Source organism: Ptychodera flava, unplaced genomic scaffold (genome assembly GCF_041260155.1).
Source record: "Ptychodera flava strain L36383 unplaced genomic scaffold, AS_Pfla_20210202 Scaffold_143__1_contigs__length_115768_pilon, whole genome shotgun sequence".
Classification (NCBI taxonomy): Eukaryota; Metazoa; Hemichordata; class Enteropneusta; family Ptychoderidae; genus Ptychodera; species Ptychodera flava.
Genome location: NW_027248325.1, coordinates 20,271 through 92,359, shown reverse-complemented (window position 1 = coordinate 92,359; position 72,089 = coordinate 20,271). Strand labels below are relative to the sequence as shown.

The following is a 72,089-nucleotide window of genomic DNA, read 5'->3' as shown; positions in this document are numbered from 1 at the left end:
GCCAAAAGATACAGCTTCTGGAGCTTTAATATGAGGGATCTATTTAAAGTAACACTGTTTACTAAATAAACTCACCATATCAAATACCTTGTACTGCACCAACACATGAGCAAGACTTAACATGTATCGATTTTATTTTCACGATAGCAGTTGTCTAATTGAGTAAATAAACATCTGGATAAACGGGCTCGGTTGTCAAACAATGTTTGCAGCAGCAGGTGCATGGATAGGTTGCTGTCGTGTGGATAGTTCAACAGGTCAACATAAGCCGGTATTATTTTACCACCTGGTACATAGTATGGATAATATTGCCTGTATTTCGGAGAAAAGAAAAAAATATGGGAGAATTATTTCATACATTATTTAACAATCACTGTACTTGACTATTAGAATCAATGACATTTATATGACATGCAGACATGCAATATGAGCGATATAACATAAAATAAAATTACTGAGCAATCATAAAAATCACACACAGCCTCCTCTCCCCATTCATTATTCCTCCCTTGTAATAGTCGCGCCAGCAGCTTACTGACTACGCATGCGCGCATTCATAATATACTATGCGAGTAACCGGAAGTGTACCCTTCTTTCGGGGGCGCCGCCATGTTTTTGAGTGCTCGTAAATAAACAAATTTGAAACGTGCTCTCTATTATTTTATAACATGCCATTAATAAAATATCTTTTTTATTAGCGAGTAATTATTATTATCCACCCTGTCGCTGATACAAAATTTCTTATCATGCCTAAAATTAAAAGAAGAGAGAAAACTGTCGTGCATATGAACGAGAACATTTGCAAAGAATGCTGGGATTGAACCTTAGAAAAGCGCCCTCTGTGTCAATAACTATGTGCAAAATTACCCGTTTTTAGAAGTAACGCTGGTTTTCAGCTTACAATATCGGAAGTTGGGCGGTACAGTTACTATTGCAAAGTTAATGATGGCACAATACGTCCCTTGTTAAACACAATATATAGTAATCATGGTAAAAATTGCAAATTTATGTCAAACTTTTTTACACATAACAGAAAATCTATACCTAAAGGGGTCCGACATCATGTACGTGAACTGTCATTAGAGGGTAGGCTCTAAACCGGTCATACTTGTACAAACGTATATAGAAAGTAACAATTAATTCTATTTTATCCTTTATGATTACTAATCATGAATCGATACAAATTACATTTTTAATCTCAACGCCTGGCGCGACACCAAGGGCTGAGCCCTATATAATATTAGTATCATCTGAATAATCATATATCCCTTTGGAGTCATGATTGAGGTAAACAGAGGAATGATACCAGTATTGCCATCATGGACTGGCTGATGCAACAGGAGTTTTTCTGAATCTTTTTTCTCATACATGAAAAATAATTACAAAGTCATAAAATCAGCTTGACCTATAATTCTTGAGTATATAATTTTGTCATATCTTTTATTTAATTTTACATAATGATAAGTTTTGTTTCCAACAAAATCTCATAAACAGTCCAGGTTGCATCCATGTACCGGTACAAAGGAGATATGTTAAATGGTTCTAAAGTCGTTACAGGATACACACCGACACGGTACTGCATTACAAGCAGAAATTTCCACTATAAATGCTTAATTTTTGTAAATCTGGACAAATGTCAAAAAGTCAGCTATTGATCGAACGTGTTTGGTTTGATCCAAGAATCTCCTTCTTTTACCATGTTAAAAAGAGGCCCTTGTCATTCAATTACATGATGTCTGAAAATCTTAACAAACTAAAAAAAATATTGTTTTTGTCATAGAATGCAAGTTTCAAAAACATGTGCTACACCTTGAGTGAAACAGACAGTGTTTACCTCAAATAGATGGTTATAGCCACTGTTTATTATACCAGCATTCAAAAACTACCCTCAGTGTACAATGACATGCATCATCAGCAGTTCCACAGTGCACCCATGACTTCTTATATTCCATTGAAATAACAACAGACAGTAGGGGAAGATTTTATGCAGATTTCCTCCTTAAAACACTGTGTTACATGAATATATCTAATTAAAATAGAACTTTCATCCTGTGGCCCACATACTTCTACAATCGTTTGTGTTGTAAACACAAATTTGTGCACTTTCAGAGACATGTCATACTGGCATCTGCACAGTTGCATTATTATTGGACAATAGCATGGAGAAAATTGTGTTAGCGACAACTGAGCAATGGATATACCACTAGGTTTTGACCGCTTCACTCCAGATTAGCACCTGTCATTGTTTGCGAATATATGTTGGAAACTGGTCAATATCTTGTATTATATCATACCAGCATATTGATGGCACAAATGTAGCTATCAGATTGGTTGAGAATGAAAAGAACCATGGTATAAACGTGATATATCATGCTTGGCACCTGCATGAGCTTTCGGCAAGAGCAAAATCCTTTTCTGACATCAGTGCAAGAATTCCAATATAGTGTTATGATATAATAGCAATAAATCACATCTAGCGATAGTAAACCATTCATTTTGACCAGTTCACTTCTTGTATACAATCGTTCTTCCTTGTGCAAATAGGTTGTGAACTGATCAAAATCTCATGGTATGCCGTCACTGGGTGTGCTTTCCCTATGTAAAATACTGGATATACGTTCTTGTACAATTACGGAACACCGCATTAGATCTTTGGGATGTATACCGCTAGTGTCGTGTGCCATACATTCATAAACATAAATATACAAGAACGTACATAAAGTATTTTACATAGTGTTTATTGCTTAAATATATCCATTGCTTGGTGTGGCATATCGCCTATGGGACAAAAGCTGACAACAACTCACCGGTAATATGCAATCGTATTCGGGCAAGCAAGCTTGTCATCTTATCCTCATTTACTAGTCTTGGGATTGCTGTTTTCTTCTGATCCATTCCATCCTGAATTATACACATTATTTCATCAGGTTCAAATCTTGCCTGTTCTCGGGTTGCATGATACACCTTTCTCTCTGTCCTATATACATAAAAGATACAATATCAACATTCTCAATACTTCACAAAATCAACCTTCTGGGTAACAATGAAGCTTTTCACTGCTATCAAAAGACACAGGTACAACTGTGAATACCAAAGCCAATACACATGCATGTATGCGTGCAGGTACGGGGTTAAAAAAACAAAAACTATTTTGCAAATGCATAGTATGGCAATTTATTAGTTTGTGAGGTTGTTATGTTGGTTATGTTTGGCATTTGTTTTGGTCAATGGCATATCAGTATCACAGTCATTCAATCAACTTACTTCAAACAAAACTAGTGCATTATGACGACATATAATACTAGAGTCAAGATAGAGTATTGTCCAAGGATAGAACTCTGAACACTTTGTCTCTCTTCATGATTGATTTAGCTCACATGCTTACAATGTTATCCATGAAACAATGAATAACTTGAATGGTATACAGCAAATAACTACAGTACACATACATTCTCTAGGAAATTGAATTCTGAAGTGGACTTGAACTCATTTCTTAATATAACAAAATTTACTTCTTACACAGAGATGGACAAATTTGACAGGAAGAATAGTGGCATTTGGTTTATTATAGTATGATGCAAAATAGATCAAGAAGAGCAGTTCATAAACAAAAAAAGCAAAGCACTGAAATTATCAAATTTAGCAGCTTTCAACAATATAATGAATGAAGGGACCCCTATCATACTGGTCTCCCCTGTTTCAAATCTATGTGTCTGCACTAGTGACGTACCTGAGAATTTTCCATTAAATTTCAGTCCTGAAAACAGCATATATCATCATAAACATTGGAACCAATTAACAATATTCACAAGGCAGGACACATGTACAGCACATAATATTATCATTCCATTAAAATTATCATACACAAAATACTTACTCAACTTGGACAAAATGTTTTTTCAGCAATTCCGAAATGATTTCTTTTTCTTGTTTTGTCTTAGCTCGGTTTCGGTCTTCTTTCAACTGTGCACATATGCTACACTCAACAAATTCTGAAGTCTGTGAATGAATATGAATGAGTGAAAACAAGATGGAAAACTCCAATTAGTGCTGTCATATTGAGTAAATGCAGAAAAATACCCTGCACTGATATGTTCATTCATATTTTTTGTGTTGTAAGACTGTGACCCATACATCATGGCAAGTTAACAACATCATGGAGGTAGTAGTGGCCAGACTAATGCAATTGCATTGTGATCACATTTTGAATACTTATATATCAATCAAAACTACGAGGAATCACAAAATGATCAAAACCTACGGCCTTCCCTTCCCTTCGAATGATTCAGAAGTTGTGTTGTGTGTGTGTGTGTGGGGGGGGGGGGGACAATGCAGGCCTGCACCTGGCCCTGCAGTTGCTAGTTGCATTACCCTGGTAATTTATTCTAATCATCGAGTTAGGAAAATTCCTAAGTCATTTTGCAAACCTGCTCTATATACAAAAGTATTCATATGCTAATTTAAGTTATCGCTATTTGTTCACTCCAGTTGATCTCCATTTCAGTTCACTATCATTACATAAATTTAGATTATAAAGTGACTACCAAAGCCCCAACTAAGTTGGTGCCAACACGTTTAGTAAGGTTTGAATAGTCTAATGCATCGATACCACAAATTTAATTGTAATTTTATGACAGAAGTCTTTTCATTGTACTTCCCTCCATATGATTTAGTTCAGGACATTAAAGTATAAGCACAAGTCATAACAATGTGCAGCGACTATTATGCATAATTTGTTATTGTGTAAACACCAAAACAATGCGGATATTGTTTGCAAGCGATCAAATAGAGCAGTCACTTGTTGAATTTCGAGACTGCCATCAGCAGTAATTTAGCAATACATGTATGTTGTAAGACCGTGGCTCACCTTAGGAATCTTAAATTCGGGTAAATGCTCGGCCCAAATTGTAGTGAAATATTCATAGCTTATGTTGTCCTCTGGTTTTATGTTATAGTCCTCTTCAAACTCTTTGCACATTCTCTGATAGAACATTTTCTTTGATGATGTTTTCGGCAGGTGAACTTCAGTTTTGTGCGGCATCCAATCACCAATTCGCTCGAACAGGAAGCGCATCCACGTCAACGCCATTGTCGTTTTGCTCTTCATTTTTATCTGATCGGCATACCGTGTACTACGTTGATAACACCATCCTTGTACATGCGTACACAATTTTCGTACCGCTTCTGACTGATGTTGTGCATTTCACGCCATGCCTTTACGCAAACAGGCTTGCCGAGAATGCGGAAATCAGTCTCCGTGTGCTTTCGTTTCCCTTTCATACTGAGAACGGAATGTTGTCTAATGTTGTCGAGGATATATTGTTTCTGTTTCACTTCATTGCCAATGTCCTTGAATGTGAGTTCTACATCTTTTAATCAGCGGGAGAAAAATCTTGTATGCATACGTTTTTTGCAACATGTGACCTGGTACAAAATGGAATAGTTTCTGAGTGGCTGTGATAGACGGCGTCTCTTTGTTTGCCGTACTCTCATACTATCGTCACATGAATTTGAACTTGATGCATACTCACTGGCGTTCTCACTGTCACAATGTGTAGATAGTTCATTAGTGTGGCTTGTTTCCGTTTCTTGGTGAGTAGACAGTGATGATGAATCGCTGGATTCTGTTGGTTGATGAGACGAAAGTATCGATGTGTCATCAACAAGATGACCTCTGCCGAAAGGTGCCGAGGGTGCCTCGCCGCTTGAAAGCGTGTCGCTGAATGGATACCCAGTTCTGCATATGTGTAACATATTGCGATTGGTTCTTCTTTGGCTATCGGTTAGGAAATTGTTGGTATGTTTGTTCACGCGTGTCTATATACAGGAGCTAGTCAGACGCGATTTATTTTTGGCTGGTTTTGATCCCCGTTTGGATCTGTAGCATACGTACGCGTATACCAGCGTGAAGGTTATAGGTGTATTTGTATTTGATATTGGATGAAATTTGCATAAAATTACCATAATGTCATGTATGTAAACAGCAGTCCCCGCTCGATGTGGCATGAACTACAGAACTACAGTATATTAGTACGGCCCGGAGGGACCGTGAAAGGGCAGCGCAACATTGATCGCGTCTCGGCGGAAAAAGAAAAGATCGCACTATAGACACACCTTAACATGAAAATTTATCGATGGTCGGTGCCACTTGCTTTCGAATAAATGCAAGCGAGCCGCCAAACCATCACTGATACATGTATATTGCACCAGTGACGGTTTTGCGGTTCGCCTTCTGATCGGAAGCCTGTGGTCGGTGCCAACTTTGAACAGAAACAATTTCGCCAAATTCATCACTTCGCCTGACAGTAGACAATCTTTCTTTGCCGGATAACCCAGTAACACAGTGAACGATGTGATATGCGGGGTGGGGGGGGGGGGGGGGTTGGTTAGAAGTTTTACTCTGAAGCATCATTCCTTCTTCCTGGCTGCGTCATCTTGATTTATTTCTGTCAACCGCATCTCTTTTTCATTTCCTTTCTGAGAAGATTTTTTCGCCCTCATGCGCATGCTGAAATGCCAATATTTCCTGTTTTTTTCTGTCACAATGCTTTTCTTTATATGCCATGACAAAACGAATAGAGAAATTTAATGCTGCTCCAATTTACATGGAAGTACAGGATAACAGCATCTGCTCCAGAATGCTGGAAAGTTTGAAAGAAAAAAGAAGCATCTTTTTACACGGTACAGCAAATCACAGATGTGTAGACGAGAAATCATCGAGATCTCAATCTTTAAAGAACCACTACCAATTTTAGTGATAAAGTTTGTTCCAGGTATAGTACAGGGTGCTGACACAGGAAATTATGAATAAAGTTAGGTTATTTGGTAGCCATTTTGAGTGCTCTTATACAGTCTAGTTTTTTAACGGACCCGAATTGTGTTAAGACTGAAATGATTCCAGTTACTACACATGAAATGATTTCCTGTAGGCCTACGCAGCTACGACTTGTACATTGTCAACAGAGACAAGTCACCCCACAAAGCCAAATTCCATGGTTTTTTTGTTTTAAAGAAAGGCAAATTAAATTAAAAGCAAAATGCAGCATCTGTATATGTATATGCTACATAATTTCCGTAGTATATATTTCAAAAGTTTATGTGATACATTTGTTCAAATTGAGGCTCATTTTGGAATGTAGCTCTGTTACCAGGTGTATGCATGCTTTGACAGACAAAATGGATAATAAATTATGGTTACCATCACGACGTACATTTATAAGAAGTGGCCGTGGTCAATTTTATGGCAAACTCTGGCATCCTTGTCCAACAATGATAGAAACTTGAAAAGAGTAAACATTCATTATTGGGGCGATTTCCTGAACCTCTTTCATGTAAAATATACTTTTGTTGAGAAGTCGTGATAAGCCTGGCACATCATTGTGAAGAACAACAACGTACACACCCGATACCCAGTGCCGGTTATGTCGGGGTCAAGCTGAATTTAGTATTCAAGGTATAACAGGTGCGAGCTCTTGGATGAGAAACTGTATAGCATATACGAAGGGAACATTATTTTTTACAGTGAGGGTCAGTGGAAATGGGGGGGTGACTTTACATTCAATTATTGAGGGAGGCGCGTCAATTTCTACAAAAGTTTCTATAGGCCTAGAGTTGTGGCAAGAACACAAGAGAATTGACTAAAACGAATGAAAAAACAATACAAACATGGCTTTATTCTGCCTGAACAGATGGCAACAAGCAGAAATAGCCCTTGCTTTCACAAAATAAAAATTATCAAGCTGACCTGCAAAAGTAAGTTTCATGCCATGTTCACTTTATAAATGTTATAAGCAAGATTGGAACTAATTCGTGATAATTGGATCTTCATATCTTTCAAATTTATCACAATTGTTAAGCTCTATAGCTCAATGTTGCAATTTTACACATTACTATAAAAATAAATGTGTAACTTAAAAAGGAAAGCAGATGAGCTTACATTTGCAGATTAAATCGACACTACTTCACCATCCAATTATATTATCCAAAAATTAGTTCCAATCGCGTTTATAACACTTTGAATAAATAATAATCTGAATTCGAGAATATCCTGCAAACTAATCATCGATTGTTTTCCAAACATTGAGCGAGTTTGAGAGCTCAACTGTTGACGAAGCCGTAATTCTATAATTCTATGATAGTACAGTGTTACTTTTAATATGGCCCTGAGCCCTCGAAGCCATCTCGAAAGCTTATGGATCCCAACATGCTCTCTGAATAAGGTCACTGGTCATTCAAGCTCCAGCATATAGGCACGACATTACAGACAACACGAAAAGATCTTTGTCTGTGCACAAACGTTTAGCATCGGATATACATATATCCTAGAAGTGCTAAATTAAGAAAATATCGACACCATCGATAACACTTATAACATATCAATTTGATTTCGCTAGATACACATGTCGCTTCCGAGTCTGACATATGAACAAAATAAAATTCGATAGTAGGCCTATCCGATACTATCTGGTATCGTCTGCTGTATTGGACTAAAGATCAATAACGCCTGTGAAACATACGATGCTACCGATAATGTCGATAGGGGTACGATATATAGTATCGATAAGTTTACCGGTGTGTCATTACAGACTCATGTCACCTATGACATGGTATGTCTATGTCGCCTATAAAAATATTGGACACTATTTGATACTGTATGACATTGTTATATTGTATAGTCGTGTATTCATTATTTATATTACACAAACTGTAAGCTTCTATTTAGACTTTTGAACACAAGGTGCCTATCGGAAAGCCATACTTAAACACATAAACACGAATGATACCATCAATATACTTTCAATTATTGCAGTACAGTAAAGTTTTACATCCACCAAAGCAAAATTCAAAGTGTGGAACTAGGAAACAACGTCAAAAGCTCGATGTCGGATGCTTTAATTTTTTTTTTTGTTTTGTTTTGTTTTAGGGGTAACCCAACCAAAAAACTTTTTTATCCGACAGAAACAATATCAAGATATCCTACTTTGGTTTGGTCAAAAGTAAATGTCCTATAATAATAAATTGCTAATATAATCAGGTGTTGGCCAGAGAAATTGCAAAGCTGGCGAAGTCGTTTCTCTGGCTGAAAAATTTCAAAGTTGCAAACAAATAATGATTGAAAGGGAAAAAGTTGACTCTGACTGTTAGTCTTTTAGGGTAATATAAGATTTTACAAATGACCCAAGTCCGTTACGCTGGACATACACGCACAGCCTGCTAGAAAGTGATCATGCATATACCGGTTTGTGTTATGATGTGTCGGGTACTCTCTTGCCAATGAGACTCTCGTACCCAAAAATCGTAATATTTAAAGTTTCATATACAGCATTTTTTTGCGTCATTGAAAATGGTTTGACCTTTCGTAGAGTTCGCATACTTTCAGTAATCGGTGGCACTGTATGAGCCATGAGCCAGCTATCTTTAATTGTTCGATATTGGCATGAGAAGGAAATCGGGGGGAAAGAAAGCAATCAAGGGACAAAGTCGCACATTTTTTCATGAATTTGTTTGATACGAGATACGATATATATTGCTTGATATGTTGAAAGATACTGAATGAATGGGTGACCATGCATATATTCGATACCAGTTTTAGACACGAGATATGAAACCAACGGAGAATTAATGAATTAATGGTCACAATCTTGGTATATCCGAGAGCTAATTCTTTTACCAGCCGTATAGAGAGTTAGGTACGGAATTGTGTCTGTTCCTCAAAGCCATTTCTAAACTACGTGTATTCCCTATGGGGGCTAAACTAGCTAAAAACGATATACAACAAAACCCCGATAATTATCGCTTTCTGAATAGCGTTCTAAGTTTAGAATTAGCTGTAGTTTAGAAAGTCGGGCCTCTGATGAAAAACTTTTTCCAAGGATATATCGGATAAAAACGATAATTATCGCTTTCTAAATAGCGTTCTAAGTTTAGAAATTAGCTGTAGTTTAGAAAATCGGTCCTGAGGTTGTAATTTTTTTTCCGAGGATATATCGGATAAAAACGATAATTATCGCATTTTAAATAGCGTTTTAAGTTTAGAAATTAGCTATAGATTAGAAAGTCGGGCTTGGAGCAGAAAAAGTTTTTCCAAGGATATATTGGATAAAAACGATAATTATCGCTTTCTAAATAGCGTTCTAAATTTAGAAAATAGCTGTATAGTTTAGAAAGTCGGGCCTTAGGTTGAAATTTTTTTCCAAGGATATATCGGATGAAAACGAAAATTATCGCTTTCTAAATAGCGTTCTAAGTTTAGAAATTAGCTGAAGTTTGGAAAGTCGGAGTTTGAGTTACTGTAGAAAAAGTTCTCCATAGATATATCGGATAAGAACGTTGGTACACCATTTCTATTGTCATCTGTATATTCGTAAGTGTTTCAATGGAAAAAGTGTGAGTTTGTAGGAGCAGTCTTCAGTCCAGAAGTAAGTTTTAAAAGCAAAAGCTTAAATGTGACTTGTCCAATAGACCGACGATATAGTACTTCCCATAAGTGATGCAAATTAATGCATTGGCCTTATCAAAAGTGTTGCCGGACAGGCTGCCATCTCCCAGCTGCGTGCTCACAGTGAAATGTGCAGTGCTTGAGATGAAGTCCCGCAAACACTTTCAAGATTTTGTCGGAAAAAAAGGTTGATTCACAGTTTCTGTGGTCATCTGTAAATTCCCGAGTGTTTTAAATTAAAAAGTGTGAGCATGTAGGAGCTTTCTTGTATAGCCTGGAAAATACTATTTCCCCCCGGAAGTAAGTTTTAACATCCAAAGCTCAAATGTGACTTGTCCAATAGACAAAAAAGGAACCGTACTGCTTCAGCTAATGACCAAGGTGTGTTCCATAACGATCGCGTCAATTTGTGCTGATAAAGTTGTGATTCAAGTTAATGCTAATGAGGCATTGATAAGGCTGTTAGCATTAATTTGCACTACAATGGACGCGATCATCGTGGAACAAAGATAATCTGAACCACGTCTTGTCTGTCTAGAACGCTATTTAGAAAGCGATAATTATCATTTTATCCGATTATCTTTGGAAAAATGTTTCCACTCGAGGCCCAACTTTCTAAACTTCAGCTTTTTTCTAAATTTAGAACGCTATTTAGAAAGCGATAATTATCGTTTTTATCCGATATATCCTCGAAAACATGTTTTCACTCGAGGCTCAACTTTCTAAACTTCAGCTAATTTCTAAACTTAGAACGCTATTTAGAAAGCGATAATTATCGTTTCTTGCTTAACTTTCTAAGTTTAGATTTAGATTTAGACAAATCTAATTTAGCTTTCTAAACTTCTAGCTAAACTTTCTAGAAACGGTAGAAACACAATTTCGCACCTTAATGCGTCTAGATGTATTGTAAATTGTTGCATTGTTGAATAATTGTTCCTCAGCCACTGATCATGCAAAAATTTAAAAAAATCAAATAAAATTATCATTGTCATTGAAAAATTATCATTGTCGAATGTCATTTTCAAACGGTCTTAATGCAAAACAAAACTTCTCTCAGATAGTACCAGTGCAGACAGCGATTTTTCAAAATTTTCTATGGGAGAGGGGACATCTCTTGCTCTCCCATCAAAACTTTTGCACGTTTTCCCCAAATATCTCCCCTGTACTTTGACACTATCCCCTGAGAGATATTCTACAGCTTGTGAAAACCCTGAGTAATTACACATTTTCGCTCCTTCGCGGTAAAGTCAATAGAGACCCTTGATACTTTGATATTGATGTTATATGTACAGTGACAGACGGGAAATTTTTCGAACTTAACTGGTGTTTTCATTTGAATAATGTTGCAATATCACCAGTCCTGAGTATCACTGTAAGAAAATATAGGAAGCTGTGATCAACATTCAACAATTAAGTTTCATGGGGGTTTTGGTGGGAGGTGGGGGAGGTTGCGCGATAAACTTAAAGATTTCAGTTTTGATCAGACTTTGAACTTTTTATGTCACCTCTAATTGAACCCATAGTTGTTATCATGAAAGCTCAACACCCAAACATGCAATGCAAGATATACATCGTCTAGAATCGAAAATAGAAATTAATGACACTATCGTGTAGTCAAAACTACTACGGATCGACTAGTAGCGACACCTATGCAAAAGTTACATGCAATTCACCCGGTGCCATGGCGACATCCTTTATCTCGAATATGAACAGGAAAAATATCAGAGACTATTGATAATATCGTTTTTGTCAGTTGAGTTCACAATCTGACTGGCCGAGATTTCTGACAATGTCATCCAAACTATCCAATGCTGTTGAATGTATATGATACCAAAGACAAAAAAATCTAGGAATGTGTGACGATACGTCTAGCTGATAATTTCTAGGTTATTAAGTCAAAGTGTATTTTATGACAACAGTAGCTTTTGCCGAAAATGTCGCTCGACAAATAATAACTTTCGAGCGACGTCTTATTTCCGAGAGACCCAACATCATAGTTGTCGGTGTTCGTTGCAGCTTTTAGCTTGTATGGGACGAGTAAAATTAAATATCATGGATGCCTTTTCTTTTTATGTTATCATAATTATTCTCCTCTAAAAGCAATCCTGTGAGTTTCCTAATCGTGATGTGACAAAATCCATGTTTACATTCTCACGGACGATCGGACAGGCAGTTACGAGACATGATCGGCGTCGGAGAAGAAACAATGGGGATTAGATCCATACAGGTGTAAATGACAGTGAGAGATTATAGCCGCTGTAGAAAACCGCGTACCTGGCAGGTTTTTAAAATGTCAAAGTTCACTTGCAATTGGCCGTTGTTGGCCTCTTCTTGACGAATATTTTCCGAAACTTAAAAATTCTATGATTCTGAAAGCACCCTTGAATCATAAAATCACCGAGTGAGCCAAAAGTACTAGTTAAAAAAATGTATTTAGCTTGAATAGCTAGACAACATTAGCTCTGCTATCACACAGTCCCTCTATCCACTGTGGCTATCGATAACATCTGACAATGGAGGTAAGAAGAGATCTGAAGTATGATACACGTGTCATCTTGTTGAGAGTCAGCCAAATCATTCACTTTCGTAAACCCAAACAATACTGCAGGGCTCGAAATTAGCGGTAGTCCCGCGTCCACAGACTACCAACTTTCCCTGGGGCTACCGAAGTCCATGAAATGGTAGCCCACACGGACTACCAAAGCCTGGGACATGAAATACTTGGCGTGCGATGTCCGTCACTTCGGACGAGCTAAATGCAATCAACATACAGTTTCATTTGTTTGAATAAATTATCCTTTCATCTGTAAAGAGTTTTTTTCTGGTGACTATTACAATTTTCACTGCTATGTTGTTATTTTCACAAGATGCAGAGCGTTTGATACTAGAATGTTGAGTTGCTTTTCCGTCACACGGTGTGCAGTCTTTGCATGCCAGTTCACACTATGCTGTTGATCGGCAGCATACAAGACGTACTTGTGTCGAGTTTTTGGGTTTTGATGCTGAAATTTCACAAAACTGTCACTTCTATATCCAGAGATTGTGTAATCAGTTTGATTTGAAATAGTAATACAAGAGTTTCGCTGTCTTTTATCTATGGTTGTCGATCAGTATCAGTGTATTACGTTCTGTATAGATAGACTCGGGTGTAACAAGGCATGCCATGCCAGTTCATAAGATCATGAGAATATTTTTTTTCTGTTTTTTTTACTAAAGTTACAATTTCTTTGGATGTGTAAGCCGATTTTGAAAGTGATAGAAAGTGTTAAAATGTATATAAATTAACATAAATTAAGCGTTCGTGACACATAACATGGGGTTTCTCGAGTTGAAGCCCCTAGTTTTACTGCTATTTGTGTTGCTGAACCGGGGCTTATAGTCGAACGAGTACAGCATCCCTAAACTAAAATATTCATGGACTACCAGCCATTGTCACTGGGCTACCAACTTCAGCAAATGGTAGCCCAAGTGTACTACCAAGGTAAAATGTTAATTTCGAGCCCTGCAATACTGGACGATGTTATTGATAGTACTTGAGTATTTTTCGGTGGGAAACTACCACAATGAACCAAAATACTGTGTAGTTTGAAAAGAATTGACGGTGCTCCCTATAATATCAGCTAATTTCAACCAGCCAAACTTGTAATATATATCGTCAGGCTTGACGTAGAAGTTACCACACTGTACTGTCTATAGTATAGTGTTATATATTGACAATTTTAAATAATTACTTGTGCTAGTTTTGACATTCGACAAAATAGTGAGTGACATTCACAAAAATTAGATGAAATAATTGTGGTACCTGTCACGCAGCCAAAAAGCAATTGAATTTAGTTAATTCCATCTCTTTCCTTACTTGTTCAAAGTGTGAAACTAATTACGCATTGCATTTATCATGAACACGAGACATTCGCAAAGCGAGAAATATATGGTTTGGTGTCGATAGCAAAAATAACGACACAATCATATGGTATAAAAATATGAAAGATCGATAGTAGCATTGCTCATGGCAAAGTTACACTAAATTCAGCCGGTGCCATGATGTCAAATATCTCAAAAATGAACTGTCATAATATCCAAGACCATCGTATACCATCGTTGACGTGAAGACTTCACGAAAGAGATTACCTAAAATGTTGCACTAAAATGTTGTGGAGGGACCGTGTTTGACGATATTTTATTACGGCAGTGTCGCTCGTCAAAAATGATTTTCGAGCGACGTCTGATTTCCAGGAGACCAAATTAGTATCCCCGCATTCATCACAACGATCGAACCAGTGTATCATATTTAACGTTTGCCCAAGATGCGCGTCATGACATATTTATATATATATCTTTCTGAGTTCGTCGAATCTTTCCTCTTGCTTGAGACCAGTAAATTAAATGTATGTCATAGATGCTTATTCGTTTTATGTGACAGAATCCATGTTTACATTCTCACGGGCAATCAGACAGGAAGTTACAAGACATGATTGGCATCAGAGAAGAAACAATAGGGCGTAAATCCATACAGGTGTAAATGAGAGCGAGAGATTATAGCAGCATGCGTACCCTGGCAGATTTTAAATGTCAAAGTTCTTTGTCAATCGGTGATGTTTGGCCTGTGCATGGCGATTTCTATAACCTTTACCAACATGAAAATTTCCATCGATTCTGAAAGCACCTTTGAATCGTGAGATTACTGAGCTAGTCAAAGTTGTGATAATTTATCGCCTAACTTCAAAACCTAGGCGTTACAGTTGATACTATTCGACGGTATCGGACTTTTTATACCAGCCATTGTCTGGAATCAGTGACATTTGTAAGAAATATCATCTACCTTGAAAAGTCTGATAGACTAAGAGATTTCGAAAATTTCGATAATTAGATATATCTCTGCGTGCGACCACAAAATATCTTTAGCTCGAAAAGCTCGGGAACCAACTAAACTTGCAAAAAAATGCGATCTAGCTTGGAAAATTACAGTATATCAAACTAGCCTGTCGATAGTATGATGGTATAGCGTTTGCTCTGAAAACTTAGACGGTACTGGACGCTATACTGCTATATATTCATTGAGATATATGTCTCATGGTATATATCCAACATCATGTAATATCAACTCTTCTCGCTTGTGGCCTGTAAAGTAATCCTGTACCTGGGCCTAGACAGGGTTCGTGGTCTCCGTCATCAACCGGTCAAAATAAACTGACTTTGCCTAGCCCATAGCGTCTTTGTGTCACATATTGAGTTTGTGGTCTTTTCCCCTCTTTGAATTAGACTTAATCGTTGGAATTTTTACTTGACAAGAGTAGTGTGATGTCAAACTACCGAGAGCAAAGGTTGAATATGAATACATTTATTCGTTTTTCTTGCACCCGTACATGATTTTCTTGCTGCAGGTATTTCTGGTGGTACGGGCTTTGCGCCACATAGGCCAGGTTGTTTTACATCATTCTAGGAAGTACAAGTACGTTTACCGGAAACAGTGTTGGCAATGCTGGTTTCTAATTATCATTAATGTTGACAAGACGAGACAACCATATCGTATTCTTGAGGTACCAGTATCTTCATGGCCTACTTCAGATTTTATTGCAGGTCGATATTCATTTCAACAAATATACAGATTCTATCTATTTCCTGCTTTCCATGTTTTTATATTTTTATTACTAGCCTTCCATATACAGTAGTCATGAGACAATTCCCAGAGAGCTGTCGATTCGAATGACATACCTTGGGATTTCAAATCCTGACATCAGGCAAGGCTTATACCATGAATGTCATGATTTTCGAAAAGTGAGACAATTACAAACCCTGTAAATAAATTCGGTACAAATTTTCTGATATGTTCTATTCCGGGCTTCTATTCAAGGGAACAAAATGATACGTTCTTGCGTTGACAAAAAACTTACTTAAAACCTACCAAACTCCGGTCATGTGATCTAGCGCATTGTGTAGATCTATTTTGTGGAGGGACCGTGATCTGACACGCGATCGACACGCTCGCACAGCCAGGGCCGGGTCTAACATCGACCGTACGTACGTGTGTATGGCGTTGATTTGTCTTGTTTATACTTGAAATGAATTTCAAATTGTCTACATAGGAACAAAGAAATACTTTTACCTCCATGATAGGAAATATTTAAAACAACATGATATTTTATTGTAATTTCATATTACACATTCCTGTTTGTAAAATGGTGATTAAGAGAGGTTTATGGCTGTATCTTCGACATCTACCTGCAAACCACAGTAATCATTGATATATGCTATCGGGAAAATGCGCCAGTATGCAAGCAGATTGGTTGGTCACTGTCACACACGGACAACAAGATATCCAGCAATTAGTCTTGCTCAACGATTACAAGACGATGAATTTCGTTAACGAGGTGTTAATCGTTCTTGCATACCAAGCGTCGACTCCAGGTAGAGGTATCAGACTGCATGACGCCTGTACCTCACTAAATTTGCATGCGGCACTGATCAACAGTTGCTATAAAAGCGGAATATTTTGACTATGAGCACAATCTGGACCACGGTCCTTCAACAAGTGCTTTGCGTGTCAGGTTCCTGCCGTTCTTTCTGCGTGCTCTAAGCTGACTCAGGCTGAACAAGATGACTCGTGCTCGTGGTTGGTGGTTCGAGAAGTCAGACGACTCAATCTTCATCATATTCGATTATCGAGAAAACCCGTCAAGGCTCCGAAAGAAAGGAGGCTCGAGCGCTGTATACAGCAGTGTAGCGAAATTCAAGGCATACTCTGGTATCGGCGATGACGCAATCAAGGTAAGTTAAGTACTCGTGTTTGTTATTTGTTTCATGTTTTATCAGGCTTTCGTTTGGCAATGCACTGTGATGTCTTGTTGGATTATTCCCTTCATGATATCTGCATTTTCGAAGTGCGCTGTGTTTTAAAATAAAATAAAGTATTTCAACGGCGCCGTCGCTGATCCAAAGGAAGAATCTTTGGAGATGTCTTCCTCAGGGAAGTTTGGAGGCAAAGAATAATAATGCGCAGGAGACCCCGGGCCCGATCCAGGTATCTATCCACAGTCACATGTGATCTATTCAGCTCTGGGACTATGCGCCCCATAGACATGTGTACATATGTCTGAGAAATCTTTTTCTCAGGCATATGTACACACGTCTATACGGAGAGCATAATGGACGCAGAGCGGAATACATCACAGGTGACTGTGATCTATCGGCGGCAACCGTGCGAATTGCGGACAGGCTAGGCTAAAGGCGTCTGAATTATCCGGAATAACAACATCGAATTGTTATGGTCAACTATTCATACATGATATACCGTGAGGGAAAAAAGTAAAAGAAAACACCCGGGGCCAAGGATCACTGTTACACAGTAGCCCCGGGACAGTAGCCTAGATTGGTTTGCGACAACTGGCAACATACCGGTTTACGGTATATATTGAAGGTCACTTTATAGGTCACTCCCGTGAGCATTTGCCGTTGCCCAAAGCATCGTCTCGCAAGGCATAGTCGCAGGGGTGTTCATTCAACCAGTGCTGTGTTGAAGATGCTTCAAAAGTAATTGGTAAGATTTTTTATGATAGACAAGCACTCGGAATTCGATCCACTATGTCAACCTTCCAGTCGTTTCGACTGATTTAAACACATTCGTTCAGACACGAAATATCCTCTTAACCGCACCCTGGCGGTGACGACGCGACGCTGTGCTATGGGTTGCTGCGAATCCGTAGCCTTTGCCACTCGGTTGTAGCTTGGTCATTTGAGTGGCTACCCCACTCCCAAAAGAACATGTCAAGGAGTGGCAGTGCTTGTTTTCGCAGCAATGCTATGGCATGACCGTTGTTCGACCCACAATCATTGTCAAAGACCCTCGAGTTTTCTGGAAGTTCTATACCACAGTTACTTGAAATAATAGTACTAGTTGGCTGCAAGTCCGCGGTAGCTTCGCGGCCCGTGCATGGATGTGTGTAGATACACGTCTGTTGGTCTGATGTGTACACGCCATTACTACATTAAAAATCAGTCAATACGTTTTATTTTGCCAACACAGATGCAACTTATTCCCTTAGTTTCCTTGAAAATATGGTGTATGGCTGTCAAAAATCTATGTCGACAAAATTACAAAATTGCTATCTCCTCCGCAGAAAAGGGGTTATTCGTCTCATTATTCACAGTGAGAAATCAGAAAATTATGATTATGAGAACTATGTTGCGGGAATTTTGAAATTTGGACAGAGTTTTTCTGTGTACGGAAGAAATTTGCTTCAGTGAGTGATCTCCGTGTGTACAGATCATGGAGAATTGTGGGTAGCCTCACTTGTGCATCAGCCAAGTTAGTTAAAGCGGTATTGAGCCAAATCATGACGTATTTTCACCTGGTTGGCTTGGTCTATATAGCATCTTTAGTCCCAAAAAATCAAGTTTACAGTATTTATGTTTTCAACCACCTTCAAATGCACAGTATTTTTTAAAATACACAATATATGGAATATGTTGTGTTTCATTAATTTTAACCATCTTGAGGTGATGGTGAAATATGGACTTGGCAGGAATAGGGTTAGACTGGCTTTCCACACCTTATTGTTTCAATGATACAGTTTATGATTTAGGCAAAGTTTTCTCTGACAGTGGAGATGGACATTGCCGAAAAATGAAGCAACTTGTTAAGTATTTCACTCTTGCAGCAAATATTTCATCAATTAATGCAAACTACTCACTTTGAGTAAAGTGATGAGGTCTGAATAGTGAAAATATTCATGATGGTTGGACCATTGTTTGTTAGCATTGATTGATAAATCAGTATATAAGTATTCTGCATTTGCCAAATACATCAACCATAATGATAATATTTGTTTTTTTTTCAGGTTTACTTTACTGACAAAAATGATCATCCATACAAGCTCCTACGTTCTTCCTTTGTGTGGAACAAGAATGACATGTGTCGCCAATTCAGAGACCTTAGAAGTCCACAGGAGTTCTGTGATCATTTTAATTCAGTATTGTCCGGTAAGGAAGACACATCTTCACCTGCATCAAGTGTGAGTAACCTGACCAACGATTCCAGTGAAGATGACTCCGAGCCAGAGGGTGAATCAGAAACAACAGAAAATATTAGTCATAGTTCCAGTAATGGCATAGAGTCTACACCAGATGATGATGATGATGTAATGAGTCCCACAGCTAGTATGTAAGTACATCGACATCTGAGAGACTAAAACACAATTGATGAAAACAAAACCCATGACAATTCATTGAAGAATTCTTTGGACCATACATATCATGAGTTTAACCATTTGAACTTCTAAATTTGTGTAATTTGATTCATGGTCATTGTACCCTTGAACTAGTGACCTTCTGTTACACTTCCTTTGCAGTGGAATCAAATGAAACATGGTTCACATTTCACAGAACTATGAAATCACAAGTTTTCTCAGGTACCAAATTAGAGAAACCGCACATGTATGAATGCAAACATTCCAGTCCTTTGTAACCAAGCCTACAAAGAGATCTAACACAATGAGATTCACCAAGCTACTTTGGTACATATGAAGCAGCAAAGAGAATACAAGTTGCAACCAACAAAATACAGCAAAAGCTAGAGTACATATAATGCTCAAAGTCATATAAGACTGCAGTGCATGTAATACGGGTAGTCTGTCCAAAGATTTGTAATAACATAAAGCATTAATGTGAAGGGAAATGGTCCAAATCTCTGGAGACCTATTGCTGACATTGAAACCAATATGTTACTTTGAGTTGAATACAACATTTCTTTTTATTTTGGTGAATTACACAGGTCAAATACTCCCTTATCAAGAAGCACAAAGAAGAGAAAATTGACAGATGCTGCAAAACAATTAGTGCTACCGACACTTTCAAAGAAAAAGAAGGCTGAAAAACTCAACAAAGAAATGAGTGAGGAGGAGCTATCGATGAAAGAAAGCATCAGGGACTGCCACATTGGAACTGGTAAGCTTGACAAAGATTTCTCTATGTTTCCCTTATCTGTCGGAAAGACAACACTCTTTGAGGAAATCTAGTCAATATCAATTAGTGCAAAGAGGAATAATTGAGGTATTTGAAATAAAGTGCAGATAAATACTAAACACACTGACCTTTTTGGTTAAGTACAAGAAAAGAGAAGCTCGTGAAAGACTCGCTCATTCTTCAATGCGGTATGAAGAACAAAATGTCTAAATTATATATGTCGTGTGCAGCTGACAAACATCACTAGTGTCAGTATGAAGCTCCTGGTTAACCTTATAAAAAGTGTATGGTTTGAAAGTGTTTACTGTGATTATTTTAATTCTAAGGATTGGTTTAATTGAGTAATTCTTGCTGATTTTTGACAAAGAAATAAACTTGAATGGTTATTAATTTAAGCTTTAGTGCTCATCATAAGGGGATTTCAGTAGGTGACTAATCCTGAGCTTTTTGACAAGTCTATTCATACATGTATATTATTGTCTGCACAAAAAGCATTTACACAACCCAAGAATATTCACATAAAGTTATGTGTACTTGCCAATCCTAAGTTGTTTCTCAAGTGGCATGATTGATGGTAGGAACAGTTGGTTTAATAAGAATTCTGTGGGTTAACAGTCCACCCATAGTTGACACACTTTCACCATCAAAACATGAACCAAATATTAGTGATATATCAAACTGTGATGTTCTATCGAAGACAAGTGCCATGTACTAGCAGATGATAACTGAAGTCTTTCTGTGCACATCTTTGGTATGGTGTGTCAGACTTTGATGAAAACATTTACATAAAAAAATTATTAGAAAAATCTTATTTGTATATTATCCTGCTGTCTTCCAATGACAATGTAATGTTTGTCTTTTCTTAAGGACCGTTTTTAATTGATATCAGCGCACTGGAACTAGGGAAGCAAGCAAGGGCTCCTGATGACAAATGGGTTGACAAATTGGAAGCAGCTATGGAGGATTACCTTGATGAGGCATATCAACCATTAATTGTTGTGTTGAAAAATGAATCAAAGGAGAACTTTAGGGAGTCCAATGTGAGTATCTTGGAACTGAACTTTACCTACGTTTGCTTGGCACGCATTGTGTCCTAACACTTTCCAGGTTGAGAATGTATCTAAACAACATCTGGGTCAATATATGGAAGGGTAATGTAATGAAAATACATTTCAACTTCTCCCTGTGAAATGTACATGACTTGCATGTGAGACAGAAGCAGTGTCATGCAACTCAATGCCTGTGAAATGAATGCATGCAAAATGTGCTATACACATTTAGCTGTATTTACAATATTTTTATCTTTGGACATACGGCCTACTTAGCAAACACATTCACATTTATTCTGTGCCTTATCCTTCACCTAGTGTTTGAATGTCAAAACATGTATCAATGATGTTAAAATTTATTAAATATACCACAGACTTTTTGGTTGATTTCCCTGTACTGTTTGAATAGCAATAATCACAACATTTCTAGATAGGGGAGACTACTTCTTTAGTTAGCGTAACAATTTCATGGTGACTTCTGATAAGAAAGAGAAAATGTATGTAATGATTGGCATTCACAAAGTAGAGCTTTTTGACGTATGTAAAGTGAACAGTTATTGCAATGTTTAACTTGTCCTGTTTCAAAAACCTGTTCTCATTATTATTCTAGGTTAACGGCTACACATATGAGGTTATTGGAGGGCAGCATTCTTTCCTTGCTGTTAAACGCCTGAGTGAAAAATATGGAAATCGGAAAGAACTGAAAAGTAGACTCGCTGTTGTCTATGCAGGACTGAGCGATGAACAGAGGAAGTGGTTGGCCCATAGACATAATGCAACTGTTGAATTCCATCATTCGATGACTTTCAAAGAGAAGGTAGGATGAGTTATCTTACACGTCTGATGTACTGCACTGTTCCAAGTATAACCTCAGAGACACAAAACTGCTTTTTAAAAATCTTTTACTCACAGGGTTCTCCACAAGGGGATTTTATGGGTGGGCCACCCTCCGTTTTTGGAGCAATTTATTCTTATGTTAATAACTGCACATAAGAATACATTTTCACAAGAAAAGAATTTGCAAATTATGCACTGTTGTGTAAATTGGCCATCCATCTGTTTTTCTAAGCTGTGGAGAACACTGACTCATGTAACCAGATCTCAGAAAACAACAACATAGATGGGAAATTCTTGTATAGTGATTGTTAAAATCTATAAAGATGAAAAAAAGTAATTGTTGGAAACCAAAAAAATGTTTAGAGGATGAAATGCAACATTGTGAATAAGAATAGAAATGAAAAATGCATTGTGACCTAAGAGTATCGGTATATCTGTTCCATTGCACAAAGGGACAACAGAGTTTCACAAAATGATAATAAGGGACCATAAATAGCGCAGATGTTACATTATGTTACCTTCATGGAAAGGTTAATTTCACATTTTTTCACACAGTTTCTTTGGTCTGAAAAGAAATTTTACCAGTTGATTTATGTATGTGTGCAGCAAACGTAGGGGCTTATGCAAAGATCTACTTCATTTTAAACCTTCCACACAAAATTAGTGCAGGGGCTTATACACGAGTAGGGATTATACTTGGAAATGCTTTGAAAATTGTACAAATTTGTTCATCACAAGCCATGTAAGTTATAAAAATAGCCTCGTTCCTCAATACATATACATTCCCATAAGGCTGAAGTGCCTTACTTTTGATTGTCAACAAATTGGATTTGAAATTACTTAGCAAGAACAGAGTGTTGGGTGTAAAGAGTATGCAATATCTAAACAAGAAAAAAATTGTTGATACTGATAGAACAAAATATCTCTAGCCAGAATGTCAGACATTTTGGAGATTATGTAAGTTGAAATGTGCATTGAAGCCTTAAAGGTACCATCTAATTATACAACAGCATTGATGACAGTACAATTTACATAATACATCTCCTGTTGAACTCATATAATTTTTAAGTAAAACTGGAGACATTAAAGGAGAGTTTTGAGTTTCCAACAGTTGTACAACATTTTAACCCTTTGCACCCTGACCCCCTGGTACTCTATGACGTCATCGGACATTTTTGTCCGAGTTGGGTTGAAATGGTTAAGTTTATTATTGCAAGTAAAGTCAAACAAATACCAGTTGTCTTTTGGTAAGAAATTTGACAGTTTTATTTGCAGGACACTTTTGTCTGATAGACTGAACAAAAAGTAATGAGTAATTCAGATAATTGATTGTGCTCAATGATTTTTGTAAAATATGTATCTAGTATGTATTTTGTTGGATAAGATGTAATATGCCCTCTTGTTTATGGTCATTAGGTTCAAATGTGCCGGGATAGATACGAAGAAATGCCAGACATAGAAGCAAAAGAAGAACAGTGGGAGAAATCATGTGCAATGATACTTAAGGAGGTAAGTTTACTAATGACTGTATCAGTTGATACATAAACATTGATGTTATATATTGAAAATGTAAGACTAAAAACCTACACTGTGTAGGTTTTCAGTCTTATATGGACAAGCTGTGTATTACCAGAACATCACATGATAATCTCCAGCTTTTGTAATATCATATAGGACTCAGCCCTTGGTGTCACGTCAGGGGTTAAGATCTTAATTTTATTTGTATTGATTCATCATTAGTAATAGTAAAGGATAAAATAGAATTAATCATTACTTGCTTTAAATGCCAATCTACCTACTGACGACAACAGTTCAAACACATACACAATATCAGACTCCCTGCAGGTATAGATTTTCTGTTTAATGTGTAAAAATGTTGGACATAAATTGGCAATTTTTACCATCATACCTACCTATTGTGTTTAACAAGGGATGTACTGTGCCATCATTACCATTGAGTAACTGCACTGCCTAACTTCCACTTGCAAGCCAAAAACTGACATTGTGGCTGAAAACTGGCAATTTTTGCATCAAGTTATTTACACAGAGGATGCTCTCTAAAATTCAATCCCAACATTCTTACTTATGTCATAGGTACAGCAGTTTTCTCTCTTTTTCTGTTTTTCTTTAGGCATGATAGTAACAATATTTTATATCATTGACAAGATGGATTATGATACTAACTGGCTAATAATGAGATACATATTTTATTAATGGCATGTTATAAAGTTATACTTTGCACACTTCATATTTGTTTATTCACAAGTACTCAAAAAGCATGGCAGCACCCATGAATTTAATTGTGTACACTTCCGGTTAATCGCATAATATATTGTGAACCTGCATACATATTGTCAGTAAGCCACTGGCGCAATTATCGATGATGTTAAGTGTCATGCTCATGAAATTGATATGTTAATTACTAATTATTTTCTTGACACAGAAAGCCGACTCCCTCTTCATGAAGATATGCTGTGCTGTTGCGAAAATGAGACATTTTTCATTGATGATGGAAGTGTTCGCAATGTATGAAGAAGGTCGAACAAGATCTCAGAATCTCAAGCCTGCTGAACTGAGAGGATTGAAGAGGCCAGAAATTCCGTTCAGAAAATTAGGTGACTTTCTTCGGCTTAACAATAACGATCAGAAATGGCTGTTAGAAGAAATAATTTCAACAGAAATTTCTGTTACAGAGCTAGTAAAGGAATCGGCAGTACTGAGGAAATTAGACCTGGTACAGAGATTTTTCGTCATGATTACTGGCTGTGTTGAAGGGGGCTGGGAAGAGGCAAGGCAAAGATTTCCAAACGAAACAACAAGAGAAAAACTAGAACAGTTTGTAAACCTATCGTACAGTCGTGGTGTACCAGCACAGTTTGAATCATTTTGCCAAAGAGCAGTAATTTAGAAAAAAACAAGGAAGATGCGAGTAAAACTGCCGTATTTGCAACTGATGGCGCCTATGGATTCACAATCCACAATGCAGATGTGCTTGATCTGAATGCCTCTTCACTAAAACAGCAGTGTCCAGGATTCCGAGGAATTGACCTAACATTGGTTGATATGCCTTCAGTAAGTGTACTCTTATCATTGTTACTAACACGACCAACCAAAGCTGCTTCTTTTAATGTGTTTTGGTCATAGCCACGGAAATCAATAAGTATGGAGGTCCTTGCGTACCGATAGTATTTCCCCCCTGACATAGTTTTTCGCTTCCAAATTCCACACATACACATGGTATAATCATCTGTTGTATAGGCTGGGAAACTTTTTGCCATGACTTTTACATCATATGGAGTCATCTACACTGAAAAGTGTTAAGTTGAGATCTCAGTTTTTTACTGTCTCAGCCATGACTCTCAACGGCTATCTGAATTTTATGATAAGTTGTTTCATTCAATGTCATGGTTATAAAATTGTTATTGTTCATGTTCATTGCTTGTTGGAACCCTTACGCCACCTAGCATGTCACTTTATATCTTATACTCATAAACATACACCGGGACTGTTTAGTCATGTGTTTCATGTATGTTCATGACTTAATACGGCTAGTTTTCAATCGGATTCGAACCCACAACATACGGCATCAGTCGCCTAGCTGAGAGGCCACAGACAGAACCACTCGGCTAAATCTCCACTCCCGAATCATACTGTCTATGCTTAAATCTACCAGGATGTCAAATAGTGAATTAAAGCTGTCTCCTATTTTATTTTCAAGGAATGGTCAGCAAGTGATATCCAAAGACTGATGATTACCATCAAGGCAATAAATGTCGACTGCCAACAAAGTGCATTTAACATAGCTGTCATCTGCAGAGCATCAGAGATGGGAGAGATTATGCAGGCATTTAAAAGAGACAAAAACTTGTCTCTGTGCAACCTGTGTTCTGTCATGTACAAAGTTGTAGCTCAAGTAAGTGCAATCACGGTTTTTACCCTATGTTCTTTCTTCCCCTCCCTCTCGTACACATAAAATAGACCACATGATGTAGTGTAACGACCAACACACACACCCTTGTTGGTGCTTATTGACAAGTTTGATGCATGTTTTTGGAAATATGTCAATTTTGTGTAAATATCTGATGAAGATAGATTGCCAAATACATTTAGCAAATGAAATTCATTTAACCCTTTCACCCCCAGTTCCCTGTATACAGGTCCAACTTTACCATAGAAAACAATGGATTTGGGACAAACCATGGTGGTGAAAGGGTTAATTAACCCTTTTCCTGCCAGACGATATTACTTCCCCATCAGCCAACTCAGGGAAAAGCAGTGTTGAGCCACAACAATACGCATTTCCACCAATTTGGCTTGGTCTGTTCCAACAGCTTTAGTCCATACAAATAATGTTTTCAGTATCTGTGATTTCAAGGTCTTCAAAAGTTCAATTTTGTTGTTAAAATGCACCGAATGTTACATATTGTGCTTCACTAGTTTTAACGATCTAGACCTGATGGGGAAATATGAACTTGGCAGGAAAAGGGTAATGTATTCTTGGCACTCTTTGTAATCGATATTTACAAACATAAAGTGTAAAATGCTGAAGTTAGATTTAGGCTTGTAAAATAATAGATATTATTATTTCTACATTTCAGCCCGCAGATTTGGACTGATAGAGGCCGTACAGTGTATGGTGGTGGCTATGTACTGCTCACAAGACAAGAATCCAATTCAACATCCAACCGAAGAACGACACAATATGTGGTCCTGTGACACTCCACAAAGAACGTATGACCATGTGATTCAAACTTTCAGCCACAGAGGGGGATGGATACTTCACATATTCAGTGGATCTGGTAAATAAATTACTTTTAGTTCCATTTTCGTGCTTTCAAAAAAAGCAGATGCCAATGCAATTGTAGGACAAGGCAGACTACAAGAATCACACACAATTTTATTTTCCTTACTGTATCTGCATGTGCTGAGAAAGGTCTCTTTTGCAATGCTTCAAGTGCTGCAAAATTCAACTAATCTTTCTCACAAGAAAAAAATTATAGTTTTGCGTACATTGATAATTTAGGAAATGTATGTTTTTAATTTGGTCAAAATTACTTGATATAAGATTTATTCCTTCATATTACTGAAATACAATATAGTATTATAACCCATAAATCCAACATAACATCAAAGCACCAAAAGCTGCAACTTTTGACATTATTGTTAATGAGTGTGCAAATAAATATTATCTATCAACCTCTGTTCATGCCTTATTTTTTAACACTTATTATAATTGTGAACAAATTCAATTTTAAACAAGTGCATGCATACAACATAGTTGCAACTCTTGCCATGGGGGCTGATTAATGGAGAGCAGCACCCACGTAAAAATTATTTTGCTCACATTTCGACATTCTGTCATTAGCAGAGGTTGATAATATCGGTATGTGTATGGATACCCAACAGTATGTCTATCTACATGCACTAATTGTACATTGCATGTAACATTATGAAAATATTGTGAAAAGTTGCAGCAGGACTTTTAATGAATTTGTTGATAAGACAATATGAATTCACTCATCTTTCCACAACACTTATCCTTTAATTTTCTTCAAATTTAATGGACTAATAAAAATTTGTTTCATTCACAGGTAATGGAATGATATCATCCTTGAAGAATGGCAGACACTGCATCGTCACTGATCATTCATCGGACCAATTAGCTATCCTCTGTGACAATGTCTCTCAGTTGTTGGTACTGAAGAGCTATGAGAATCTTGTGAAGCAAGGCAATCTCTGGGTATAGTATTATTGATAAGGGACTTTTAAAGGCGGACAATCCATGTAGCTATGTTTTTACTGCCCACTTGTGTACCATCTTAACCAATGAGTCAGGGAATGTTTGAATGGCTTTCATTGGCTGACACTGTACACTACTTCATTTAAATTTTTATCCAAATATTCAATTTAAGGCAAATTAATTTATGTTTTACTTTTTATTTGGCCTTTTAAAATGAGTAAATTATTAAAAGAATCCATTCCTCGGCACCAAAAGATACATTCAGCAATAAAAGGACAAATACAAGAAAAAAATGTACACAAAGATTGAAAAAATGAAAATTCCTCAAAACAGCATAACAGAGTTTGACTTTTACAAAGGAGCCACTATTGTCATATGATGATGGTCATGTTACATATGCCCTGACTAAAGAATTTAAATCGATTACTGACAATTGTACCAATTAGCTTTCAACAAGTGAATTAGAATTGGACCAATGCCATAGATTAGTGTGTCAACCAGTGAAGGACATATGAAATATGCCCTGACTTCTGAATTAGAATTGGGCCAATGTCAAAGCCAGCCAAAGAAAGGTCATTTTAAATTGACCCTGACTTCAGATACAGATGTCTGACCAATGTCCTAGTTAAGATTGTCTTCCAGTGATGGTCATTTTAAATATGCCCTGACTTTAGAATTGCAATTTTACTGGTGTCAAAGTTATTGTTTCAACCAGTTAAGGTCATTTTAAATTGACCCTGACTTCAGATACAGATGTCTGACCAATGTCCTAGTTTAGATTGTCTTCCAGTGATGGTCATTTTAAATATGCCCTGACTTTAGAATTGCAATTTTACTTGTGTCAAAGTTTATTGTGTCAACCAGTGAAGGTCATTTTAAATTGACCCTGACTTCAGATACAGATGTCTGACCAATGTCATAGTTTAGATTGTCTTCCAGTGATGGTCATTTTAAATATGCCCTGACTTTAGAATTGCAATTGGACCAATGTCAAAGTTTATTGTGTCAACAAGTGAAGGTCGTTTTAAATGACCCTGACTTCAGATACAGATGTCTGACCAATGTCCTAGTTTAGATTGTCTTCCAGTGATGGTCATTTGAAATATGCCCTGACTTTAGAATTGCAATTTTACTTGTGTCAAAGTTTATTGTGTCACACAGTGAAGGTCATTTTAAATTGACCCTGACTTCAGATAGATGTCTGACCAATGTCCTAGTTTGGATTGTCTTCCAGTGATGGTCATTTTAAATATGCCCTGACTTTAGAATTGCAATTTACTTGTGTCCAAGTTTATTGTGTCAACCAGTGAAGGTCATTTTAATTGACCCTGACTTCAGATACAGATATCTGACCAATGTCCAAGTTTAGATTGTCTTCCAGTGACGGTCATTTTAAATATGCCCCGACTTTAGAATTGCAATTGGACCAATGTCAAAGTTATTGTTTCAACCAGTGAAGGTCATTTTAAATTGACCCTGACTTCAGATACAGATGTCTGACCAATGTCGTAGTTTAGATTGTCTTCCAGTGATGGTCATTTTAAATATGCCCTGACTTAAGAATTGCAATTTTACTTGTGTCAAAGTTTATTGTATCAACCAGTGAAGGTCATTTTAAATTGACCCTGACTTCAGATACAGATGTCTGACCAATGTCATAGTTTAGATTGTCTTCCAGTGACGGTCATTTTAAATATGCCCTGACTTTAGAATTGCAATTTTACTTGTGTCAAAGTTTATTGTGTCAACCAGTGAAGGTCATTTTAAATTGACCCTGACTTCAGATAGATGTCTGACCAATGTCCTAGTTTAGATTGTCTTCCAGTGATGGTCATTTTAAATATGCCCTGACTTTAGAATTGCAATTTTACTTTTGTCAAAGTTTATTGTGTCTACCAGTGAAGGTCATTTTAAATTGACCCTGACTTCAGATACAGATGTCTGACCAATGTCATAGTTTAGATTGTCTTCCAGTGACGGTCATTTTAAATATGCCCTGACTTTAAAATTGCAATTGGACCAATGTCAAAGTTTGTTTCAACCAGTGAAGGTCATTTTAAATTGACCCTGACTTCAGATACAGATGTCTGACCAATGTCATAGTTTAGATTGTCTTCCAGTGACGGTCATTTTAAATATGCCCTGACTTTAGAATTGCAATTTTACTTGTGTCAAAGTTTATTGTGTCTACCAGTGAAGGTCATTTTAAATTGACCCTGACTTCAGATACAGATGTCTGACCAATGTCATAGTTTAGATTGTCTTCCAGTGACGGTCATTTTAAATATGCCCTGACTTTAAAATTGCAATTGGACCAATGTCAAAGTTTATTGTTTCAACCAGTGAAGGTCATTTTAAATTGACCCTGACTTCAGATACAGATGTCTGACCAATGTCATAGTTTAAATTGTCTTCCAGTGACGGTCATTTTAAATATGCCCTGACTTTAAAATTGCAATTGGACCAATGTCAAAGTTTATTGTTTCAACCAGTGAAGGTCATTTTAAATTGACCCTGACTTCAGATACAGATGTCTGACCAATGTCATAGTTTAGATTGTCTTCCAGTGACGGTCATTTTAAATATGCCCTGACTTTAAAATTGCATTGGACCAATGTCAAAGTTTATTGTTTCAACCAGTGAAGGTCATTTTAAATTGACCCTGACTTCAGATACAGATGTCTGACCAATGTCATAGTTTAGATTGTCTTCCAGTGACGGTCATTTTAAATATGCCCTGACTTTAAAATTGCAATTGGACCAATGTCAAAGTTTATTGTTTCAACCAGTGAAGGTCATTTTAAATTGACCCTGACTTCAGATACAGATGTCTGACCAATGTCATAGTTTAGATTGTCTTCCAGTGACGGTCATTTTAAATATACCCTGACTTCAGAATAAGAATTTCAAAGCCAGCCAGTAAAGGACATTCTAAATTTGCCTTGATTTTAAAAAAACAATTAAAACAATGTCATAGTTTAGATTGTCTTCCAGTGATGGTCATTTTCAATATGCCCTGACTTCAGAATTGCAATTGTACCAATGTCAAAGTTTAGTGTTTCACCACTGAAGGTCATGTTTGATATGCCCTGACTGCAGATACAGATGTCTGACAATGCCATAGTTAAAAGTTTCTACCAGTGAGGATCATTTGAAATATGCCCTGACTTTAGAATTGTACTTAGATTGTTTCAGTTAGCAAAAATTACTGATTGTTTACTTGATTGTGTGAAATAACTTTGAAGAATTGAGTTTTCACAGTAATTAATAGAGTTTGACTCATTTTGATGTACTTCTGTGAAAAATATGCTGTTGTAAGTTCCTTTTCCTGACAGAATTTAGTCATTCATGGTTATGCATGGATATTCTTCTATTTTTACACCTGGTCAATATTCGGTTTAATTTACACTGTAAAATTTACATTTTTTACTGTCAGTAATGTGATGTGTGTACCATATTGGAAAAATGTCATGTGTGATGATATTTTATGTGTAGGAAAAATAAAGATTGTTAGCAATTCTGCAAGAATTACCTTGTCAATTATTCTTCAGTGACAGTGTGAATGTGAATCGTGGAATTTTAAGATTTTGCGGGGAGCAAAATTACAAACTGACATTATAACAGCATTTTGACGCATGAAAGAAAGTCAAACAATTCAGCATATTTGATGAAAAATATCAGGTTATCTGTTGTCTACTGACAAAAACTAAAAATATGCTGTCATTTTAAATCTTCACTAGTAATGATTATGACAATGTGCGTTTTTTTAAGGAAAATTCAAAATTTTTCCACATTTAGCATGTCATTTTGAACTGATTAAAGCATTTTTTGTATTTTGTTGCAAATCAATTATCCCAAAATAGTTCCAATCGTGTTTTCATTCCTTTCAAAATTGCGGTGTCAAAACATTCAGCCCGTTTTAGCTTGGTAGCACTATGCGTACGGTTTTTAAACCTACAGCCAGACAAAGTGTTCTAGGTGACAACGTATCTTTTTATTTGAAATGTAAATAAATATATTAACACACGAGAAATAAAGTAACAATTACAATTGAAATTCGAACGTTGAGGGTTGCTTCACACACAGCTGAGCAGAATTCCTGAACAGAAACGGCATATGCTTCCTGCAACAACAAAAACGATATAGTTGTAGTAGCTAAGTACATGGGAAATATAACGATTTCGCACACTATAATGTTGATCGAATATCAGTTTGATCACGGTGACATAAGACTGACAAATGTAAAACTTTATACTTACCGGCCACATCTCTCCTTTGATATCCCTTGGTAGCACTGCACGCACAAAGGACAATACAATAGGTGGTAATGTGTACTGACAACTTGGGGGCCCACTTCCTTTTTCTGTGAAGTAAAAAAATGTATTTTTGATTTATCTTGACAAGGATAGCAAGGAAAGATATTTTACAAAGGAGGGCCAAATATATATAGGTAGAATACCGTCCATCATATGATTTTCATTTCAACTTGCGATTGTGGAAGAAAGCTATTTTTGCTCTCGTATGGGCGAAAATGATGCTTTGTTCAAATCACTCCATTTCCGATATGTTAGTCGCAACCACATATGATGCCAAACTAAATCCAAGGAGGTGTGAAAATTGGCCTTTATTCCTCCATGGTATCCCTCTTTCTATGAAAAAACAAAGAAAAAAAGATACTAACGTAAAGAGCATGAGCCCAGGTACAATAACATAGCCATCTGATTTTCCGTTGACTCTGTCCCTTCTCCTTTCGGTCAGATGATGTCACTTTTACCCACTCACACAACTTAGCTCCGTCATACCTATAAATGACATCAAATTGTTTGACAATGAAAAAGAAGCATTTCGAGTTGGACAGATTGACTTTTGTACATTTGTAGGAATCTGACGTAACATTTCGGCACCAAGTCGTTTCGACCTCTCAATTTCTGGTCCCAAGTCGTTTCGGCACTGCAACCCAAGACGTTTCGGCATCCCTGTTTCGATTTTTTTCAAACTAATTAGTAATTGAATGACCCGCCATATTCGTAAGCATAACCCAAGACGTTTCGGCATCCCTGTTTCGGCTTTTTCAAACTAGTTAGTAATTGAATGACCCGCCATATTCGTAAGCGTAACCTCTGCGTTCTGACCATGCAGTACTTTTATGTACATTTTGTGTGACTTTTGCCGTACTGTTTCGGCACCGCTTTCAAACTTTTGCCGTGTCGGCGGCTATCGATAAACTTGTACCACAGACTTTAAAATGATATGAAGACTTTTTTTCGTACGGTTTCTTACCACGTTCTCACAAAGATTAAAGCATGTACGTGAATGTTGACACTATACTTTTTTAGTGCTTTGATTTGTAACATTATGCTCTAGTGCTAGTTCCCCAAGGTAGCCTAGAGCGGTGTTGAAACGTCTTGAGTCACGGTGCCGAAACAACTTTGGGCCGGAAATGGAGAGGCTGAAACGTCTTGGGCCGAAACGACTTGGTGCGGAAACGTCTAGAATCCATGGCATTCAGCCTGAAATATACGCCTATTGCCCAGGAACGACTGGAACATGGTTCAGTATGGATGATAATGCAAGTCATTTTCCGTCATAACATAAGCAATCATGCAACATGCACCGTTTGATCTAGCCTTCCAATTTTCAAACCCAAGTCTGGCCGTTTACTAGAGTAGTATACGTTCCCTCATTTGAGGGTATAACTGTACACTTGGCATGTGGCTATGATCGATTATGTATAGATCTATACGGTATTCATAATCTTCCCATAAAATGACCGTGATTCTGCTTTATGAACACTGGTTCAAATTGAAAAAGAGTTTGCGCGAACCAACATGGGTCTTGTGGCCGTAAAGACTTAGGTTCAGAAAAAGGGTGAGACGACGAAGTGGTAGGAGCACATTTTCACACAATCAAAATAGTGCAACACTTCTTTAATACCCAACTTTCTGCATTTCTGTGATTACTGCTTGTCGAGTATCTTCAATGGAATGAGTCGTCAATTTCCTTCCCATTCGTCTTCTGTTCTGTCCCTGACGACATTTGCTGGCGAGTCATTTAGATATTTTTGCTGCTATATTTGCGTTGCTTTCCACCATATATGTATTGTTGACTAAGCTAACAGATCGCTTCATTTCGGTGAAGTATCGAGCTTCAATCAAAAATAAATTCATACCGTAATGTTTGTGGGGAGGTGCTTCAGTGAAGATATTTACATAACAATGCAAGCTACGCCCGTCACGTGTGCAAGCCATGATGTCATGAGTCTGACTCCATGAAGCCATGCATTGTCACTTGATTTGTGGAAACAGAAGACGTGCAGCGTGATTGATTTTTCGATTTTACTTCAAATTTCTCAATTTTGTTTTTAAATGACTGCATGTCCTAGTTGTTCACATCAAAAGGTAACGTGATATACAAATGTCAATGTTTTTTAAAGTCATTTTTTCGTCCTCTAGCGTGATAAAGTGTCCAAAAACGTTTTTCTCGTTAACGCAGTGTGAAGAGGGTCGCTGTCTTGGCCGCACCTGGTCAGTTCTTTGTTAATCCTTGGCTATTGAAATTTTCTCAAGCGATTGACACCATAAAGATCTAAAAAATTGTGTCAGGGATTTCTTTAATCTGGCTTAGTTTTTTTGTAGCAAATTCTTAAAGGCAATAGACTAGGGCTAAGTTGTCGCGTCATAAAAATCGATCTAAGGGATTAAAAACAAGTCCCAGACATAATTACGCAAGCTTGCATTCGCGCAAAGTTGAACGGGATATCTCGAAGTGTATAAGCACAAGACATAGAGAAAACTGGTTTTTAGGAGGTTATTTAAATTGCCTGTCACGTGACAGTTATGTAAACAATGGTTACACTGTAGTGACCAAATTGTTCCCCTATATCTGGGCTTTCAGAAAATACATACTTTTAGGGGTTTCTGAGCTCAATAATTACCAGAGAATCATTGGATTAAAAGGGTCGATTTCTTGTCTTGGAACCTTAAGGACCAAAATTTGTTCGAAATTTTTACGGTGTACTTTCTGTTATAAAATGCTATCAACCAGGAAGGTCATCAACGGACCTACACCTGCACATAGTTACTCAGTCAGTGAACCACAGGTAAATCTCTTTGAGCTAAAACCATTGAAGATAGCTCATAATGTAAAGTTAAAGAGCTGGTATTTCTTTTATGTATTAACAGGCCTGGGACTGGACTGCATTCAAAAGAACTCTATCTCCATCGTTCATCCATAAGTACCAGTCATTTGCTGGTAGAGAGTTTAAGCTGTGGGTTCAGGTGGCGATGTTTGTTCTGGCTGGAAATATACCCAACCAGTACCTACCATTGTGGCATCTTATTGGTGAAGTAAGTCAATCAAAAACATTTGGTAATGAAGCTTTAAAGCTATACAGTCATCTGTAATTTAAATATGCCCATATATGGTCAAAGGGCCATTCCTTGGTATTCAAAATGCCCATGTGATGGCACTGTTTTTAAAAAGCTCCCACCTGCTTAAAATCTACTCTCTCCTTCGCAAGGTCCTCTCTCAGTGCATATATTGACACACTCAACCACCATGACTTCAATTTGTCTGGCAGCAACCCTCATCAGGCCTTTTCAGCCAACCAAATAACATCTTCAATCCTCACACATGTTGGCTCATTCAAAATCACATATGATATCACCACAAATAAAATCTTGTCATTTACCCAAACTGACCATAAATCACTGTATTGGTACTCAGACTGATACACTATCCTTCACTGACAAGGCCACATTGGCACTTAAGTATCAATACTGTAATATTTCATACAACAACACACAAACTGATGTTGAATCATAGACAGTAGAGTGAGAACAAACATGTAATTGGCAGTATATCTACAACTTCCTTTGAACGAAGCCTAGTTATAATCCACTTTAATCCAGATAAAATTTGCATGAAGTATCATTTTTCATTGTCGGGACTTCAGTAACAATCTGTTCACCTTCAGAAATGTAATTTTCTGATGTACATGTACACAACATTCCAATATAGCATCTTATGAAGCTGACATGAATATTACCAGTACTATTCCTCTGAGGCATTCATTAATGATCAGCAAGCCAGCTAAAAAACAAAGATCAGGCAAAATGCTAGGAAAACATATTTTGAGTGACAGCGCTCTCAGTAGTTCTGACCATAAAGAATACATCATGATTAAATGGTATTTATCACATGTAGGTCACCAAATACTTTGACAAACCATGTTAATTTTGTCATAAGACAACATCTGACAATAAACTGATTACTCCAATAGATAATTTATGAAGTGGGCATGGGAAACTGAAAAGTTGCTGATAGTAGGCCTTCAAATAGCTACCTAAATATTACCCCATACCTATTCCTATTCTTGAGTCACAGCACAGCAAACCAGGAAACATGTGTAACACAAGTCAGAGCTTTCCTCTCAAAAGACAGTGCATCTTCCACTTCTGACAATTGCTGTTGTTCATTCTTGATTCTTGTTATGAACAGGTGTTGAAAACAAGTTTTGTTGACCTTGATAATTACTGTTGTTTATTCATGATTTTTGGTTTAAAGATACCTTAGAATCATTTTGATTGACTAAGACATTAACCAATGCTTACACTAGGTTCAAACATGGTAACAATGTTACTAATTGTTAGTGTACTTATATGATAGTTCCTGTTCTTTGTTTTTGATTGTAACAATGTTACTAATTGTTAGTGTACTTATATGATAGTTATTGTTCTTTATTTTGATTCCTCATTTAAACATGTCTTATTCTAGGTTCAAACATGGCTACAATGTTACTAATCGTTAGTGTACTTATATGATAGTTCCTGTGCTTTGTTTTGATTCCTCATTTAAACATGTCTTATTCTAGGTTCAAATGGTAACTAATTGTTAGTGTACTTATATAATACATGTAGTTACTGTTCTTTATTTTTGATTCCTAATTTAAACATGTCTATTCTAGACATTAATCAATGCTTACTCTAGGTTCAAACATGGTAACAATGTTACTAATTGTTAGTGTACTTATATGATAATTACTGTTATTTATTTTTGATTCCTCATTTAAACATGTCTTATAAAACATTTTCATTGACTAAGACATGATGGTTATTGTTGCTTTACACATGATTAGTGACCTGTTTTAAACTTATTATAAAATTTGGTTCATTAAAACAATAACAAAAATGACAATAACTAAATGTTTGTTTTTGGTTTAAACATGATTATATTGTTCCTGATTGTTGGACAACTCGTCACAATTACTGTTATTTATTCTTCATTCTTGTTTCAAAACGTGTTATAAAATGTTATTGACATAGGCAATAACCAATGTTTATTCTTGCTTTACACATGATTATATTGTTACTAATTGTTAGAGGACTCATCACTATTACTATTGTTCATTCTTTTTTCAAATGTGTCATAAAAATTTTATTGACTAAGACGATAACCAATGTTTATTTTTGGTTTACACATGATTATATTGTTACTTAAAAACTATCTACTGTTGATTGACCAATCAGAGTGCTCAATTCAGGGTGTTTTATCTACTCATAAAGCCTTGGTCACCAAATTCCAGAAACAAATGACAGCGCCGTAATAAAGTACTGTCCAATCAAAAGTGAACATGTCATATTCTGTAGACATCTGGGACGTTGTAATATTCAAATTTGGTAACACAGCGGAAACCAGCTGCAACACAAAATCTGCTGTGGTACAAACATAAACTAATGTGCCCTAGGGCATTTATAGGATGGTCCATTACTTTGGAAGGCTATTTCACAAAATCTGCTGTGGTACAAACATAAACTAATGTGCCCTAGGGCATTTATAGGATGTTCCATTACATTGAAAGGCTGTTTCACAATAATAGTTTTAATTCATATCCTAAACATGTTACATTGACAAGCGGGACGGTTGACGTAAACACATTGAAAACAAAAATATATCAGTTAGGGGCGATAGTTTTTAAGTCGGATAAAACCCTCATACTCGGGCTCTTCTGGTATATAAAGTCCAACCCTACGATAAAATGTCTCGGCCTGCGGCCTCGACATTTTATCATTGGGTTGGACTTTATATACTAGAAGAGCCCTCATACTCGGGCTTTATCCTATACTAAAACTATGTTCGGATGGTGCAAAATTGGAAACATTTCAGGTACAGTATTTTTATTTAAAAAACACCAGGGTTATTAACTTAAAGCCGCTGTATTTGTAACTTTTAACAATTTTTTTCATATTTTTGATTAAAATGACATCCTCAGTATGTGAAAGTAGACCATAATTAATGTTGAATCGCATGGTTTGCATGCCCAGCTCGCCTCACAAATGTGTACGATTAACAATAAAAGGAGTGAAAAATGACTTCTTGTCCGGACCAGAAGTCAGGCTTTGTTGACACACGAAATGAAACGTAATCACACCACTGCGCATGCTCAACCACATCTACGCAAATTTTACTGTGGTGTCCATAGAAACCTACGCTCTTTGAAAAGGTCTGGTCCATCGAAACTGGAGTCTCGGCTTAAAACGGCGAAAGTTGGGTGAAATACCGGAAAGATATAAATATGTATGTGTTTACAGATTGTTCCGACTATAATGGGCCGTGCAAACAAACGTTTTTGAACAGCTAAACTAAAGATGGAGGCAGTCGATTGTAAGCTTCATGCACTGCATTCCACGTTGTGACCGACGGTACACGGAGATCAAGTTTGCTGAATGAATTGAGAGAGAAAAATATATATACATAAAAATTCAATACTTCACCATCGTAATCATTGAACTAGTCGTTTCTTCCATTATGGAGTATAATTAAATTTCGTTGAAAATAATGAAGGGACTGATTCTGCTCAGTCTACTCAAACGAAGTTTAATGTACGGCAGGGCTACGCTACAGGCAACACAGCCTATCAACTTCGCATGTCATCGCTGTAACTGAAAACGCTCAGAAAGTTACAAATTGTATCTTGAATGCAGTACAAAAATCTTACTTATTAAATTTAAAAGTATTTCCAAATAATATCGAACGCAACAGGTATCTAATCCTTACAAGGACTACCGTAGTGCAATTACCGACTAGCTGCGATGCGACGGAGCTCCAGGCATGGTGGTAGAAGTTCGAACACGAGAGATCTCGGCCTCACTGCAAAGTCGTCCAAAGCGCACCCCGCCCGACAGCAATCTACATGTAACCTCTTGGTTTGATTCTGTTGTTTACTTACTTTTGGAAAGAATTCATGATACATATATCTGACTTTCACAACTGCACAATTTGCTTAGGACTGTGATTTTGGCTGTAGTCTAGAGACGATTGGAGGGAGCTAAGGCAGGCCCCAAATTTGCATGGACAATGCCCGGGACGATTTATACACGCAGACACGCAGCTCGATGAGAAAGTCGTTCACATAAACCTAAATGAAGTGATCAATACAAAAGTTTTAAACATCACTTGTTCTGTAAATTTATGATCAATGGTTCTGACCTACGGATTTTACACTGCCGCGTCGTTTTTTCTTGCGTTTGGCTGGCTACTAGTCCTGTAAGACTGTACTGCATGGAGGTAGTAGACTGTACAAGTGCAGTGGGGCCGGGCCGAGATTGGCGTGGGGCCTGCAGCAAGGTAAAGTTGACAGCGTCCATTGCAGAATGCCTGCGTCTTCGCCTTTCGCGTTTGGGAGGAAATTTACCGCTGTATTCAGAATGCCTTTTTACCGGTATAAAAGCTCAAAACTGATGCATCAAAAGCCAAGAGTCTGTAAATTTCTTAGCAGTAGCTTCATTGTTGTTTCTAAATTTTCACTGAGATATCAGCCGTACTGGATCTGGTTGTTCTTGACTCAGACATACACAGCTGTTTAGGGAGCCATCATTATTTACAGCCGGGGGGGGGGGGTCAGAGGAATTACATTAGAAACTCCGAAATTTTGAGTCACACCCTAGCCAACCATGATGAATTTGAGTAACCCCTCTCTTACACAGAAATTTTGGCTTACCTTAGCCCATGTAACAATATGTAGATATAAAAGCTCACCTAATAACCAGTCTCAGATCATATAGTATTGTTGAATTTGGATGGGTAGCATGTCATTATGGTATGGTTAACGATGCGACTCAGGTTCAAAGGTCAATTTTAGCATTTTTTTTTTATTTCAAATTTCGAACCACTGAAACGTGGTCTTTCTTTTGGGGAAAGGTGTTGGGTCACATCGTACCGGGAAATTCCTGAAATATCACTAAAATGGCAAACTATCAGCTACACCGCGTGCCATTATTTCCCTTTTGTCTTAACGGTCGCGGATTACCGACCACGATATCTTTGATAAACACGCAGAGATTATGTATAGGCTTTGCGGTATAATGCGCATGCGCTAGCTTCAACGTTAGGCTCAGCGTTTTGAACTCCGCATGTATCGGTACGTCGAGCTGACCAAAGCCGGCGCTCGCGCTCCGTACCGTCGAAAAAGCAAGCGAGGTCCACAAAAGCGGACCTGAAAAAGACGGCAACTTGCGCAAAGGTTGATTTAAATGTAAACAGACCGACTTTGGCTCATACTCCCTGCAATAACGATCAAGAATGCAGTGAAGAGTCAGATTTGGCCAAGGACGCAGACGATAACGGAGACGTGCTCAGTTCAACAACTTTGAAAGTATTTGACACGCTGCTTTTCGAACATATTAGGCTATGCTGATTACATACCCGAGTCCAAAATTAGCCTGAGCGAGATGAAACTTCTGTTAGTTGCGATAATTTTATCACGCTTGCTGTACATGCTTGGTGTTAGTATCGTGTTCTTTTATATTTTTAAACTCGAGTTTTCTATCGTGCAGTCTTTTCGTCACGGTGTCTGCTGAGAAACCTTGAACAACACCGTACCCGACAACACGCGACATTTATGTCAAGGAGTTTCCCAAGCCAGTGCAGGAGTTCATACACACATAATGTAGATTCACAAGAGCAAGTTCACCGATCTGCTAATTTTTCGAAACGAAATGCAAATATTTTTTTATTTCATGCCTTTTCTTTCTTTAAATATAACCCAAAAATTAAATTACGTCAAACGTGAATTGCGAGGGTTCACAAATGATTCTTGTGTGCGTGTTGTCTAAACTTATCAATTACCCGCAGACTCCACAGCTGCTAGCTGGACCTCAACACTGAACGTAAAACAAACCCCGCTCAACTTCTAGAAGTGCTGAAACTAGCAATTTTTGCTATATGAGGTCAGTCATCGAAAGTTTGACTACAAGTAAAAATCTTCGAAATACTTGTAATTATGTGTGCGCTGGTATTGCGCAAGTCGAGTGACTCCACTGTAGACTAGTCGATACTCTGTCTCTCGGAACACGCTGTCGATGACAGCCTGCACTGTTCTACGCTACGGCGTGATTATTATTAGTTTGATAAAATCGGTACAAGAACACATATAAATAAAGTTTGAAAAAATAACACGAGTCAATCTCTCCCGTCGTAACGAAGGGCGACAAGTTTGCAGTGCGGTGCAAAAGCTAAGAAATACGACATACATTTTATGTTGTCAAGAGTTACGTGTGTTCGTCTCATCTTGAGGTAGGAAAACTAGCAAGTGACGTCCCGTTCGCACTGTGTCTGCGCTAACAGGAACTTGACAATCACTTTTCACAAAGAACATGCATAAATTGCCGATCGCGAGACAGGAAGTAGACAACTTGAGTCAAGAACAAGTGAATGCCCGACGCGATCGCGCGACGACAGCACATAAGTCTCGATCGGATAGACTTTTTACGCAAGTTTCGACGTCTTCGTCTTGACTGTGAACTCTGGTAACCAGATTGTAACCGTTGAGACAACAGTATACAGTTAATATGCTAGTTAAACGTTCCAAAATGGATTAAATCGCTAATTACCCCTCTGTGTTTGTTGTGTAAATACCACCCACTGCTGGCACTAAGCATTTGCCAGTTCAGTGTATAATTTCTTTCTATTTTTACACGATCTGCAATCCTAAACATATTCAAAATTCCCAAAACTGACTCTAAATATTTCAATTTAGTCCTGGTGTAAGAAAATTCGCAGAAAATAGTGCGCGAGTCGGACTTCTTGGTCACAATGTGTGACGCATAGGTCGTTTACACAAATCGTCGATTTCCTCAGTTCCGTTTTTGGCAGTGCGTACATTATTCAAATAAGTATAAGTCGGCGGCGCCTGGACAGACTAGCCTGATCTTTCACCTGTGGACAGTGAATGAATATATCTGAAAGACCGTGTCTCAGATTTCCGATAAAGGCCTGGAACTGAAGATGTCCTGACAAACGTGAACAAAGGCCGATAATTTATGCAAAAAACGTCAAGTTGACACTTTGAAGGTGCATTGTGCGAAAACAAAAGCGAATTTCAAAAATCCGGGACACGGTTTTTTGCCCAGTATACCCAGCCGTCGATTGCCGTAAGGGACTGGTCAGTTTCTTCGGCCTGGGGGGGGGGGGGCCGGTGGATTATTTTTTGCCGAAGTCAAAAAGTGGCTGACCCCCCCTATTCCAAATTTTGAAAACAGGGTGACCCCCCCTATTCCAAATTTCTAAAACAGGGTGACCCCCCCCCCCGGCTCGACAAAGGTAAAACAAAAGATGGACATAAATTATATATAAATATATATATATATATATATATATATATATATATATATATATATATATATATATATATATATATATATATTTTACATTTTACATATATTTATATTTTAAATAGTCATTCTATGTTTTAGTGAATTGTTGACATGTCAGTTGTAAGATAGGAATTTCAAAGTGTCAATCTTAAAGTTTAAATACAGTACATTTTGAATGAGCTGTATTTTGAATGAGCTGTGAATGTATTTCACACTTTCTCTGCTTAACCAGATGTCCTGAACTGTTGTACAGAAATGGATGTCAATCATTAATATCAAAGAGGAAAAAGCAGTGAATCAAAAACTTTGATGGGTGTTAAGACTTGCCAACCATCCAATTAAATCTACTGAGGAGCCATAGAGAGCTTTTTTAGCCAAATCTGATGTGTACAGTGTCTGAGAGGACCTTTTCTTGTGTAACATTGAAACCATAAAAGCACAGCTAATAATGACAAAAACTACCTTTTTTAACTGTTATTTTGTTCATAAAAAAGCATCTTTCTACAGAAAACCTATGAAACAAAGGAAAATAATTGCATCAATGAGAAGGAAAGATATCTTGTCATTTTTCTATCTCTAAAATAAGTCACTGTATCAAATATATATTGTGAAATATTTGTGCATGTTGCTTTCTCATACTGAATTCTCACAGAGAGAACAGAAAAGTATCAGGAATTTGTCATCCTTTTCATATGAAATGCAGATTTCATAATGGTACACTTTCACTTAGCAAACATCAAGATATCTCTGAAAGTATGGCGCCCGAAGGGCGCGCCAAAAAATATGAAACATCCTGATATCTCTGATATATATGCCTTGTATATTAAAGTCATGCACCTGAAGGGCATGCTGAAAGATGTATGATATATTAAAGTAATGAGCTTGAAGAGCACGCTGAAAAATATTGAACATACAGATATCTCTGATGTATGTATGCTTGATATGTTAAAGTTGGGCGTGCTGAAAAATATGACTGATTATTAATTAAAGTTACGCGCCCGAAGGCCGCGCCGAAAAATACAACTGAATGATGAATTTTGTGGCTGACACTAGCATTTTAGGCAATGATGAGCCTGTGTCAAAATTCAAAAACACACTGACCCCCCCTATTGGGCATTTCAAAAACATGGTGACCCCCCCTATCACCAAAGTCAAAAACAGGGTGACCCCCCCCATGAATCCACCGGCCCCCCCCCCCAGGCTGAAGAAACTGACCAGTCCCTAAACAGATCACCAAGGCCGATTGGAGATTTGTACTTACACTTTTTTTAGTAAAAAAACTAAAAAAACACGTGTTTTTGAGTAAAACAGCCGTATGCGCACTGTTTTTAAAAAACTAACAAATTTTCTGAACTCTTCGGTGACCGAGCAGATAGAAAAGTACCACATGTTCGGGTGTGTGACCACGTCTTCTTTGTGAAAATGAGGATTGAAAATAAGTGACAATGAACCCGAGTCGCTACCTTAAATGTCCAAATAGTTGTTGAACTGAAGTCAATTAAAATATAATTTTCGTGATAATACAGAGGATGAATTCACAACAGTTCAGTTTTGTCCTAGATCCTGTGCACTAATAATGGTATCTCGAGAACATTTCTCCGTGACCCAGCCTCTCCTTCCACCTCTGGTAACGACCGTAGAAAACTACTGTGTAACATCATCACCACTGTCAATCCTCATCTTCACTGTCGCTAGTGCCATTGAGTACATGAACAAAGATATCATTCTTATCGTTACTATCTTCTCTTTCATTTAGTATTGCTAGTATTGGCAGCTACTTGCGGTTTTTTGCCTGGCTTCATGTAGTTGATATTTATTGTTCTGTTAAAGTATTTATTTGCTTTTTATTTAACATGTATCAGAGTGAAATATACATTATCAACTTATCATTATGTCATTGAGGACAAAGTAAGACAAAGAAATAACATGTTTGGAAAAGAGTTATTGGACATTTTTCGTTCTCTTTTCAAGCTTTTGGTTAACTTCTCGGCGATCTCGACAATAGGTCAAACCCGGAATTCAAAGGCATTTAGGGACCGCGGCAACAAAAGCGTGTTCACAAATGTGCATAGAAATAATGGTATGTGACAATGTGTATTTCCAAACATGTTTTTGTAAACGCTGATTTGTTTGTACCGCCATCCCTTGGGCATACTGAGTCAGTACATTGCATAGATGATTGACAAGGGTATCAGTACCGTTTTCAATGCTGATATTACAACAGATTTGTTTTCAATTATGACTTCAATGTTTTCATGCTCTGCACAGATGCTGTGAATAGTGCCCAAATGAAAGCTGGTGAAATTGGCAAAAATGGAGATACTGATCTTAAAGATCTGCTGAAGAAAGCAAGGAAGATTGTACGTGAACTTGAAGGCAGAGATTTCATTGATCCTGAAAGTTATGCTGAAAATGAGTTACAAAATGGTATTTGAAAGTAAGGACACTAATTAAAACTGCAAATGATTGCCTGGTTATCAGAAATACCACTTGTATCTCTAAGCCTGGTTACTTATCAAATCTCTCTGTCCTTTGTCAGTGGTTTTGTTTTTTGATGGGATGAATTATTTTCTTGATTTGCAAGCACCTGAGAGAGTCAAGAATCTGAAAAAAGGAAGAGGGTGCTCTTGGAGATAAATTTGAAGTCAGTAACAACATGGATGACCTTATGGATAAATTTCGTGACTTGATTAGTGAGAGCGAGCAAACAGATCGGATACATGAAGTGGAGACATTCAACCAACTCAACAAAGATCCAGATTATAAGGTACAATTACAGTCTAATCATCCTGTTCACTCCTATTTATAATGAACCGGACCACACTCGATGTTGATTAAAGTGGGTTTTAGCAAAACTATGATCATGAAAGGGCTGAAGGAGACAAACTTTTGTATACAATTTTCAGTAGTTTTGCTTAATGATTGAATTAAAGGAAGAGGGTGCTCTTGGAGATAAATTTGAAGTCAGTAACAACATGGATGACCTTATGGATAAATTTCGTGACTTGATTAGTGCGAGCGAGCAAATAGATTGGATACATGAAGTGGAGACATTCAACCAACTCAACAAAGATCCAGATTATAGGTACAATTACAGTCTAATCATCCTGTTCACCCCTATTTATAATGAACCGGACCACACTCGATGTTGATTAAAGTGGGCTTTAGCAAAACTATGATCATGAAAGGGCTAAAGGAGACAAACTTTTGTAAACAATTTTCAGTAGTTTTGCTTAATTAAATTATTTTATGGTGTACCTGCATACAAATTAAGCAAACTTCAACACATCCAGAATTCTGCTGCTCGGTTAGTAACCAGGCGGAAGTTCAGCAGTCATATTACACCCATACTTAAGGAATTACACTGGCTTCCAATTGAACACCGTGTACGTTTTAAAATCTTGTGTCTTATTTTTAAAGTAATTCATTGTAAATCAGCGCCATCATACCTAGCAGAACTTTTAAGTATTGAATGTCCAGTTCGTAATACAAGAAACAGTGCAGGTGTTAGACTCTGTCCGTTTTCAATCAAAGATCAGGGAAAGCAACCTTCAAAAATATATGGTGACAGGGCTTTTAGCGTTTACGCACCTAAGCTTTGGAATAGTCTGCCAATTGAGCTCCGGATCGTGAAGGAATTTGTTTTATTTAAGAAATCTTTGAAAACTTTTATTTTTCGCGACTGCTACTGCTTATACTAGACTGTGTGATTTTTAAAGTGTATGGTTTTAGTCTATTACCGGTATGCCAGTTCACTTTTTTTTTTCTTCTGATCTTAAATTTAATTTTTTTTATTAAATTTCTTTCTGAATCGTTTTAATTTGATTGTTACACTTTCTTTTTACTTTTTAGCTACTATAGACTATAGTCTATAGAAGCTATTGGGATGGGTATCCGTCCGGCGTCCGTCGTCAGTCTGTATGTATGTATGTATGTATGTATGTATGTATGTATGTATGTATGTATGTATGTATGTATGTATGTATGTCCGTTTGTGAGGCGTCCGTCCACTCAAATATCTTGAGAACCGCAGTACTTACTGATTTGATATTTGTTGTGCAGATGAAAAATATGATTTTGAGAAACTATTTTTTTTAATTTTTTGATATTGATGAAAATAGGCAAATTAATGCCAAAAAAGGTGTTTTTGGTAAAAAATCTTCTTCTTCATAACCGCTGGTCAGACACCTTCTTCATCAATACATGTGTCACAAAAAGTTATTCTCTACATAACACAGCAGAGCTCTGTCAACTGTTGAGTCGCTTGTTTTTTCAAAACCGCTGGTCAGACAGCTTTAATATTTGGTTTACATGTCCCTAGGATGACCTTAGTGAGATAATTTCATACAGTCAGGAATACTTAATTTTGTATCCATGTCTATAGTAGCTTCAGGGACTTTGGCCCTATGTTTTAATTTATATTTTTAATTGTTACTGTACTGTACAGACCGCTGAGACAGTTTTGTGTAGTGGTCTTTAAACAATAAATTATTTATTTATTTATTTATTTAATGATTGAATATGTCCTGCTGCACCATAAAGTATGATGATCATACAAAGTGTCAGACTTGCAAGCACAATCATTATGTATAAGATTCAATATTTTATGTACAACTTGCATATTTTGTCACAACTTGCAATGTTTTGTGTACAAGTTGCAATGTTTTATGACAACAGGTAATGTTTGGCACAACTTGTAATCTCTTGTGACAACTTACAATGTTTTTGTACAAGTTACAATGTTTCATGTACGCCTCGCAATATTTTGTCATAACTTGTAGTTGTTTGTGTAAACTTGCAATCTTTTGTGAAAACTTGCAATGTTTATGTACAAGGTGCAATCTTTTGTGACAACTTGCAATGTTTTGTGTACAACATGTTGTTATTGTTGGCAAATGGATTTTGTCTAAAGTTAAAACTTAGAAACATTGCACGTACAGACTGTTAAGTAATGAAAAGTTGATAACGACATTTTGACATTATTCTATCAAAAGACTGCATTAAAGAAATATAGTAATCACAGTGCTGTAAAATGAATGTAAAATGTAAAATGAGACAAGTTATTGTGAATGAATTTATGATTGTAGCTTAAAGATAGCAATGTTGATATTTTGTGACTATTTTATTTGGAACAGAAAACAATGGAAGAAGTTCAAGAATGTTTCAAGAATGCAGACAATGATCAGTGTTAATTGCTGCCAGGACGCGCCCTTGCGACAATGTCCCAAAAATGGAATCCGTTGTCATGCACTCTTATGTTGCCAGTCACCTTGGGCCCACTTGTGAGTCAACTGTGATGGGTGTAGTCTACAAGTAATATCTGTTACGGACGATGATCTTTGTTTTGCATAATTATTGTGTACTTTCGGAGCTAGATCTATGATTAAAAGTAATTAAAACGCTCCACTTGATATCATGATTTGCTTGAATGTAGTCCGTCTGAGTTATGATTTGCGGCAGATATGGTTTACTGCTTCAATTGCCTGAAATTCAAGCATAGCGACGCGGTCCCAGTAGCTTGAATTTTGTTCAGTGAAACTAATGTGTTCCGAAATAATGCAAAATTTGATTGACAACTGCTTGTTGTCCCCAAAATGTACAAAATGTCCCAAAAATAATTGGTAGTGGGACACAGTGTCCCCTGATCTAAAATTCCTGGCAGCAACACTGCAATGATGTTAGAGAATGGTAGAGATCTTCTTGACCAATAATAATAATAATAATAATAATAAGTACGGGTACTTTATTGATCTCCATAGAGAAATTACAATATCTGCTTAAAAGCAAAAAGGCAACAAAGAATAAAAAGTCAAACACGTTCACACACAAACATAAAAATGTGACGAAAACAAACTTGGTTAGAAATCTGCTCTGCTTGATTTGAGATTGTAGTTAAAATAGCTCTTGGTATAAAGGAATGCTTAAAACGGTGTGTGTGTGCAAAGGGCACTCTAAATCTACCACTTCTTTCGATACGATGACTATCAAATTCTTTGTACAAGGGATGTGTCTCATCACTGAGGATGGCATTTCTCTTATAAATCATTTTGTCTATGTAAATTTCATCAAATGAACATAATTTCCGCCCAACCACTTTACTAGCTTTTTTAATTACCTTTTCCAATCTAGTTTTCTCCTGGACTGAGATGTACCACCCCAACAAACAGCTCCAAACATTAAGACGCTTTGTACAGTAGATGAATAAAAAGTGTACAAAATACTAGGATTTACCTCAAAAGACCGTAACTTGCGCAAGCAATACAGGCGTGGTTGAGCTTTTTTAATAATATTTGTAGTGTTTTCCTTCCAGTTTAACTTACTGTCAAAAATTTGACCTTGATATTTGCAATTACACACTCTGTTGACTGTTTTTCCCTTAATGCACACTGGTTGTGGCTCATTGTGCCTACGACTAAAATCAATCACCATCTCTTTAGTTTTAGTAACATTGAGGTGTAGAAAATTTTGATCGCACCATTTCACAAAATTATCAATTTCACACCTGTAATAACTATCATCATTGTTAGATATACAGCCAGCTAAGCTTGTGTCATCAGCGAACTTGAACGAGGGGCACGAGTCATGACTATGTCTAGCGTCTGCTGTATAAAGAGTAAACAAGAATGGAGCAAGTACCGTACCCTGGGGTGCACCTGTCTTTGTGTACAGAATCTTGGAAAGAATGGTGCCATGCTTACCAGAACCAAGTCTAACAAACTGGGGCCTGTTGGTGAGATAATCAAAAATCCATACGACTGTTGAAGCTAAAGCCCAAGCTAAAGATTCTTGGATGATGCTGAAATGGCTGTTCAAGTTAGTAGAACATTGTCAATTGAAGTGTGTCATTAAACGTAAGCCCATCAAATTTCATGTCAAAGTACACATTTGACATTTTTAGTGTATCAATAATCAATGATGACTGTGTAAAATTATTTCACAAATTGAAAATGTTTCCAGGATAGTTGTCTGTCATTCAGTGTGTAAGGTAAAAACATACAAAAAAGGCAATTTATCGAGAGTTTGAAGGATGTTGACCTAAAGCATTTGAATTTCAGTACATTCAGTTAGAGAATTTTTGACCAATTTTTGAAACAAGAATACAGCTATCATGCCACAAATTATTCTCAGCTAAATTCAAATTCCATGGACTTCAAGCTTTCAGGAATCCAAGAATGCTTGATTCTTTGTATTCCCCTTGCCTTGAAATGCTCTATCCTTTTCATAATTATGTTTCTGAAGATTCTTTATCTTTTTGATAACACTGTTGATCACTGTTTTGCACAGACAACGGCACTGGAATCTTCCAAACTTGATGCAGGTATTGCACAGCTAGATCCATATGTTGACCTTCTCAAAGAACAAACAGAAGACCTTGAACTACTGGTTGAGAATGCTACAATCCATGCACAAAATCTACCCAACAAGCAGAAGAATTGAATGCATAAGTGTTTGTTGTTTTTGATTCTGTCGTTTTGAATGTTATGGGGAATTTTTTAAATTATTCATTACGTAAACAATTAAGACCCAGTGCTATGTCATAAAAGATCCTATTATAATGATGAATAATAAACATAATTGAAGGAAAGAGATGTTATTGAGACATTATCAGCTATATATGAATAACATAGTAGGGTAAGTAGAAGCAATTTATTCTGTAACTCTGACCATTTAAGTCTTGATATGAGTATAGAGCAAAAAATTGCAGTTACTGAACTGTATCGATGAACGTGTGTGGTAATACATGTACCTTGCCAGTGTTTCAGTTTATTAGAAGTGAGTTCATGGGCAACATTTATTATGAGGGTCAACACAATGAAATAGATGTGAACAGACAAGATGAAAAGGTGTCTAGATGACTGTAAAGACTTCCAAAATCAATGCAGGGCTTTGTATAAATTTTATTTCAAGTCTCTCTACTGCACATTATCTAGAGACTCGGTGTGAGAGAGATTTCTGTATACCAACAGCATGTTACATTGACTGGGATTGCGTAATGAGATAAAACAGGACTATTAAACTGATAGTTTTCTGATTGCTTTCTGTCTTATTGCAGATACCCATAGATTTGGTGAAAATGCAGTCAAGGCAGCCAAAGCCCATGAGAACATTGGTGTTGCAGTCACAGACACAATGGCTGCAGCCAGAGCTGCAATGGCAGTCGCTGATGACACCAAAGAAATGGTAACAAAACCAGTATTTTCAGAGACTGTATAAATTGACCTAATCCACTGAATATGTTAATTTTCCTTTATTAGTCCCCACGGACACCATCGGGGTGGACTTTTAGGTTTGGTCATGTCCGTCCGTCCGTCCGTGCATGCATGCGTCCATTCACGCAGATATCTCAGAGACGCCTGAAGCGATTTCATTCAAACTTGGTACAAGGATAATTACCTATGGCATTCATATGCAGGTCGATTTGTTTTTACGATCCGATCCAATATGGCCGTCTGGCGGCCATTTTGTTTCCTGTATTTGATGTCGGTGCGTATGTTCACGCAAATTTCTCAGTGAAGCTAAGAGCGATTCCATTCAAACTTAGTACATAGATTACTCTATGTGTTATACATATGCGCATTGATTTTTGTTTTGATCCGGTCAAAATGGCTGCTTGGCGGCCATTTTGTTTCCTATATTTGACCATTTTGCATTCGTTCACGTAAATTTCTCAGCGATGCCGGGTGCGATTGCATTGAAAGTACATATATTAATCTCTATGTCATACATATGCATGCCAATTTTTGTAATGATTCAATCAAAAATGGCTGTGTGACGGCCATTTTCTTTCCTGTATTTGATATCCATCCACAGGGTCCCAAGGTGTGATGCACAGGGCTTCAAGGATGGTATTGATATTAATGCTGTGTGCATGCATAGGGGCTCATGAATGCAGATATCTGAGATATGCCTGTGCCAATTATTTTTAAACTTGGTACAAGGATACTACACTATGGTGTATATATGCAGGTCCATTTATATTGGTGTGGCATGCATAATTAGTGCTAATTTGCATAATGTGGGATGAGAGCGCGGTTTCTGTACGACTGTGCCACATTTGATGAAACTTTTTGCAGATCTTTTTCACACAGAGTTCTAATATCAATCAATGACATATGTTAGTATTGCATCAAGTAATTGTTAATTTGCATATTTGATGAATTTTTGCAATTAGGGTGATGTCTAGAATATACTGCAACAGATTTAATGAAACAAATGGTACAAATCTTAAGCACATAGCCCTACAATAGTGTACAAAGACACTTAGCAGTATCATGTTAATTAATTGCTATTTGCTTATTTCGTTCCTTTTCCTAATTAGTGGGCTATCTCCAGAAATACTGTTTTTAAATTTTATGAAACGTGATGCAGATGTTGATCTGTCAGTATTATAATACTATGTGAACACATTAAGGAGTATCATGTCAATTAATTGCTAATTTACATATTTAATGAACTTTCATAATTATTGTCATATGTCTAGTAATGCTGCATAAAATTTAATGAAATGGTGCAGATTTTTTCCTTCCAATAGTCAAATGGCATGTAAAGATATGTAGCATTTTGTTATCAATTAATTGCTTATTTGCATATTTATTGAATTTTGTAATTATGGTGATATGTCAAGAAATAGTTCAACAAATTTCATGAAACTTGGTACAGATGTTGAGCTCAAATTGCTTTAACAGTGAAAAAGACTGTCAAATTAATTATCAATGACACTTACTGGTATCATATATATATATATATATATATATATATATATATATATATATATTAATTAATTGCCAGTAGTTTGCATTTACATAATGGATTTTTGTTTTTAGGGTGATTGTCCAAAGTACGGCACCAAACTTTATGAAATATGGTACCAGTGATAATCTATCAGTGTTTGGATAGGATGCAAAAAATGTTTTGCAGCATCCTGTCGATTAAGTACTAATTGATTCATTTTAATGACCTTTTGCAATTAGTATGGCAGCTTACATAAGTCATATCAGAGGACTTGAATAAAAGTACCAATTAACAGTGGGGACTGTGTCATTGTCAATGACTTGTTTGGTTGTGTAATGACTTCATTTGTGGGTGTTTGTCAATATAGTAACAGGCTTTCTGGTGAAGTTGATTTTAATTTTCATACAGATTATTAAAGGGATAGTCCACCCAAATATCAACCTGCCTTTAAAAGTTGAAGGTTATTTTTGTAACATTTATGATCAAAAGATGAAAAATGTGTTGTTCATTCTCCTAGAAATTAATGTTTTATTAACTGATGTGTATGACGCCATTTTAGCGATATGGAAGCGCCACCAATCAGAATTCCTGAGAGAGGCTTGATCTTTGATGACGTAAAGTTTTCATATTTGTTTAAGGAAGTTAGAGGGTATCGCTAGGGGGTCTGATCTACCGTACGTTTGTATTGAGCTACTGCCCCATGGATACACTTTGCCTTATAACTTTGAACAGGAATTCAGCAATACCGAACTCCAGGATTTCGAACTTGGTGTTTTCGACAAATACACAGACACATCAATAAATTCAAAAGTAAAAGAAGGGCACGTGGCTCCACCTGTTACCGAAGAAAGCTGTACAAGCATGGCTCTTTTGGTAGCTTCATTCACAGTCCCTCTAGAGGGACTGTGCTTCATTATAAGTTACAACGTTACGGGAGGCCATGATCTTCCATATCGCCTGGTGACAAAACGAACTCTAAATTACGAAAATGATTGTATATTTGGGCAAAACATTTTGATCAGCATTGCAAGCTAGCCGTTATCACTTGAAAAAGAAATGATGTTGGATTTCAAACGCCCGAAGAGAACTGTATGACGACATTGCTCCGCCTATTTAGCCATTGCAATGTTGGTTTTAAAATACGGATAACTCTTTTTATAACAAAGAATGGTTATCGAAAAATTGCCAATTCAAAGTGCTAGTTTTTCAGTTACATATAGAAAAAGAATGAACGAATGACGAGATAATTCCGAGCACCGTTCCCCATTGGGGAGGGAGGAGAGACAAAGCGGACGACCAGAAACGGCTCATCTGTCGACTCTAAATGGAGTTTTCCTTATCTAACAAACAATAGTATACATACACACTTTCATGTTCTCCGGGCACTAAATTAAACTTCAAACACACTTTCAAGTTCTAGGAGCACTAAATGAAATTTCAACTTATCCTTTCAACGTACAGTCATAAAACACACTAAATTTTCCTGTTCTCACAACTCACACTGAACTTTAACCCCTTGACTACCAAGGCCAATGTATTCCTATATACCAGGCCCCTTATGTAAATCTTGATAAAATCTGGGGTGTGGTCAATGCATCAACACTGCTTAGAGTAAAAATTAAGTCAGTACCAATATACCATATATTTTCTGAATCCGCGTGAAATTTCCCACTTTCTCATACATAAGTTTTGTATTTCCAGGTCACGTGACTGGTCACATGACTCATCATGTGACCAGAGTTGGCAAAGAATATGCTGGGGAAGAATATTTGAAGCATCAGAAATTTTGAATCCATAAAATGACGCAAATTTGAATACAGTTGCAATTTTCATGGCACTGTCTTTACATATATGTCATAATAACTACCCTTTACTTTATCTGATGTACTTGTTTAAGATTTTTCACCAAAAGGCAGAGTAAATGAACTACAAACATCAGCATCTGACATAATTCTGTATTTGAAATCGACACATTTTATTTGTAAATACCTGCTTTATGTTTTCCTTAGAGAAACCTGCATCTAAATGGTTATGATTTATCAAAATATAATTCACAATATTTAAAATACATTTTCGGGAACAACATATCATATGACCAATCACATGACCAGTCATGTGACCACTCATATTGACAATATGGCTGCTATAAAATTTCACTGGGTTATAGTAAAAAATTATATTTCCTCCAGTTTCATTCACAGAATATTGCTGTTAATAGAACATATTTATATATTAATCATTTGTTTTCAATAAATAAACATTTCACTAAAAAAACAAACCATAAAAATCTGGAAAGTAAATGACATTAACCAGCTTCAAACTACTTTCGTCAGATTCAGTGATAAGCCTGACCTTTTAGGGTCGAGGTCATGGGTCACGACATTTGCTTCCAGATTTTGGCCGTTCTTGGACATCCGGGGGCGCAATCACATTCAGGCCAGGCCAGAATACATCTACCTTAGTCGCGCTGCGTACCGATGCCAAAATTACGGGATTTTTAGGGGAAAAAACAAAGCAAATACGCCTATTTAACTGTGCTGGATATTTCCGGCACTAAAGATATATGGTAATTCAATATTGCGCCAGATATATCCGGCGTTCAAGGTAGTCAAGCGGTTAAACGTAAGTTACGGTAATTAGAAACCGCCATGGAGGTCGGAAGAGATAGCGAATCCGAGTAACCGTTTTCAGCAACGTCCAGGTGACAGGTCATGGAGATAAAATACCGAAAAAATCACAAACGTGAAAGTCACGACCTCACCACCGGTCATGGAGAAAAAAGTCAGAAAAAATTCAACACTTTACATTCATCTTCTTTGTTGCCTTAATCGTCCGATGACAGAAATAATCTACAATTTCTCCCCCAAACAGCGTGTAAAAATGTTGTAAATTTGACCGCTGAAGCAAAGTCATGACTTGGTATGTACTAGAGTTCAAATGCTGGTGTTGGCAAAATTAGCCAATCAAGTGTCTCTCTTCACGACCTGTGATCTTGTAAGGTCGAAGTTCGAATACGTAATAATCTCTGTGACCTGTGACCTGGGATGCTCTCATGGATCTGAAACATCAGTTTCTCGAGAAATGGGAGAGTATATTACCTTTTGACCAACTTTTATGCACTTGAAATCAATCAATTGAAGACATTTGGTGTCAGCTAGGATCCATGGTCTTTGGACATGTGTAATAATGCAAGTAACGATCCTGATAGCGACTTTTCTCTGCTATAAGCATACTGGTATTACAGTGTGAATGTTTTTTGGCGGACACATGACAGGTACTTTCAGTGGTTACGACTAGTAAACGGAACAAAAAGTCTTTAACTGGAATTCAAGTACCATTTTTGGATCCTAATCATTTAAAATACGTCCAAGGAAATTGTTTGGATAAATGGCAGCTGAACTAAGTTTCAGTTGACTGATGTTTTTCATTCATGATTCCAGGAAATGTTGCATTGGTTTGATAAATTCGTGCATTCTATGCGTAACCTAATTCATATGTGTTTAACAACCGACAGTATTAAAAAAATTTTTGAATAAAAAGAATTAATTTGTCATTTTTTACAATGAACACAGGGTACTTAGTTCGATCATTGTTTCAATTCTGTACAAAACAGTGCCATGTAGGACAGCTAAAAAATCTGAAGTTCGTACCAAACTTGATATGTATTTCACATATATCTACAAGCTTGGTACAAATTTCACAATTACCATGGTGAAAATCCCATAGTGTGTACCAAACTAGTACAAACTTTGTGCACATTTCACATGTTCAATTAAAGTGTGTATGAAATTTGTAACATATATGTACTAATATGTAGCAAGTTTTGATCTTTTCGTACGGGCTTACACCAGATGAGTTGTACAAGTTCATCCGGCTGTTGATTTTTATGGGTCTGGTAAGGCTACCAAACAAGGACTTATTGGAGTGTCCAGTCTTTGTACAGGGGCTGCTGGGCAAGATCCTTCATACCATCTCGCCAACGATTTAAAGCTATCATGGCTAAATTCTCAAAAATCAGTCACCCAGATCATGAAGATGCAGAGAACAGACCATCTAAAGTTGAGGAACTGTACACACATGTGAAACACATTTGTAAACAATATTTTCAGCCAGGGCGAAACGTGCCTGTGGATGAACTTATGGTGGCTGCAAAAGGTAGGGTCCCTGTGATGCAATTTGTGAGGGATAAACCAAAAGGGATTTGGAATTAAGTTATGGGTACTTGCAGATGCTGCAACAGGTTATACCATTGAATTTGATATTTATTTAAGCAAGAGGGAAACAAACACATCAAGGAATGGGTTGGGATATGATGTAGTCATGGGTCTTTGTAGGGATTTGTATAATAATGGTTATCATGTTTATTTTGACAATTTTTGTACTTCCCCAGTGTTATTGCATGATTGGAGGGAACTGGGTGTTCTTGTGTGTGGGACAATAACAAAAAATCGACAGGGTTTTCCAGCTTGTATGAAGGATGTCAGGTGGGAAAGGACTGCAGAAAGGGGATCAATGCGATGGTACAGGATAAAAACAATATGCTTACTTTGCAATGGAAAAGACAATAGAGCTGTGTATATCATGTCAACCATCCATACTGCATCTGAACATACCACAGTACAGAGACGTACAAAATCTAGGGAGGGAATGTTTCAGAGATTTAAATGAACCAGCCAGTTACAATAAGAGACTATAATAAGTACATGAGGGTGTTGATTTATTAGATCAGCTGATAGGCATGTATACAGTTGCGCATAAATGTACAAAATGGTGGAAAGAATTATTCTTTCATTTTATTGACATAGCTGTCGTAAATTCTTTCAAATTATTTCAACAGTTTCGGGAGGACTTCCCAGAATATGATGAAATGAGGAACCCCAGGGTTAAAGCCAACTTGAATTTAGGGAAGAAATGATAAGACTGCTTGCAGGCCTTGAGAACTAGATATGAACTGAAAATGCTCACGTGTTTCATTATATTGTAGTTATGTGTAAATTTGAACCTTTGCCACATGTTTGCAACTTCATTGAAAGTGTTATGATCAACATAATGAATAATATTCGCCACAGATTAATTCTAAATCCAAGTATATATCCCCAATCAGGAAAGTTCATTAAAATATGCAAATTAGGAATTGACTGAAATGTTCTCATTAAATATGCAAATGAGGAATTGGCTGAAGTAAAAATGTTAAATGACTTTCAATGTTGTATCATAGTATCTTTAATGTACATAGCAAGTTTCGTCAAATATGGTCTAGTCAATACAGATAAATATCCCTAATTAGGAAAGTTCATTAAATTTGCAAATAAGGAATCGACTAAAGTTAAAATGCTTAGTGATTTTCAATGTTTTATCATAGTATCTTTAATGTACATAGCAAAATTCGTCAAATATGGTCTAGTCAATACAGATAAATATCCCTAATTAGGAAAGTTCATTAAAATACGCAAATTAGGAATTGGCTGAAGTAAAAAAGTTTAATGACTTTCAATAATGTTGTTTTATAGTATCTTCAATATATGTAACAAGATTCATCAACTTCAGTCAAGTCAATTCAGATATACATCCCTAATTAGTGAAGTTCATTAAATATGTAAATAAGGAATTGGCTGAAGTGAAACTGCTTAATGATTTTCAATAATGTTATATCATAGTATCTTCAACTTACATAGCAAGTTTCATCTACTTTGGTCAAGTCAATTCAGATATATATATATATATATATATATATATATATATATATATATATATCTAATTAGGAAAGTTTATTAAATATGCAAATAAGTATTTGGCTGAAGTAAAAATGCTTAATGACTTTCAAAAATGTTATATCATAGCATCTTTAATGTACATAGCAAGTTTCATCAATTTTGTTGCAGTCAATTCAAATAAATATCCCTAAAGAGATACAACCCAGTCAAAGCACACTGTCCACGGAGGAGGACAAGACACAGAAATTCAGGAAACGACAGCAGGTTACCCCCATGGGACAGGGAGTAACCAACCAGCCTAAAGTTATAACCACTGCTATAATAATAATAATAATGATAATATTTTATTGCTTGCTTGTAAATATAGGATTTACATCACATTTGTGGCAATAAAAGTGTGATAACAAAAATAAGTTCAGATTTTTCTCCAATAAAGATAAAGTAAAAGTAATACAGTATAATAGTAGCTAATAATAATATAACTATTTATTTCTTTGTTTATCTAAAGTAAAAATATGATCTGCAATTTGTTCATTAAAAGATAACTCTTGTTTTGTTAGTAGAGAAATAAGCTGATTTTCAGTTGTATTCTTTGGACTTTGTATTTCGGACAGACTAATAAAAAGAGTTTCATCTTCAATACTGTCGTTGTTACATTGATTGCAGTATCTTTCAGTAATTGGGGTTTTTGGAACAGTGTGTCTCCCTTTTTAAATTGCTAGATCATGATTACTTGGTGAGTAATTTTCTTTTCTCACCTTGTAACTGTGTTAACTGGGTTATAATCTAAAATGATGTTTATTTTGGCGTACATTCTTAGTTTACTATTTTCATCAGTGATCAAATTTTTCCAAAAGACCTCATAATTGTTTGTTAAATTTGTTTTCATTACTCCAGTTATAACTTTATGGTGTTTAAGTGATGGAGCTTTATCAAGGAGAAAGTCCATTCCATTTTCTTTAATTAAAGCATTTAAACAGTTAAACCAGGATCTATTGTTAGTGTTGTTTACCATTTGCTCCAGAAAAGCTTCCTTAGCAAGATTACAATGTGGGAGTTGCATAATATGAAGCATAGGCCCTCCAGAAAAACCCCAGTATTTAACAATATTAAGTTTGACCTCAAGTAGAAGTGGAAATTGTCCTAGTTCACCCCTCACAGCGGCATTACAAGCTTGTCTGTTGCACTGTAAAATGTTCTTACAAAATTTGAGGTGAATTTTTTCAATTGCTGATTTATCCCACTTTTTGTAATCCATGAAATCTTGTCCCCAAATCTCTGAGCCGTACAGTAAAACAGGTTTAATGAAAACATTGAATAAATGTAGGGGAAATGTTATCTTTCTGTTGTGCAATAAGACCCTTTTTAAACTATTCAAAGATTGTCTGCTTTATATCAGCCAAATTTGTAATTGTGTCACTGAAACTACTATTTGATTTAATTGTCAGGCCTAAGTATGTATAGCTCTTAAAGCCGCAATTTTCGATCCCAGTTTTTCGCATTAGTTGAGTTCTCCTCCTAGTCAAACATCTGGCCAGTATGATGTATGATTTCTATAACATTAATTACACAAACTGATCTCAACCTTTTGTCACCTTTTGCTAATCCTGCAAATAGAGTTTATTAAGTGTTTGATTGACGGTCGGTTCAAACCACCAACAGTTGTTGATTCCCCACCACCAACACTCGAATTTCCTAAAAATTGTCTTCCAGTCGCATTAGAAGTTGATTATAACCACGGAGTTTGATCGGCAGCAGGTTCGCGCTGACCGCTTTGCAGTCTGTCTGCGTTTTTGCGGCCTGAAAAAAAAACTAAAAGTGGCATTTTCAGGAGCGTTTCCCCTCGTATTGCCTGTTTGGTCAACCTACAGAACAAATGCTGCCATAGCTTTGGGCCCTTTTAAAGGGAGGCTCCGCCTTTAACAGATTTGATGCATGTACTACCATAGCTAAATAAGTGTTTAGCTATCAAAGGAGATTTACTAAAATTAATTGGTTTGGTTTTCTGTAAATTAACATCAAGTTTCCAATTAGAGCACAATGTGTGTAGTGTATTTAACTCACTCTGCAAACCTTCTTTTGAAGTAGAGATTAAGACAAGGTCATCAGTGTAAAATAATGAGATAATTGGAGTATCATTCAACACTGATGGTTCAGTGTTTACTTTGTCTAGATTTGTTTTCAAGTCATTGACATATAAATTGAACAGACTAGGACTTAGAACACAGCCCTGTTTAACTACTTTTTCAACTTTCAGGCTGGGCGAGATAAAATTATTTGTTTTGATGTGTAATGTTGTGTTAGTGTACATGTGTTTTTTAAATCTGTATAATTTGCCATTATATTATTTTTGAGAAGTTTATGTAAAAGACAATCTCTCCATACCAAGTCAAAAGCCTTAGCAAAGTCAACAAAACAAACATAAATATTCTGCTTATTATTGTCTTCAGGATAAATATGTGATCTATTGTGCGATGGTTTTTGCGAAATCCAGCTTGATTATTATGTATAATATGATTGTCATCTAAAAACTATTTAGAGCCTTTCATTTAGAATGTAAGAGAGAACTTTACCTACACAGCTTCCGACAGAATGCCCCTATAAAATTTCGGTTCATATCTATCTCCCTTTTTAAATAAGTGTGTCATCTCGTATTCCAGATGTCTGGAAAGTTGGATGTATCTAAAACTGCATTAAATAATTTAGCTAAGGGTTTATATAGAAAGGAGGAACCATGTACAAAACCTATCAATCCCTGCTGCTTTTTTACTTTTTAAATTTCTAATTGCTGATAACACTTATTTAATTAGTTAGAACTGTTAGTTTTTGCTCACTTTCCTTCTTTCTTTCTTTCTTTCTCTATTTCTCGTATTACTACCATAGAACATGCTATATACAAATTTTACCTTCATTACCCAGAATACATTGCGACACGCTTATGACCTCATCGCTCAGCTTGGATGGGTTTCACGGGCATTTCTTGTTTGTTTATTTATTTTTTTTTTATTTTGCATTGCACAAATATCCAATTGCGTTCAGCTATTAATAATTCTAGCTTTCTCTCGCTTTGTTTTTTGTTGCGTTTTGATTTTTATTTTTCTCTAAATACCCGCCGTACGTGGCTATACTGTTACATCATACGCCTTCCATACTGATACTGGTCTGGCAGACATGATGAATTTTTCCTTTGCGATGATTCAAGCATAGCGACCGAACGTGTGTGAGTCGCGAGTTTTGGTTGGAATGCACCATGCTCATATGGCTGGTGACACCAACACAGACGACCTCCTAAGACAACGGAGGCTTTGTCTGACCCAAAACAAGTAAGTGAAGCCCGTTCGTCATTGAATGTTACCAAAGGGACGGTTAATCCCGGTGAATCAACGTAATTGATTTCTACCGAAGGTTCTAGCCAGCCCGTTTTCGCGCAAAGCGAGACCACACAGCCTGTCTCTGGGCAAGCTGCTTCCAGTGCTGGGCAAGCTGCTTCCGGTGCTGGGGGTCCTGGACTTATGCATACTAATCAGGTTGTCCAAGGACCAATCCCGCAACAGAGCAGGATAGTACCAGCTGGAGCACAATCAGGTCATCCTAATTTCAACCAGGCTACAGTAGGTGGGGTCCCTGGTCATATGTATGCTACTCAAGTGAACCAAGGACTTATACCACAACAGGGTATGGCAGGCCAGTCATACTCTGCCCAACCTAGGGATCAGATGGGCCATTCTAACATCAACCAATATTCTACACAGTACCAAGGTTCGATATTTGCCCCTAATGGTCCAAATCAAGGCCCCCTACCAAGGGAATTTCCAACAAGCTGGCATGTTTCAGCCGTATGGAAATTATGCTCCCTTTTTCCAACCGGGCACGTATTACCAGCCTCCAGGTTGGAATTACTTTAACCCAGTTGTCCCTGGACAACAGCTACCATACCATCACCCAGTCGGGATGAATGTTACACAGCTGGGGTTTTAACATCCGGGCCTTAATGTGGGTACAGGGCTTCATGTTGAACGCACTTGTCCTGCGGGGCCTAATCCAGTGCAGAACCGCTTGTCTTCGACAGGCAAACAGACTGCCACTTGTTCGACTCATAAGTCGGTTTCCACTGGCAAGGGACGTCGTGGTGTTAAACGCATGCATAGATCTCCTGCTAACGTGAGTCGTCCTGGTGCCCTTGTGACGGGCTCACTGGGTCGACACATACCGGGCAGCCTAGCGCAATGGGGTTTTCAGCGGTTAGAACCGGTTCTCAGGTGTGTCCAGTGTTGCAAGAAAGAGCAAATCTCAATCGCATGACGCTCATAATTGCCACTCGACCCCAGCGCCAAGCAATGAGGATAACGAGGATGGCTTATTGCCCACGTCACACTCTTGCCAAAGTCTAAAGTACCTGCGGTTCTCAATAAATGGAATTATTTACGAGTACATAGTTCACCCATTTGGCCTAGCATCAGCACCTCGCGTATTTACCAGAGTAGTGCTGGAGCTAATAGGGTTCATCCACCGCCAATCCCGAGTATAGAGAAGTCAACTATTGCCCCTTCACGCGACATGGCGTTTATTGGGATGAGGCTCATTACTCATTCAGGGATTGTTTGCCCAACCGAGGAATGAGTGGACAGACTGTTAGCTGTTATCAACTCTATCCTGCCCCGTCCATCTACCCCGGTCAAGCTCCTGCTGGAAGCTATCTGCATGATGGTCTCTATGCTGGCAATCATCCCCTGGGCGCGCCTACGCCTTCGACCAATTCAGCTTTATTTGTTAGCCCTTTGGTGCCCCACTCGACAGCCAATTACTCACGTTATTCGTGTGAGACCAGCTCTCCGTGCCCACCTAGGGTGGTGGCTGGACACGGAGAATTTGCTGGAGGGTGTTCCCCTGCGGGTACCATTGCCCACTCAGTTTTTGTTCACGGACGCCTCCACCACCGGTTGAGGAGTGCACCTTGACGAACTGACAGCATCGGGCAGTTGGTTGGAGGACCAACGGGAGCGCCACATCAATTGGCTAGAACTCCAAGTGGTGTTCCTGGCGCTCAAGCGCTTTCAGCTGTCAGTAACCAACCAGCATGTCCTGGTCAATCCAGACAATGCTGCAGTGGTTGCCTACATAAACAAAATGGAAGGGACCTGACCCCCAACACTGTGTTACCTAGCATGGGACTAATTCATGTGGTGCAAGGAACACAACGTCCGCCTTCGGGCTCGTCACCTGCCAGGCAAACGGAATCACATAGCCGACGCTCTGTCTTGAGACCAAAAGGTGATTCCAACGAAATGGGCAATTCCCCAGGAAATTGCCAACTGGATTTTCGCGATTCGGGGAACACCCATGGCAGACTTGTTTGCGATGTTCAAGAACCGCAAACTACCTCTGTTTGTGTCGCCGGTCTTGGACCACAGAGCCTTGGCAGTCAACGCACTGACGATGTCATGGAGGAACCTTCTCCTGTACGCGTTCCCTCCATTGCCTCTCTTGCCGCTAGTTCTACGGAAAATAGCAGACGAGGTAACGACCGTGATACTAGTAGCACCAGCATGGCCCAAGCGGTCATGGTATGCGATGCTGCTGGATCTGTAAGTAGAACGCCTTCTGGAGCTACCCCTCCGCGAGGACCTACTATTTCAAGGTCCACAACTGGTTCATCCCGACCCAGGCGTGTTCAAGCTTCACCCATTCAAGTTGTCAAGCAATCCCTCATTGCGAGCGGATTTTCTCAGGCAGCTGCCGGCACCATTGCTAGACCTCAGAGACCTTAGCAACTTAGAGGGACAAATGGTCAAAATTCTGTGATTGGTGTGGTAAAGAGTGTATTGATCCGCTCAAAGTATCTGTTGGCCAATTAGCAGAATTCTTTCTATTTTTACATAATGACAAAGAATTCTCCCCGAGCACATTGTCTGTTTATCGTACCTCCATTGCAGCGATGATCAGAAGTGTCGGGGCCCAGCTTTTAGTCACAATGCAGCCTTAACTGCAATGCTCAAGAATTTCAAAATTGAGAGACCCCCTTCGCAGCGTTTGGTCCCTCAATGGAGTTCATCTTTGGTTCTGAGTGGTCTACAGCGGCCGCCCTTTGAACTATTGGAATCTATCAGTTTGAAGGCACTTACCCTTAAAGGTCACCTGTTCCAATTTTGCCACAGTTGCCATGGAAAAAGAAAATCTAACCAATCAGATTTTAAACGGGTGGCTGCTTTTAAAAACAGCGCCCTCAGATGCGCATTTTGAATACCAGGGAACGCCCCTTTGACCATATATGGGCATATTTAGACTACAGGTGACTGTATATCTTTAAAACTGTTTTTCTTGTGGCATTAGCATCTGGCAGTCTCAGGTGCGAAATTCATGCTTTTGGTGCCACTGATGGTTTGTTGACTATAACCAAGACAGAAGCAGTCTTGCGTACTAGGCCGGGTTTCTTGGCAAAGAACCAAGTACTGGGTGTTAAAGCCACCCAGTTTACTATTAAAGCTCTTGACTCACTGACAGGCCCAGACTCTCAAGAGCGCCGATTATGCCCGGTTCGTTGTCTTCGTTGGTATTTAAAACGAACCAAGTCCTTTCGTGCAGGGAGAGTTAGACTTTTTCTACCTATTGCCCCCGCTTCCTCACAAGACATTTCCAAGTCAACCATTTCAAATTGGATTACAAAAACAGTCCGTTGGACTTATAATGAAAGTTCAGAAACTGACCATCGCCTTACCAGAGTAACAGCCCATGAGGTTAGGGCTATCTCTTCTTCCCTGGTGTATTTGGCCGGTATTCCTGCGGACGATGTCCTTCGCGCAGGTACATGGCGTTCACCTAACTCATTTGTCAGTTTCTATCTTCGGGACATGGCATCAGAATCAGACGGTTTGTTAGTCCCCACGGACACCGTCCGGGGGGACTTATAGGTTTGGTCATGTCCGTCCGTGTGTGCATGCGTCCGTCCGTCCGTCCGTCCGTCCGTCCGTTCACGCAGATATCTCAGACATGCCCAGGTCAATTTCTTTCAAACTTTGCACAAGGATAGTACCCTACCCCATACAGATGCACGTCGATTTGTTTCACAATGCGATCAAATTTGGCCGTGTTAGAGGACTTTTTAGTTTTCATCTCCATAGACTCCCATGTATAAGGCAGTCTCCATAGACTCCCATGTATAAGGCAGTCCATAGACTCCCATGTATAAGGCAGTCCATAGACCTCCATGTATAAGGCCAAGAAAAATAAAAATTTAGTTTCTCATCGTATTCATATTGCAAAAAGGATGCAGTGACATAGTTTTTAGTCCCCACGGATGAAGTCCAGGGGGCTTATAGATTGGGTCATGTCCGTCCGTGAGTCCATCCGTGAGTCCATCCGTTCACGCAGATATCTCAGATATTTTGACAAAATGTCACGTGACCTCAGTGACCTTTGACCTCAAATATATATATTTGTCCATAACTCAGTAACCACAAGTGCTACACCCTTCATATATGGTATGATGGGAGAGCTTATGACGCCACATATTGTACCTCATTAATTATGTGCATATCTAATTTTGAGCAAGCCAATAGAGCTAGAGGTCTGATTTTTGGTATATAGGGATAACTTAGCAATACAATTTTTTTGACAAAATGTCATGTGACCTTGGTGACCTTTGACTTCAAATATACATATTTGTCCATAACTCAGTAAACACAAGTGCTACACCCTTCATGTATGGTATGATGGGACACTTTATGAAGCCACATATTGTACCTCATTAATTATGTGCATATCTAATTTTCAGCGAACCAATAGAGCTAGAGGTCTGATTTTTGGTATATAGGGATAACTTAGCAATACTATTTGTGCTGATTTTTGGTATATAGGGATAACTTAGCAATACAATTTTTTTGACAAAATGTCACGGGACCTCTGTGACTTTGACCTCAAATATACATATTGGTCCATAACTCAGTAACCACAAGTGCTACACCCTTCATGTATGGTATGATGGGACACATTATGACGGTCACATATTTGCCTCATTAATTATGCGCATATCTAATTTTCAGCGAACCAATAGAGCTAGAGGTCTGATTTTTGGTATATAGGGATAACTTAGCAATACAATTTTTTTGACAAAATGTCACATGACCTCGGTGACCTTTGACCTCAAATATACATATTTGTCCATAACTCAGTAACCACAAGTGGTACACCCTTCATATATGGTATGATGGGAGACCTTATGATGCTTCATACTGTACCTCATTAATTATGCGTAAATCTAATTCTGAGCAAACCCATAGAGGTGGATGTCTGATTTTTGGTATATAGGGATAACTATAGGATAGAAATTTTTTGACCAAATGTCATGTGACCTCGATGACCTTTGACCTGAAATATACGTTTATGTCGATAAATACATAACTACAAGTGCTATGTCCTTTATATTTAGTAGGGTGGCCATGGGAGACCTTATGACAACACACGCTTTACCTCATTAATTATGCACACATCTAATTCTGGGCAAGGGAATAGAGCTAGAGGTCTGATTTTTGGCATATAGGGATTAATTAGCAATACAAATTTTTTTCAAAATGTCACGTGACCTTATGACCTTTGACCTTGATTATACATATATATGCATAACTCGGTAACCACAAGTTCTATACCCTCCAATTCTGATAGGATATTAGACCTTAAGATGTCACATCTTGTACCTCATTATTATGCGCATATGTATTTCTTGGCTGGCCAATACAGCTAGAGGTCTGATCTTTTTTCCCGATTTAGAACCATAACTTAGACATGCCTCATGTGTTTCAAATGGGAACACGACATAGACCTATGTGCCCATAGATCTCAACATATACACTCCAGTGATACTTCTCAGTGACCACATTTCCCTGCCCCATCAAGACTAATACTCCTATTACAAGTGGGGACTATGTCATTGTCAATGACTTGTTTTCTCTTGGTCTGCTTTCTGTGGGCCAACAGGTTATTCCTGGTGAAAAATACTCGTTTCCCCGCCTCCTAAGGTCTGTGGGATTCTGTTTTTTCCCGATTGTAGCTGGGTGAGTATTTCAAATAAGCAGAATTGTAGTTTATACCTAAACCAATTTCTGCTATGTAGAAATACTCACCCAGCACACCCGCCCGCCTCCCCACTTGGTGTTTTGTATAACATGTGGAAGTGTGTTACACTAATTTTGCGGGTAATGGGTGTATTGTACCCCTTCAATACTTGGTTAACCGTTTTTCTGGTTGTTTTTGCCCCTGGCGGTTCTTCTAGTAGTTTGGGGAAATTGTCAGTTCCTAACTGTCGTACTCTAACGAGCGTGAACAGTCGCTTACGGAGTATAACTGAGTAACTTAGGGAGTCCAGTGACCTACGTCACAGGAAGTCTAGGCAGGAAGTTCAAGTTTTTAATCTTGCATAAATGGAGCCCAAGGGTTATTTCCCGATAGTAGCTGGGTGAGTATTTCTACATAGCAGAAATAAGTTTAGGTATAAACTACTATTCTGAGGTACTTTTTCACCTTAATGTCAAAGCCTGCCAAAATCCGACAATTAAAAGTTTGTCTCCGAATTTAGTATCGCCAAAAACAGTAACATAAGGTCCTATTCTGACGTAGGAAACCGACAATTGAAACAGTTTCTCTTCCGAATTAAATACGACCGAAAAACAGTAAAATAGGGCCTGATTTCACGCACTTTTATGATTTAATATGTCAAAGCCAAATGAAATCGGAAGATTGGAACAGTTTCTCTATCGAATTTAGTACGACCGGAATATATATATATACGAAACGAAATTCTGAAATAATCAAAGTTTTGTAAACTTTTATAGTATTTTAAATATCATCATGACAAATGCAACTTAAAAACTTATAAAAAGAGATATAAACACAATAGCTTTGTCCATAAACAATAAAAATGTCATTCCGTAAAGTTTGGTTGATCCATGCTTAATAAATTCTGCCAGGGGAGACCTCTGGTCATAGACCTGCCACTAGACTAACCAAACGAAATTCTGAAATAATGATAGTTTTGATTAACTTTTATAGCATTTTAAATATCATGATGATAAATGCCACTTGAAAAAGAGATACAAAAAACAATAGCTGTGTCAGTAAACAATAAAAATATCCATTTCTGTAGTGTTTCGTGGTGGGGTGCATAATAAATTCTGCCAAGGGAGCGACTCAGTTGTAGACCTGCCACTAGACTAACAAAACGAAATTCTGAAAGAATTAAAAGTTTTGATAAACCTTTATAGCATTTTAAATATCATCATGATAAATGCAATTTGGAAATGAGATAAAAAATACAATAGCTGTGTCTGTAAACCATAAAAATTTCAATTCGAAAAAGTTTGGTGATCCGGTATCCATGCCAGGACACCAGGACACCCCTAGTCATAGACCTGCCACTTGACTTTATAACTTTCATGCAACCCAAGTTTAATGCAAGTAAAGAAACAGAAAAGACAATTATATTTTTCATTTATTTGTTTTATTTTTCTGTTACCATCTTCCTCCATTGGCATCTTCTCCTGATATTAAGAAAGTTACCCTTTGCTCAGAGTTCGGCTTCGAGTTCTAAAACTGGGGAGGTTCATTTTCCGTATATCTAGCGCCCTCTATGGTTTAAATATGCAAGTAACACGGCGGCCTGCATAAGCGATGTCGTCATGTCTTTCATGTACAAGTGTTTTTCTGTCGCCATCGTGTATTTCTAAAGATGAAATCTGCAGCCTGGACCTTCTAAGGTATTGGGAACTAACTTATTTTATTCTGTTTTACCTTAACAGTCAATGTTTATCATAAATGTCATACAATCCTTGCCATGCAAATTTATGACCGTCGAAAAATACTCTATCATTTCGACCGTCCCGGTATTTTTTATCAGTTCGTCTTTTCATAAATCATATTTATTTTTCTGGTCGAATTGATGGAGTGACGGTACCTACGTACTACAACGTAGTGACGTTACTGATAGTTAGGCATAGCCAACTAGCTGAAGGCCACTAGCTTGTGATGAACAAATAGTTGTCAAACTAAATTTCTTTCGCATGCAGATTATCAATTTTCATACCCAAAGATTTTGTTTTATTGTTGCATAGAGTAAGACCAAAGTAAGTAAATTCTTTGTTTTGCGTCCGCGCGCGCCTAGGTTTTTGGAGATTTTTCGGAAAAAAAACACAAACTTTCCTTTCAAAATTTCGCCGCTGGTGGCGCTATTTTGTCGCAAAAACAAGTAGTGGCTTTTAACTTTGCGACGAAATACTCCTTTACGGCAATCAGATTTCACTAATGGACCTTGTGGTGACGTAAAACAGTACTCTGTACACATTTACCCCTGTCGATACTCTCAGCCTCACGTAGGGGCCTCACGTTCTCGCTGTCTGTTGTGGCTTTGCCTGTTGTGGTTTTGTCGTCACGATAAAAAATGGTAAGCAGGAAATAATCGAAGTTACAAAACAGGAAATCTTTGCACGGCAACTTGAAGGCATGGTCACTGCGAGCAATCGGGACTTGAACAGAGAGAGCCTGAGATTCAGCCGGCCGATTGGACTTGGGTACCACAACTCAGAGAGTATGGCAGACGAAAAAATCGGAAAGTGTTGAGGCCTATCCTAGTTAATTGGTCTTTTAGGTTTGCCAAAAATTAGGTTGATTCGTCCATTTTAACGTAAACAAACAATAAACAAGTGATCAGTCCTGTAAACGAAAGGCCTTTACGTACTTTTTGTTCAGTTTGGGTGTGGGAAAGTATATTAGCTCTTGCTGAAAAAAGTACTTTCTTGTGTTAAGTCAAACGGTTAGTTTATGAAGTTTGGGACAGTGTGCTCAAGTTCTCAAGTCAGCTGCTAACTCAAGTGAAAGGTTACAGTGGTCATGGCATTTGATAACTAATTCTAGAGTAGAATCATATCGCCGCGATTTCTTCTCTGTTCAAGTGTTATTAAACCAAGCTGTTTAAGTCTATTTTGATAATTGTAGTGTTGGTGTTTAGGTATTATTTGCCGTGCTAAGATTTTTATGTCCTTTTGTAGCCATGGTGACCAAGCTTGTACTGCATGTTCGAGCTGTGGTCTCACAAGTTGCTTGTAAAGACGAAGAATGACATTTTTTTTTATTTGATCGACAATGATCGTTTGATGAGATCAACATTCTGTTTGCTTTTTTGCAAACTTATCACATTTGCTCGAAGGTTTAAGGTAGAATGAAGTAGATCGCCCAAGTCATTTTCTTCAGTTGTTCGTCGCAGTGAAATATTGTTCATTGTGTATTTATTGAAGGGGTTGTTGTAGCCAATATGCGTCCGCCAGTGTTCACTCATTTTTTGTAGCTTTTCCAAATCAGCTTGTAGAATTTCAGGATCACTACAATTTCGCAAGGGATGATATGTCTTGGTATTGTCAGTAAATTTTTGAGTTCAGAACTAATTTCACCGCCAGTATGATTGATGTAGATTAGAAAGAGTACTGGTCCAAGAACTGAACCCTTTGGGACACCACTTGTGACGTATTCTCCATTCAGATGATGCTCCATTTATGACTACTCGCTGTTTTGTATTTGTCAATCAAGCTTTGACCCACTGTAGATTATTTCCATTTATGCCATGATACTTCATCTTTTCAATCAATCTGGGGCGTGGTACTTTGAAAGTGCAAGGAATATAGATGTGAAGCTTCCACCTAAATTTGGGTCTGATGAGTCTGTGTGAGGAGACTGACAATTGCGAAATGCTGTCTTTTATTTGATGGAAAGGAAAGGTGCTGGTTTTACAGATGGTCCCGAGGAAGCTACAGGGAATACTTTTGTCAAGTATATCACCAATTTCTTCTTCTCTCTGATGCCCCATCTTTCTAAAATTAAATGCAGAGGCTACAAGTTACCATTTCTGTTGGTGTTTTCTTTTAAAACAGACACCTTTCAGCAAAACTTTGACATTACATCGGAGCATAGACTTACAAGAAACTTGAAAGAAACGTACAAGAACTTGAGGACAAAAGACCGCTACTGTATACTGTTATAGTGTACCAATTCCTCAAACTGTCCAGATTTAAGTAATTTGATGAGGCTGTCAAGTTGCTGTGCAATGGTATTGACATGTGGACACTTTGAATGCACAAGAAAGAAATCTAAAACTAATAAGAGAAAAGCAAACGTCAAAGAATGACTGTTTATTTTGATCCATTTGTTATGAAAATGCATACAGTGATCATACAGTGTGACACACTGTGACAGGAGTATTCATGTGGTTTGAGAAAAATTGTCCAATAAAGGCAAACAGATTTTGTGTTAAATTTTCTGTGTGTGTTTTTTAGCCGCTTACCCGCGTACCTTTTAGGATTTTGAGTGGACGCAAAACAAAGAATTTACTTACTTTGGCCTAACTAGGTTTGAGTGGCAGTTTTTAGCACTGTTAATGTTAATTTTTAATCACTCTATTTTTGTGCCAATGTTATTTGTGATTGATCTGTTTAATTGTAGAACCGGTAGATCTACTGCCAGATGATTTTGCCGTTGGAAAAAATGTCCAAACAAAGGATGGCAGAAGGAGTACCTCCAGCGACAAATATAGGAAAGATACACATGTTGCTGCTACTGTTACTATGCTCTGTGTTTGTCTGCATCCGTAGCTTTTTGAAATTGAAAATAAAATGATATATAAAGGGACAGTAGCTGTAACTTCTGATAATAGCCTACTTTAATCATTTTTCATCTGTGTATCAACCATAGTTTCTTCTCAAGCATGTTCAAACACTCAAAATTCAGTTTGAATATGAGACAATCACTCTCAAGTGCATTGTTAATATTGTTGTAGACAACTTAATCCATTAAATTCAGTTTGGCTGTGTTGGATTAGTAATAAACAGAAGGTTGTGAAGTGTCCTTTCCTTTCTCTCAAAGCAACTAAATAGTGTTAAATCAAAGCACACACGAATAGCAGAGTCAATCGACTCATTTAGCGCGATACGAGTTATG

At 37.5% G+C, this 72,089-nt stretch overlaps 2 protein-coding genes and 2 long non-coding RNA genes across 7 annotated transcripts in view; 2 read left to right on the top strand and 2 right to left on the bottom strand.

Moving 5' to 3' along the window:
• Positions 1-5,796, bottom strand: part of LOC139126869 (uncharacterized) — a 22,277-nt gene extending 16,481 nt beyond the window's left edge. The window contains exons 1-4 of the mRNA XM_070692794.1: positions 4,868-5,796; positions 3,878-3,999; positions 2,808-2,977; positions 76-312 (exon numbers count right to left, since the gene is read on the bottom strand). Coding sequence (XP_070548895.1) covers positions 76-123 — 48 coding nt within the window. The 5' untranslated portion in view covers positions 124-312; positions 2,808-2,977; positions 3,878-3,999; positions 4,868-5,796. The remainder of the gene's footprint in view (positions 1-75; positions 313-2,807; positions 2,978-3,877; positions 4,000-4,867) is intronic.
• An 11,139-nt stretch (positions 5,797-16,935) lies between these two features.
• Positions 16,936-27,972, top strand: LOC139126866 (uncharacterized). 2 transcript variants are annotated; one of them, XM_070692792.1, is made up of 10 exons: positions 16,936-17,203; positions 19,273-19,595; positions 20,205-20,377; positions 21,263-21,435; positions 22,055-22,261; positions 23,698-23,790; positions 24,725-25,353; positions 26,000-26,194; positions 26,880-27,080; positions 27,873-27,972. In XM_070692792.1, the coding sequence occupies exons 1-7, from the start codon at positions 17,033-17,035 to the stop codon at positions 25,187-25,189; spliced, it is 1,605 nt and encodes a 534-aa protein (XP_070548893.1). In that variant the 5' UTR covers positions 16,936-17,032; the 3' UTR covers positions 25,190-25,353; positions 26,000-26,194; positions 26,880-27,080; positions 27,873-27,972. The 2 variants fall into 2 exon arrangements, with proteins under 2 accessions (XP_070548893.1, XP_070548894.1); XM_070692793.1 differs by lacking the exon at positions 16,936-17,203 and adding an exon at positions 17,925-17,972.
• Positions 27,973-32,076: 4,104 nt separating this feature from the next.
• Positions 32,077-32,853, bottom strand: LOC139126868 (uncharacterized). The gene is made up of 3 exons (XR_011550840.1): positions 32,703-32,853; positions 32,281-32,384; positions 32,077-32,144 (listed from the first exon to the last, which is right to left on the bottom strand). It is a non-coding gene; the product is annotated as an uncharacterized lncRNA (long non-coding RNA).
• A 2,207-nt stretch (positions 32,854-35,060) lies between these two features.
• Positions 35,061-48,091, top strand: LOC139126871 (uncharacterized). 3 transcript variants are annotated; one of them, XR_011550843.1, is made up of 4 exons: positions 35,069-35,367; positions 44,941-45,109; positions 45,257-45,439; positions 47,808-48,091. It is a non-coding gene; the product is annotated as an uncharacterized lncRNA (long non-coding RNA). The 3 variants fall into 3 exon arrangements; XR_011550842.1 differs by having other exon boundaries at positions 35,061-35,367; positions 45,257-48,091; XR_011550844.1 differs by having other exon boundaries at positions 35,062-35,367; positions 44,941-45,032; positions 45,257-48,091.
• Positions 48,092-72,089: the final 23,998 nt, after the last annotated feature.

Coding starts and splice junctions, on each gene's coding strand:
- LOC139126866 (XM_070692792.1), top strand. CDS start 17,033: ATGACTCGTGCTCGTGGTTGGTGGTTCGAGAAGTCAGACGACTCAATC. Junction 19,596..20,204: donor ATGAGTCCCACAGCTAGTAT/GTAAGTACATCG, acceptor TGAATTACACAG/GTCAAATACTCCCTTATCAA. Junction 21,436..22,054: donor AGAACTTTAGGGAGTCCAAT/GTGAGTATCTTG, acceptor TTATTATTCTAG/GTTAACGGCTACACATATGA.